The sequence below is a fragment of the Entelurus aequoreus genome, linkage group LG25, assembly GCF_033978785.1.
Source record: "Entelurus aequoreus isolate RoL-2023_Sb linkage group LG25, RoL_Eaeq_v1.1, whole genome shotgun sequence".
Classification (NCBI taxonomy): domain Eukaryota; kingdom Metazoa; phylum Chordata; class Actinopteri; order Syngnathiformes; family Syngnathidae; genus Entelurus; species Entelurus aequoreus.
Window position 1 is genome coordinate 15,525,121 of NC_084755.1, and position 67,155 is coordinate 15,592,275.

At 41.9% G+C, this 67,155-nt stretch overlaps 1 protein-coding gene across 7 annotated transcripts; it reads right to left on the reverse strand.

Annotated features, from left to right (window-relative positions):
• Window positions 1-21,772: 21,772 nt before the first annotated feature.
• On the reverse strand, window positions 21,773-60,177 carry gdpd3a (glycerophosphodiester phosphodiesterase domain containing 3a). 7 transcript variants are annotated; one of them, XM_062036352.1, is made up of 11 exons: window positions 60,094-60,171; window positions 52,536-52,592; window positions 51,934-51,976; window positions 51,238-51,373; window positions 41,827-41,872; window positions 41,628-41,749; window positions 37,628-37,717; window positions 36,528-36,661; window positions 28,634-28,693; window positions 28,295-28,346; window positions 21,773-21,970 (listed from the first exon to the last, which is right to left on the reverse strand). In XM_062036352.1, exons 2-11 carry the CDS (start codon window positions 52,576-52,578, stop codon window positions 21,842-21,844), a joined length of 855 nt encoding a protein of 284 aa, XP_061892336.1. In that variant the 5' UTR covers window positions 52,579-52,592; window positions 60,094-60,171; the 3' UTR covers window positions 21,773-21,841. The 7 variants fall into 7 exon arrangements, with proteins under 7 accessions (XP_061892336.1, XP_061892333.1, XP_061892334.1 ...); XM_062036349.1 differs by lacking the exon at window positions 52,536-52,592 and adding an exon at window positions 57,387-57,650 and having other exon boundaries at window positions 60,094-60,147; XM_062036350.1 differs by lacking the exon at window positions 52,536-52,592 and adding an exon at window positions 57,387-57,650 and having other exon boundaries at window positions 41,628-41,746; window positions 60,094-60,141.
• Between the last annotated feature and the right edge of the window lie 6,978 nt (window positions 60,178-67,155).

Sequence of the window (67,155 nt, forward strand, 5' to 3'; positions counted from 1 at the left end):
CCCGCAGGCGGAGGGAAGTTAACCTCTCGTCTACTGGGTTAAAGGCTCCAGAGGGACCGGTGACCCGCGTCCGCGCGAGGAAAAGTCTAGGTCCTCGATTTGTACTTTTCATAAAGGTCTTTGAGCTGCTCTTTGTCTGATCCCTCACCTAGGACCTGTTTGACTTGGGAGACCCGACCAGGGGGCACAGAAGCCCCCGGACAACATAGCTCCTAGGATCATTGGGACACGCAAAGTCCTCTACCACGATAAGGTGGCAGCTCAGAAAAGAGGTTATATAAACATTACTCCAAAACCAAATTTGCAATATGTCAAAACATGCCTGTAATATTGTATATATGTGAGTTTTACTAGAATCAGGTGTTTTTGTAAGGTTTACAAATACAGAAAATAGGTTTTACTCAATATGAATGTATAACTGTCACACTCAATATAAGAGTTATTTAAACATATTCAGAAAACCAAACAAGCAAAATAGCTAATAATGCCTGAAATAATGTATCTTTGTGAGTTTTACTAAAAATATTTATTTTGTAAGGTTTGCAAAGACACAGATGAGTTTTTTTTTATTCAATATGACAGTATAACTGTCATACTATAAAAATGGGACCCATTGCATCCCTGGTTGACACTCAGCAACAACGGTTGGAATTGGGGGTTAAATCACCAAAAATTATTCCCCGGCGCGTCCACCACTGTTCATTGCTCCCCTCTCCTCCCAGGGGGTCATTAAGGGTGATGGGTCAAATGCAGAGAATAATTTCGCCACACCTAGTGTCTGTGTGAGATTCATGGGTACTTTAACTTGAACTTTATACTAAATATGAAAGTTATATAAACATAACTCCAAAACCACACATGCAATATGTCTAAAAATGTCTGCAATAATGTATCTCTGTGAGTTTTTTAAAATCAGGTGTTTTTGTAAGGTTTGCAAATACAAACATTTGGTTTTACTCAATATCAATGTACAACTGTCACACTCAATATGACAGTTGTTTAAACATAACTCCGAAACCAACCATGCAAAATGGCTAATAATGCCTGAAATAATGTAAAATATATATATTTTGGAAGGTTAACAGAGACACAAATTATTTTTTTTTACTCAATATGACTGTCATACTAAATATGAAAGTTATATAAACATAACTCCAAAACCACACATGCAATATGTCTAAAAATGTCTGTAATAATGTATCTCTGTGAGTTTTACTAGAATCAGGTGTTTTTGTAAGGTTTGCAAATACCTTACAAAATACCTTAGTTTTTACTCAATATGACAGTATAACTGTCATACTAAATATGAAAGTTATATAAACATAACTCCAAAACCACACATGCAATATGTCTAAAAATGTCTGTAATAATGTATCTCTTTGAGTTTTACTAGAATCAGGTGTTTTTGTAAGGTTTACAAATACAGAAAATAAGTTCTACTCAATATGAATGTATAACTGTCACACTCAATATAACATTTATTTAACATATTCAGAAAACCAAACAAGCAAAATAGCTAATAATGCCTGAAATAAGGTATCTTTGTGAGTTTTACTCGAAACATATGCTTTTTTTATAAGGCTTGCAAACACGAAAATGTGTTTTTTACTAAATATGACAGTAATGTTCAGAATCCTGAGATAATGCAAAAAAAGCAATAAAAATGTATTCAAAAATAACTCCAAAACCAAACATGCAAAATGTTTAATAATGCCTGGAATAATGTATCTTTGTGAGTTTTACTAAAAAATATACATTTTATAAGGTTTGCAAAGACACAGATTAGTTTTTTTTACTTAATATGATAACTGTCATACTATAAAAATGGGACCCATTGCCTCCCTGCTTGACACTCAGCATCAAGGGTTGGAATTGGGGGTTCAGAAATGATTCCCGGGCGCGTCCACCACTGCTGCTCAATGCTCCCCTCTCCTCCCAGAGGGTGATCAAGTGTGATGGGTCAAATGCAGAGAATAATTTCGCCACACCTAGTGTGTGTGTGAGATGGCAATAAAAAATGTATTCAAACATAACTCCAAAACCAAATCTGCAAAATGTCTAATAATGCCTGGAATAATGTATCTTTGTGAGTTTTACTTAAAAAATGATATTTTGTAATGTTTGGAAAGACACACATTTTTGTTTTTACAACTGTCATACTAAATATGAAATTATATAAACATAACTCCAAAACCACACATGCAATATTTTTTAAAATATAATATAATATATATAAGATATAATGTATCTCTGTGAGTTTTACTAGAATCATGTGTTTTTGTAAGGTTTTCAAATACAAAAAGTAGTTTTTACTCAATATGACAGTATATGACAGTCATTAAAGTTTGTCTAAGTCTAAGTCTAACTGTCACACTCAATATGACAGTTATTTAAACATAACTATTAAAACCAAACAAGCAAAATAGCTAATGGTGCCTGAAATATTGTATCTTTTTTAGTTTTACTCGAAACATATGCTTTTTTAAGGCTTGCAAACACAAAAATTACTTAAATTTTTACTCAGTATGACAGTAATGTTCTTAGAATCTTGAGATAATGCGAAAAAAGCAATAAAAAACGTATTCAAACATAATTCCAAAACCCATCCATCCATCCATCTTCTTCCGCTTATCCGAGGTCGGGTCGCGGGGGCAGCAGCCTAAGCAGGGAAACCCAGACTTCCCTCTCCCCAGCCACTTCGTCCAGCTCTTCCCGGGGGATCCCGAGGCGTTCCCAGGCCAGCCGGGAGACATAGTCTTCCCAACGTGTCCTGGGTCTTCCCCGTGGCCTCCTACCGGTCGGACATGCCCTAAACACCTCCCTAGGGAGGCGTTCGGGTGGCATCCTGACCAGATGCCCGAACCACCTCAACTGGCTCCTCTCGATGTGGAGGAGCAACGGCTTTACTTTGAGCTCCCCCCGGATGGCAGAGCTTCTCACCCTATCTCTAAGGGAGAGCCCCGCCACCCGGCGGAGGAAGCTCATTTCGGCCGCTTGTACCCGTGATCTTGTCCTTTCGGTCATAACCCAAAGCTCATGACCATAGGTGAGGATGGGAACGTAGATCGACCGGTAAATTGAGAGCTTTGCCTTCCGGCTCAGCTCCTTCTTCACCACAACGGATCGATACAGACTCCAAAACCAAACCTGCAAAATGTCTAATAATGCCTGGAATAATGTATCTTTGTGAGTTTTATTAGAAAAAATGATAGAGAGATAGAAGTACATACCTTCTGTCAAACTGTCAAAGTGATGACATCATATAAATTTAATACGAAAAAATAATACAAAAAAAATAAAGGTCCCGCCCCCTGGCTTCCGGTGTGTATGTCCTGCCTTCCGGCTTCTGGTGTGTATGTCTCATGTTCAGGCTTCTGGTGTATATCTCCCTCCTTCTGGTCTCTATGATTTGATAAAATATGATATACTATATCTAATTTGACAGGTCTTTGAAAGATTAAAAAACATAATAATCTATATATTTACTATATTTAATATATTTGATCTGGAAAGTTATTACAGATAGAGTGACTGTGTGTTGACTTGAAGGGGTGGGTGGGGGCTCGGGGTCAATCTTCCCATACTACTTTTTAAACTTTAAATGTGTAAATTTTTATCATTGTAGGGTTTTCAGGAAAATATATTTAGTTTATTTTTCACATTACAAGATTTTTGATCGATGTCTTGTGAACAATTTCCCTTGTGGATCATTAAAGTTTGTCTTAGTCTAAGTCTAATTAAATACTGTGAATGTTTAATTTATTGTTTTATTATTTAACACAATGTTTTTAAATCGTCTATCACTACATTGTAGGAATATTGTTAGTTTTCTTCTTTTTGTAATGTTCACATGTTTAATATACGAATTGTGGATTTAAGTTGCATTATAAGTGTAGCTTTTATTGTCATTGTACAACAACACAACAAATTGAATGAATAGCTGCAAGTCAACATTAGCTTTTTGATTTTACAATGTTTCGTGTTGTGTGATAGAAGTACATACCTTCTGTCAAACTGTCAAAGTGATGACATCATATAAATTTAATACGAAAAAATAATACAAAAAAACTAAAGGTCCCGCCCCCTGGCTTCCGGTGTGTATGTCCTGCCTTCCGGCTTCTGGTGTGTATGTCTCATGTTCAGGCTTCTGGTGTATACCTCCCTCCTTCTGGTCTCTATGATTTGATAAAAAATGATATACTATATCTAAATTGACAGGTCTTTGAAAGATTAAAAAACATAATAATTTATATATGTACTATATTTAATATATTTGATCTGGAAAGTTATTACAGATAGAGTGACTGTGTGTTGACTTGAAGGGGTGGGTGGGGGCTCGGGGTCAATCTTCCCATACTACTTTTTAAACTTTAAATGTGTAAAATTTTATCATTGTAGGGTTTTCAGGAAAATATATTTAGTTTATTTTTCACATTACAAGATTTTTGATCAATGTCTTGTGAATAATTTCCCTTGTGGATCATTAAAGTTTGTCTTAGTCTAAGTCTAATTAAATACTGTGAATGTTTCATTTATTGTTTTATTATTTAACACAATGTTTTTAATCGTCTATCACTACATTGTAGGAATATTGACAGTTTTCTTCTTTTTGTAATGTTCACATGTTTAATATACGATTTGTGGATTTAAGTTGTATTATAAGTGTAGCTTTTATTGTCATTGTACAACAACACAACAAATTGAATGAATAGCTGCAAGTCAACATTAGCTTTTTGATTTTACAATGTTTCGTGTTGTGTGACTTTTTTGGAACTTTTAGACTACCATCCATTCCATGCTTTTATCATTGCTTTTTCCTAAATGTAACCTTGTTTGCGTGTATATTCTTCACCAGCCGATAATAGTTTATTGTATGTTAGTGTTTTAGAATGACTCTTTTTCAAAACTAACAGACGACGGAAATACAAGGTGATTTTAATAGTAGTCTTCGCAACAATAATAATGCAAACTATATTTATATGTGTATCTTATTTTTTTTTAATCAATGTTATTACAATTGTTCACCATGCAAATGTTTGCATTAGTACACATGATGGATAAGCAGGGTCCTCCTACTGCATTTGTACATCTATTCATTAAAGTTATGTTAAACCAGACCCACAGCTGCTCACCAAATTACTTTTTTCAATCACTTTTTTCTGTTTCTTTTTTATTCACTACTCAGTTTGTCAGTGTTTTAGCAAGTTTGTTTTTCAAAACCTATTCAAAATGTTCAACATTTCAGGATTTTATTATTTTTTGGTAGCAATATTTTACATGTTTAAGAGCAGAATGTTTCCCACAACCCTATTGCACGTATATCTATACATAAGGCTAGGTTAAGGTCAATAATTGTGTTACTCTTTAAGTATTTGTGTGTACATACTTTAATGATTAATATTGGCTGAATTTCACATACATATTTCTAGTCATTGTTTTCAACACTTTCAACTGATTTTTTAGTTGTATTTCTTAAAAAAGCTAACATATAAACAACTAGCTGTTATTTGGATGAAACAATGTCCAAAACTAATAATGCTAAAGTTTTACAATACATTTACTTTTGTTTAGCTGCATCATTTCTAAGTGATTTCTACTACTTCTTGTAGGAACATTGATAATCTCTCCATATACCGCGTCATTCTCATATAGATTGCAATGTAATTGTACTACTGCTATAGTCCGGGGCTATGTTCTCCTATGGTATAAAACAGACACCACAAGAAAGCATTAAACTCTTATAGCAACATCTTCATGTGCACATGAAAGTCTATTTTAAAAGGTAATCAACACTGTAAGTGTTTTCACACTGAGGAATAGTAGATTAATGTTAGTGTAATTCTAATGGTTTATTGATTGATTGATTGATTGAGACTTTTATTAGTAGGTTGCACAGTGAAGTACATATTCCGTACAATTGACCACTAAATGGTAACACCCGAATAAGTTTTTCAACTTGTTTAAGTCGGGGTCCACTTAAATTGATTCATGATACAGATATATACTATCATATATACTATCATCATAATACAGTCATCACACAAGATAATCACATTGAATTATTTACATTATTTACAATCAGGAGTGTGGAGGGGGGGTGGGGTGGGGGGGCGGGGGGGTGGGGATATGGACATCAAGTAGTGGACATAGAGAGAGAGAGAGAGAGAGATCAGAAGGCATAAGAAAAAGAATCTGCATTTGATTGTTTACATTTGATTATTAGCAATCCGGGGAGGGTGTTAGTTTAGGGTTGTAGCTGCCTGGAGGTGAACTTTTATAGCGGTTTTGAAGGAGGATAGAGATGCCCTTTCTTTTATACCTGTTGGGAGCGCATTCCACATTGATGTGGCATAGAAAGAGAATGAGTTAAGACCTTTGTTAGTTCGGAATCTGGGTTTAACGTGGTTAGTGGAGCAACCCCTGGTGTTGTGGTTATGGCGGTCATTATCAAACCAGCCATGTGTTTAGTTGTGTTGAAATACTTTTTATACGTTTGTAAAGTTTTTTGGGTCCACTGGTCTTTATACAGCTCTCCCTCATCAGTCCCAGGTGTGCAGATTGCTGATCACCCACAGCCATGTGGGCTTGACGCGGCCAGCGCGAGCAGGGGCGTGTGTCGGCATGCTGCCAATGGAGGTGCTGGCAGACCCAGCTGCCGGAGAAAAGCGGGTTCGAGCCCGCGCCGTGACAGTACCCCCCTCCTTATGGACAGATTCCAGATGTCCTTGGACTGAAAGCAGAAAAACGAGATCAAGAGACAAGGGAGGGCGGAGGGGGGAACTGGTGGTGGGTCGCCGGCCTAAGTGTCCCCGAATCCATTGGGGACGAGTCTGGTGGCGGCGGCGAGTAGACCGCTGCTGCAGCCGGCGAGTCAGAAGGCCAAGGAATGGCCACCTTCTTGGCTGTCAGGAAGGCGGACGGGAGTGGCACCAGACCCACACAGCAGCCAACGAGATCCACGTCCATGTCCTGGGCGTCGCTGCTGTTGGCACAGAAAGAGTCTATGCCCTGGCCACAGAGGGCGCCGCGTGCAGGCACCAGATGGCCGCCTGAGCGATGCTGGAGACGTGGAGGACGATTTTGTCGGAGCCGGAGATGTGGAGAACGCAGGCTGAGGAGCTGGCTGAGGTGCAGAAGTGGAGTGGGCGCGGCCAGACGGCTGCCCGGCCTAGGACTGGCGGTGGAGGCATGTGGAGGGGGCGTGGTCCAACAGGTTGTCTGATCACCTGTCTCTTTATTTAAAGTAGCGTGAGGAGCCCGGGGAGGAGGAACAGCCCGGAGAGGCAGAGAAAGACGGAGATTGAGAAGGAGAGAGAGAGAAGAAAATCCGAAAGGAAAGAAAAAGAAAATAAAGCAAACTAAAAATCCTGCTAACCAGCCTGAACAAGACTTGCTACACATATGTTTCGGGTAAAACTCACAAAGATGCATTATTTCAGGCATTATTAGCATTGCATGTTTGGTTTTAATAGTTACGTTTAAATAACTGTCATTTTGAGTGTGACAGTTAAACTGTCATATTGAGTGTGAAAGTTATATTGTCATATTGAGTAAAACCTAATTTTTGTATTTGCAAACCTTACAAAAACACCTGATTGTAGTAAAACTCACATACATACATTACAGGCATTTTTAGACATATTGCATGTTTGGTTTTTGAATTATGTTTATATAACTTTCATATTTACTGTGACAGCTATACTGCCATATTGAGTAAAAAACAAATTTTTGTGTTTGCAAACCTTACATATGTTTCTAGTAAAACTCACAAAGATACACTATTTCAGGCTTTATTAGCCATTTTGCATGTTTGGTTTAGGAGTTATGTTTATACAACTTTCATATTTATAGTATGACCGTTATACGGTCATATTGAGTAAAAAACTATTTTGTGTACTTGCAAACCTTACAAAAGCTCATGTTTCTAGTAAAACTCACAAAGATACATTCTTTCAGGCATTATTAGCCATTTTGCATTGTTGGTTTAGGAGTTATGTTTAAATAACTGTCATATTGAGTTTGACAGTTATACTGTCATATTGAGTAAAAACAGATTTTTGTATTTGCAAGCCTTAAAAAATAATATTTTTCCAGTAAAACTCACATAGATCAACATGCAAACTTAGCTATTTTGCATGTTTAGTTTAGGAGTTATATTTAAATAACTGTCATATTGAGTGTGACAGTTATATTGTCATATTGAGTAAAAAAACTAATGTTTGTATTTGCAAACCTTTCAAAAACACCTAATTCTAGTAAAATTCACATAGATACATTATCACGGGCATTGATGAGGACATCCAAGCTGTGAAGAACATCTTCCGTAGGCATCGGGATGTCAGCAGGCCCAAGAAGGAGCTCTTGCAACCCCTGGAAATCAATCTTAGGAGAAACGATTTTGAATTCGATGGCCGTTTCCGCCTCCAGATTAAAGGCACGGCCATGGGGAAGAAGTTTGCACCGGCCCACGTGAACATCTTCATGGCAGAATGGGAGACCTCTGCCCTGGGCGCCTGCCCAAAATTGCCTCTCCATTATTTCTTGACATCTGAGGAGGAGTTTAGCGTGTTCCTGAACACATTGAACACTCACAACCCCAGCCTCACCATCAAGTCGACCACAAGCCCCACGTCAGTCTGGACACTTCCTGGACACCACCACCTTCAAGGGTCCTGAGTTTGCCACTCAGCTCAGGCGATCACCTCCAAGTTTTCTCGTTCCCATTGGGTTGAGTTTTGTGTTGCCCTGATGTGGGATCTGAGCCCAGGATGTGGTTGTGGCTTGTGCAGCCCTTTGAGACATTTGATTGATAATATTTTATTTTATTACGGTCCGAGCAGCAAAGCAAGGGCCCTATTGAAATTGCTGTTTATCGTCTATACATTGGAACGCCTTTTTGAGGCCCAGTTGTCCCCAACCACCGGTACCGGTCTGTGACGCATTTGCTAGCGGGCCGCAGAGAAACATGAAATAGTTTATAAAAGGACTGCATTTTCTCCGACTTAACATTGGCCTGTCCCACTAGACCAGGGGTCGGCAACCTTTACCACTCAAAGAGCCATTTTGACCCGTTTCACAAATTAAAGAAAACAATGGGAGCCACAAAACTCTTTTGAAATATAAAATGAAATAACACTGCATATAAAGTTTTTTTTTGCTTTGTGCTATGTATAAACAAACTATTATGGGTTACATTTATGAAATAATTGAACGACTGCAGAGAAAATGTAATAAAATTTCTGCATGCAACAAGACGTCGGGTTGAAGGTTAAGTAAAATACTTAATGCATACTTGCCAACCCTCCCGTTTTTAGCGGGAGAATCCCGGTATTCAGCGCCTCTCCCGACAACCTCCCCGCAGAGATTTTCTCCCGACAAACTCCCGGTATTCAGCCGGAGCTGGAGGCCACGCCCCCTCCAGCTCAATGCGGACCTGAGACTGAGTGGGGACAGCCTGTTCTCACGTCCGCTTTCCCACAATATAAACAGCTTGCCTGCCCAATGAACGGAGAAGTTAAACAGGACAATACTGCCATCTAATGGATAGCCAACGGAACACTGAAATTCAAGTATTTTTTTGTTTTCTATGTAAATAAAATAAATATATATATATATATATATATATATATATATATATATATATATGTATATGTATATGTATTGTTGCGTTTGACCAGATGTTCCTCCAAGTGGGATGTAAAACGCTGGTCAGTCCCAAGTTACTTAGATGACACATAAACTGATCTCGAATATACACCAATCACAGAATAGGTATTTTCTAATTTTATTGTCAAATATTTGAGAATAGAGACCAGCCTCGAACAACACATCCAAATGCGTAGCCCAAGTTGATCTGAAAACTTCCCGGAAAGCCCTCTCCTCTTCAGTATCTCCCCCCGCCCTCACTTGTCTCACCTCAAACACATGCTCATTGTCTCTTATCTTGAGTCGGCCTGGGAAGCACAGGAAGGAGGAATTCCTCCTCTCTGCCTTCTACTTCAAGGCCGGCCCAAGTGCGAGCACTTTGTCATGGGATGAAAAGAAAAGCAAAGAGTACAATATGGAACATTAGCTATATGTAATATGACTATGAAAATTAATAAGTAACACAAAATATTGATATATGAAGATATATATATATCTTTCAATTCCCCCTTCAGATCTTATCCAAAAGATCTCTCCTACGAGAGCAACACCTCTAAAGCACGCCTTACATTAAAGTAGGTGCTGTTTTGGTTTTCGAGCAAGCTATCGATAAACAATCAAACCATAGTTACATGGGAGAGAGAAGGAGGGAGTCAACGTTAATGTCGTCATTGTCAGGGAAGGAAACTAACAGTCCCTGAAAGTCACCACTATGCTTGACCCCCTTCAGTGACATAGCAAGCCCAGAAACAGGGTGGGGTTGACCTTTGACAGCTCTAACAATGATGCGGGTGCATAGAGACCTAGCACAAGGGGCAATAAAGCATCCGCATGAGGTTATGACGGCCAAGAAAACTCCAATGGAGACCAGGGCCGACTTAATTAGGTCAGACCACCTGCCAAAGGTGTTATGAAGCCAATCTTTAAAGGGGTCAGAGACACCGGAAACTTCAGTAAGTTCTTAGGCTCTGAGGCCTTCTAAGGCGCTCTTGACCGAGCCATCGGGGGCAGCATTGTTAGGAATGAAGGTGCAGCATTGGTCGCCAAACATTGCACACACACACCTTCTTCCTTGGCTAGGATGCGGTCAAGGGCTATGCGGTTCTGGATGGCCATGAGGGAGGTCGGGGCAAGTTGTTCAGCAAGTCCCTCAACGGCGTCACGAGTCAGGTTGGTCAGTCTCAACAGATTATAAAAAACATAGTTAATGCGTTCTACATTTTTAGTAGCAGTCACAGGGAAAATAGCACCAATGATAGGAAGGTTCTCGAAACCTGCACAGGATTCACACCACAATTTGTGTTGTGAGGGGACCCCTCTTGGTTGTCCAATTGCATCAAAGTAAACACCATCAGGGTTTCTCATCAGATCAAAGGAGCCCTTTACACTCCTTCGAGATAAAACATGGCGGCGTCGGCGAGAAGTTAGAGAGGCCGCTGAGACAGGAGTTACAAGGGGAGTTAATTTGGTACCCACTAGGGTGAGTGGGGTCACCAGTCTAACCATAGCACAAAGCCCTACGGATAACTTTGGGATTCTAATGTACAATCTGTGCTCCCCACAATACCAGAATAAGTCAGCTCGTGCCCAAGGGCCTATCCTTGAGCCATCTATCAGTGTGGTGCACCAGGAAGGGTTAATGTCACCCAATTTGTTGGGGGACGAAGAGGGTCCTTTGAATTGAAAACACGTGTAATTCAGCTTTTGGGCCACAAATGGAAGAAGTCGGGTGGAATTGTCAACAGGAGGGTACACACTAGCCAACAAATCGCACCCTGGTGGCGTGGGTTCAGAGAACAAGGAAATAAGACAGTTTGAGCCATTTATGTCAGTCAACTTAAAAGGGGCGGGGTAAGTGTGGGGAAAAGGACGTCCAGCGGAACAAGCAACACAGTCACCCAGGTTTTGGCTCTTAGCCTTGCTAGTCATCCACCTAAGCCATAGGTTGCCTGCACCTGCTCCTAAGGTCAACGCTACCAGGTCTTCAGTGGTGATGTCATTAGTATACACAGATGTGAGAGCTTTTGTAACGTCACCGAGGTGGAGTGGCACTTTAGGTGCTACAGAGGGGGCAAAGGTAGTTAATGCCCTCTCAAGGATATTAATTTTAATAATCCCTTTAGGGTCCGTACCAGCCTGTTCAACCCCCAAAACAACATAAAAGGGACTTGGCACAACTTACCAGAGTATGTTGTCTGCATCCGACACCAATGGTTCAGGGTTGAGTCGTAACAAATATAGAGGTTATTACCACGGTAATAGCTATTGTGTCCCCCGTAATTAATCACACTGCACAGGTCAAAAAATAAGTCTTGCTATCCCCTTTGACCCAGTCTATTTAAAGTCCGCTGTTTGTTCTTAGACACTTGTCAGTCACTGTCGTCAGGAAGGATGAACTGAGACACAAAGACAGTAGAACACGCCCAAGCACCAGTCCGTCAGGGAACACTACCGGGTGTGACATCCTGCTTTTCGTCTATCAAAATCAGAGTAATTCAGGTAACGAAACGGGGATAAACATCAAACTTTTCACTTAATATAACGACACAGATAGTTATGCTGAAAACAAGCAAGAGAAATTGGATAACTTCGAGTATAAAGGCTGGTCTCAAATAAGGATATACAATATAGAAGTTAAAAAGAGTAATATAGGTAGAAAATCTCTCTCTCAGCGTCGTCTTCTGGGCTGTAGGATTATGTGTGTGTAATTAAAGCCTCGCTCTTCTATGACACTAAAAATGAGTCGTTTTCTGCTCCCGTTCTTCTTCAGCTGCCTCAGGCTCAAAAGGCGCTGCTGGGGGTCGAGTGGGGCAGATGTAGTGGCGATGTCAGCAATGACATCCGCTGGTAATCTGTCAGGTTCTTCAGCAGGAGTGTAGAGGGAGAGGTGGTACCAGGTGTCCCCTTTTCCAGCTAATCGAAGGGCGTGAGACGTCCGTTCCACGACCTTGAAGGGACCAGTCCACCTGGGCTCCGTCCACTTGCGTTTGATGACCTAGATCTTGACCCTCTCAGCGGCCGGAAGGGAATCTGGAGTGGCGGGCTGTCATCCTCGTATCTGTACAGAAGAACTGGCACACAAATTCTGCATTTTTTGTGTAAAATACCATTTTGGTTTTACGCTGAGGCCTCCTTCCATGGCGGCTGCTGGTCCTGGGCTGACCTGTATGCAGCTCATAGGGTGAAAAAACTCAAAGGGCGGTAAAACAGTTTTATTCACGGACCTTCGAATGATCATTAACGCTAATTGCAACATGTCAATCCAATTAAATTTGGTCTGTGCACAGATTTTAGCCATTTAGTTTTTAATGTTCTGGTCCATCCTTTCAACCTTACCTTGGGACTTAGGATGGTACCCCAAACCTGTGTTCTAGTCCGAAAGCCTTTTCGACCAAGGCTAAGTGAGTATTTTTTTTTAATGGTTGCCGTTGTCTGACCTAATCTTTTTGGGGAAAGGTCATTCACAAGTCATTTAATTACTGATATTGCATCCTCTTTTGAGGTTGTTGTTGCTTCCGGCCAACCACTGTGATTGTCAACACAAGTCAGTACGTACCTTTTCCCTTGTACCGTATTGATCATATCAGTGAAATCAAAGACTATACATGGTTCACCCTCACCTCCTCCATATTCTAAATTTGATCTACTAAACTACTATCGATGTGTAAAATTGTTATTTTCAAATGAAAATTAGTTATAACTTCTTACCCACGGGAAAAACGTTAAAACTATGGAATGTGTCAGAGTCGGATTATTGTCGATTTTGTTCCAAGGAGTCTGTATCCACCCTCACTCACCCCCTTCTGTTTCTGAAAAAGGACTGTGTTAGTCATACTATCACTTTCAGAAACATCTAAGAAAAAGGTCAGCTAATAGTCAAGTAGCGGAGGACAAGTCATGTTTGAGGTCAATGATAGTCTCTTTAGCCTCTGTGGTCCACTGGGGGGTGGTGTTAGGGTAGGGGACCCCTTAGCAATATCACAAATAACTCAAACTCCACTAAATATGCTTATATTTTATATTGTCACAAATACTAGAAAAATACTACCCGTATGGCGGATGCTTTATCAATAGTATTTTGAAATTTTACCACACCTGGTGGCCCCAATAATTGATTAAGTCAAGCTCATGTTGTAGAAAGTCGAATGATGCGGACACGTTTGTTACTGAATACTTTCTATCAGACTTCTGCCATGGCAACTTTGTGTATGTAATGAGCAACTATAATTATTTGATATGCTTAAATGTGTAATGTGTCGTTTTAGCTCAGCTGTTGTGTAGCTGCTAGCTCCTCGTAGCCTACAGGTGTCTAAAGTGCAGCCCATAGTTATGTGTTTAACACAACTATGTGCTAAACCTAAACAATTGAAAATGTGGTATTTGGGTGTCGGTGTAATGTTTGGCAGCTACGCCGTGTCTTATCATTGCACCTAAGTTCTTTGGTTTTGTAGGCGAGACAGAGAGCAAGTGAACAATGTGGGACACAATTGTGTCCATCTTATACCATGCTAGTTGTTTCAAAGATAGGTCAACATGAGCAACCACACCTTGAGTTCCAACATATATAAATATACAAAGGAGTCAAAGGTCTCCTGGTTCGAGTGTCTAACTGGTGATCATAACATATGGCGAGTCGGGTGGCAGAACACACGGAAGCATCTCAGTCAGTCAGGGTTTTCATCGTTAGAGCAGTTGGATGTCAGCCATTCCTGTTATTTCAGGCTGTGGTATGAGCTCATGGAGGAGCCTTGGTAGTGGTGTCGCAGCTGGGTGGTTGAGCCGTCAGGTAACACCAGGAAGGTTCCTTCTGTGCGATATTGAATGTCAGGGTACAGTCTGTAAAGGAGGTCATTACCAATCTGGCAGGGTGTGTGCAGGTCAATCACGAAGGGGTGCTTTAGTGTGTGTCCCGCAATCTGAACCGGAAGTGGTTTGGTGACAGGTAACCTTCTTGTGACCCCAGCGAAGCCTTTGACCTTTAAAGAGGAAGCACACAGTTTCTTTGGTACCTCTGCATTCAGAATCGAATGGGTGGCGCCAGTGTCAATCACGAACTGATAACACTGTCCGTTGACACTCATGTCCAGCAGGGGGCCAGTCTGTATCTCCTGCTGGGGCTCCTGCGGTGGGCGTCCTTTGCCACGCCGGTATAATGTTCGTTTGCCGGCAAACCGGGACCTTTCCTGTTCAGAAATATTCGGACATTCTCGAGCCCAGTGACCAGGCTGGTCACAGGCAAAACAGTTTCTTCCCCGGACTGACTTTGAAGCACCGTGTTGTCCACCACCCGAGTCCAACCGTCTGGTCCCACGTCTGTTGAGGATTCTTTCCTCCACCTGTTGGAACTCAAAAGCAAGGTCACCCACTGCTGAATATATCCTAGCTGATCTTTGACCTTTTGGTTCTTTTAACCTTTTATTTTCAGCGATCTGTAAATTAAGGAGTTGCTTCCTTGCTGCTCTGTCACTAGCCTTATCATCCTCATCTTGAGGAAAGAGACTGCGCATAGCAGTAGCTATGTTTGTAACGTATGGTGTTATCGGTGAGGTCGAAGATTCAGCCATTAATCCTACTTGTTGTTCTGTATTTTTGCCATCTTGTGTGGAAACACAACGATACAAAATGCTTCTAAAGTCTTCTACTGAGAGAGTGTACCCTGCTGTTAGTTTGTCTAACGTGTTAAGCCAAAGACTCCCACCTTCAGACACCGGTGGAAGTTTGTCAACAATGGCTTGCATGTCTGCCACAGCAAAAGGCTTATATTGGAATCTGCCGCTATTATCAGGAAAAAGTGGATATGCGTGTCCCTCCAGCTTTTTTGAGCGTATGTTGTATGCATGTGGTTCATGTGGGTGTTGGTCAATGTAGTCTTCCATTGAGCCATTAACAGTTACAGGAGACCACAAAGTCTTGCTCTGTTGTGTGTTGTTCAAGAATGTCTGATGTGCACGTGAGAGGCTGTCATCTACTGGGGGAGGGCATTTGTTTATGGCAACAAAATGGTCTGGCGTGTAAAGTGAGGAGTTTTGCGTTGACTCATGCATTATCTGCTGTCTAGTAAGATTAGGCATATTCGGGAGGTTTTCCGCTGGGTGGCTGTTATTTTGGGGCTTAGGCACCAGAGGTGATTTACACTCAGGAGACAGCATTAGTTTTGGAGGAGGGTTCAATCTTAGAGAGGCTGTGTGAGCACCGCCCTCATTTGTCACAGGAGTAGGGGGTGGACCAGAGAGCTTTGTTTCTGTTTCGACCACCAGGGCTCCTCCTGTGACTGTCAAAAGTGGGTATAAAGACGCCTCCGGCTTTACGTCATAGGGCGGTGGCTTAGTCAAAGTCTGGGCGGGTCGTTTGAATTGTCTTACGCATGCGCGGCAGGCAAAAGACCAATCAGTCAATTCTGTCATTAATCATCGGTTCTTTCGTTGCATTTCGTTTTTCCACGTAATCCCCGTTTACTTTTATCATACGCCAAACTCTTAAATTCTCGAGCACCAACCCTGCTCTTTTTTTTCTCTTGACCATTTTCACCAGCGCACACACACACACACACACACACACACACACACACACACACACACACACAAGCACTCTCTCTGCGTTTCACTTTACCATAACACTTCCAGTTACTTTTTTATTTTATTTTTTATTTTACGGGAGTATTGTAAACTCCCTCTTAACCCTTTCAAGGAACGTTCTCTTTTTTTTTCTTTTTTTTTTTTTTCTTTTTAAACTTTACCTGCTAATTCCATTGTCGACAACAGTGCATTCAATTGATTATTAAACAGTAATGATTCATCACATTTTCCCCAGCCGTCATCACATTCTTTTCTGTCACACTCCTTGGCCATTGTGTCTATTTTTCCTTAATTTTAGCGCACACTAAAGTGTCGCCGGGACCTCACAACCGGGGAATCTTTTTTGTATTTATTACAAATGGCCTCCAGCCGTGGAATTTATCATATGGTACAGAAGGGCCTCCTCCCGTACGTTTCTTAATTTTAACGCACACGTTAATGCCGTAGGGAACTCGCAACCAGGGAGTATTTATTGTATTTTACAAATGGCCTCCGACCCATCCTTAATTTGTGTGCACATAAAAATGTCAACAGGGATCTCACAACCGGGGAGTATTTACTGTACCATATGATGGGCATCCAACCCGTTACTCTTTTAGGCGGCGACCAACTACCCAGGGTGAGCCACACCCAACTATTAGTTCACTCGTCAATGAAACTGCCCGTCACGGTAATCGAGACACAATGACGTGAGTTGACCACCTATTTACAATTTTAATGCAATGGCAGGCTCGGCAAAAATGCAATCAATCTATCAAAATCACCATTCTGTGTCTGGGGTACGAAGCAGTGTTTAACTTACAGACTTCTGGGCAGACTCCTAATGCAGATTTTATCTAAAAAGAAAGGTTCTGCTTACCTTGAATTATGTTTTGGCCATGTGAGTCTGTCCAGAAGATTGCAAGAGAAGGTCCAATTGTCAGCGTGTCATCTCGGACGAAGCCCCCAAATTGTTGCGTTTGACCAGATGTTCCTCCAAGTGGGATGTAAAACGCTGGTCAGTCCCAAGTTACTTAGATGACACATAAACTGATCTCGAATATACACCAATCACAGAATAGGTATTTTCTCATTTTATTGTCAAATATTTGAGAATAGAGACCAGCCTCGAACAACACATCCAAATGCGTAGCCCAAGTTGATCTGAAAACTTCCCGGAAAGCCCTCTCCTCTTCAGTATCTCCCCCCGCCCTCACTTGTCTCACCTCAAACACATGCTCATTGTCTCTTATCTTGAGTCGGCCTGGGAAGCACAGGAAGGAGGAATTCCTCCTCTCTGCCTTCTACTTCAAGGCCGGCCCAAGTGCGAGCACTTTGTCATGGGATGAAAAGAAAAGCAAAGAGTACAATATGGAACATTAGCTATATGTAATATGACTATGAAAATTAATAAGTAACACAAAATATTGATATATGAAGATATATATATATCTTTCAGTATATATATATACATATATATACATATATATACACATACACATATATACATATATATACACATATATACATATATATATATACATATATATATATATACACATATATACATATATATATATATACATATATATATATATACACACATATATATATACACACATATATATATACACACATATATATATACACATATATATATATATATACATATACATATATACATACATATATATATATATACATACATATATATATACATATATATATATGTATATATATATACATACATATATATATATATATATACATACATATATATATATATATATATATATATATATATATATATATATATATATATATATATATATATATATATATATATATATATATATATATATATATATATATGAAATACTCGAGTTGGTGAATTCTAGCTGTAAATAACCACACCCCCAACCCCCCCTCGACCAAGTACTTGGTGGTAGCGGGGTTTGGTGGTAGCAGAAGAGTTTGGGCTGCAAAGGATTCTGGGTATTTGTTCTGTTGTTTTTATGTTGTGTTACGGTGCGGATGTTCTCCCGAAATGTGTTTGTCATTCTTGTTTGGTGTGTGTTCACAGTGTGGCGCATATTTGTAACAGTGTTAAAGTTGTTTATATCGACACCCTCAGTGTAACCTGTATGGCTGTTGATCAAATATGCCTTGCAGTCACTTACGTGTGTATACAGAAGCCGCAGACAACATGTGACTGGGCCGGCACGCAGTTAGTATGGTGAAAAAGCGGACGCTAAAGGCAGTGCCATCACGGCACGCCCTCAATATTGTTGTCCAGGTGAAAATTGGAGAATGGTTGCCCCGGGAGATTTTTGGGAGGGGCACTGAAATTCGTGAGTCTCCCGGAAAAATCGGGAGGTTTGGCAAGTATGCAGTTGAGCCGCATCAGAGTGATCAAAGAGCCGCATGCGGCTCCGGAGCCGCCGGTTGCCGACCCCTGCACTAGACACACTAATAAGCTTGTTTATAGATGTACAATAAATACATAGGAAGTTGTTCTAACTTTGTGACATGATACAATGCACATTAATGAACATCCATCCATCCATTTTCTACCGCTGGTCCCTTACGGGGTCACGGCGGGTGCTGCAGCCTATGCCAGCTCTCACATGGGCGAAAGGCGGCGTACACTCTGGACAAGATTTTTCATGCACTTATTTTTGCTGTGTTTATCTGGCTCAAGTGGAAAAAATAATGCTTACATTAAACCGTTTCCGTGGTGCAAAGAAAGTTGGGGACCACTGCTAAACAGCATGCTCAAATATTTAGTAACTTTTTAAAAGGTAGAGGTCGCATTTAATGTACATAAGATGTGTGATTGTAAATAATGTCAATGAGTAATAGAGATGCGCGGATAGGCAATTACTTCATCCGCATCACAAAGGTCGTCATCCACCTGCCATCCAACCGAACTAACATTTTATCAAAGCCACAACTGCCCGCCACCGGCTCGTTGTTATATATATATAATATAGACCAGGGGTCACACCCTAACAGCAATAATTAGGGCGTGCTGTGATGGTACTGTCTTTATTACCCTCTACAACATGTACAGACAGCGTGTCAGCCCAGTCACATGTTGTGTGCGGCTTCTGCTTGCACACGTAAGTGACAGCAAGGCATACTTGGTCCACAGCCATACAGGTTACACTGATGGTGGCCGTATAAAACAACTTTAACACTCTTAATATGTGCCACACTGTGAACCCACACCAAACAAGAATGACAAACACATTTCGGGAGAACATCCGCACCGTAACACAACATAAACACAACAGAACAAATACCCAGAACACCTTGCAGTCCTAACTCTTCCTGGCTGAAATATACACCCCCCCCTCCCCCCCCCGCTAACACCAAACCCCGCCCCCCCTACACTGCGCCCCCACACATCAACCCACCCCCCTCCGTGCGTCGGTTGAGGTGGGCGGGGTTTGGTGGTAGCGGGGTGTATATTTCAGCCAGGAAGAGTTAGGACTGCAAGGTGTTCTGGGTATTTGTTCTGTTGTGTTTATGTTGTCTCACGGTGCGGATGTTCTCCCGAAATGTGTTTGTCATTCTTGTTTGGTGTGGGTTCACAGTGTGGCACATATTAAGAGTGTTAAAGTTGTTTTATACGGTCACCGTCAGTGTAACCTGTATGGCTGTGGACCAAGTATGCCTTGCTGTCACTTATGTGTGCAAGCAGATGCTGCATACAACATGTGGCTGGGCTAGCACGCTGGCTGTACATGTTGTAGAGCAGGGGTGTCAAAGTCAAATGGACGGAGGGCCAAATAAAAAATTTTGCTACAAGCCGAGGGCCGGACTGTTCGAATGTTCATTGAAAAATTTTTAAATGACGCATATAGTCTAGTGAACCTAATTGAACCTACTGAAAACCTAACAAATATATTCCAATATGATCAGATAAATAAAGCAATATTTTCTTATGGCTCTGTCAGTAATCTTTAATTTTCAACAGACACAAAAGACAAATTTCCTTTATATAAAAATCCCCATAACATGAACATTAAATGAAAGAAACCGGTATTCAAGGCACCATCAGTAGCCTATATTTTCTATTTTAGCAAAAGTGGGCTAAATTTACTTCAAAGAAAAAAACAATAATAGCAATTTTCTATCATCCACTCAACTGAAATATTTTTAAAATATAATTAAATTGAAATACAATAAAATAAAGTGCAAAAATCTATAAATCAAAAACAACACTTTGTTTAAGGAGAAGTAACATGCAGTGAAAACAAATATTAAACTTTAACTTTTAAACTTGAATTGAGTAAAAACTCTAAATATGTGATTGCACAGTAATGTTCACATTAAACCCCCCTCCTCCCTCCGTGGGAGGGAGGCGAGTTGGGTGCCCGAAACCCCCCGCTGGTTTCGGCCCGCCCCTTGGCGCGCGTGGCACGGCGGGCTCCGCGACCCGACGGCTGGCCCTCGTGGCTTGACGGCGGGCGCGTCCCGACGGGCCGCGCGTAGGGGTCAAACGCAGAAGTCTCAGGGCCTCGTGGTGAGGGGGTGGCCTGCGGGTTTCGGCCCGCTTGACCCCCCCGCTCCGCTTGGCGCGCGCGGCACATGACGGGTTCCGCCACCGACGCTCGGGCTGCAGCCCGACGGTGGTGCGGGCCCGGCGGTGACGCGCGGTTTGGGGAAACAAAGCAGAAGTCTCAGGGCCTCGGGGCCGGGTTTCGGCCCGCCCCCCGCGTGGCACGGCGGGCTCCGCGACTGACGGCCAGGCTGCAGCCCTTCGGCCGGCAGGCGCGTCCCGGCGGGCCGCTCGCCCCCTTTCGGAACCTTGGACCGGCATCCGCTTGGTGCGTGTAAAAGATCTGCGGTCTGCGGGCCGGTTCTAATAATAAATCAAGATCATCCCAAGGGCCGTAAAAAACCTTCTCGCGGGCCGGATATGGCCCGCGGGCCTTGACTCTGACATATGTGTTGTAGAGGGTGATAAAGGCAGTACCAACACGGCACTCCCTTTATATTGTTGATTGGGTGAAAATCAGCAGACATTCGAGAGAATTGGTTCAACCACCACCTGCCCGAATCTAATTAAAATCTATTTTTTTCGTCATGCATCCGCCCGACCCGCGGACTCCGCGGTTGTGTCCGCAAACCGCGCATCTCTAATGAGTAATAACATCCCCTTCAAGAAAAAAGTAACTTAAATTTTTTTTAAAAAGCCATCCATTCATCCATTTTCTTCCGCTTATCCGAGGTCGGGTCGTGGAAGCAGCAGCCTAAGCAGAGAAGCCCAGACTTCCCTCTCCCCAGCCACTTCGTTCAGCTCCTCCCACCCAAAAATGGGTTACTCATTGAAAAACAACCCAAAAATGGTTCATAATTTTGATTACCCAGAAAATGAGTAACAATAATACCATTACAATCCAAAAAAATTAGTTGCTCTTCATAAAAATAACTCCAAACTTTAACTAAAAATTTAACTTAAATCTAGCAACCCATAAATTGGTTTGCCAAAATAACCCAGCATGTTTTGCTGTGTACATACACATACACATATACAGACATATATATTTTAAAAAGTTCACCTGTTTTATTAAGGTCTACATTTCAGTCTGGTGTGTTGTGCACCAGAAAGCTGCCACATGTGAGCAGACAGGTCACTCTTGACGTTTGATTCTACTGAGGGTGCGTGAGAGACGCGAGGGGTAGTCACTCATCACCCCCGTGGCCCCCAAATCCAACGCCGCCCTTATGTCTTCGTCCTTATTGCACACAAACAAATGCACCTGCAATCACACGTCAATTACACGTTAAGCACCGGATGGAATATTGTATTCATTGTTGGAAAACACTCGTGTATTTCATGCACATGACTCAGGAGCTCACAAACTTTTTCCACTGAAAAATCTAAACCATTTTGATATTTGTAATTTCAAAACCAATAGACAATATACATACACATTTAGGGCCCCCCTCAAGTTTGGTCCCGGGAACCTGGTCATTCATAAAAATGGTCAAAATAAGTCGATACAACGCGATCGTTGGGGTCCTTAAAATACCGATCGCATTATTCCCTAGAAAGCCTTGTTTTTTTTAGCCTTTTCTTTGTGAAAGAATGCAATGAAATGATCCTAAAGACAACATGTCACAATACATGCATTGGGCTGATAGCTGTGGTTAACAGAAGTAGTAATAGACAAAATGTGACTGTGGTGAAAACAATATTTAAGTTTGTTCAATAAGTTGAGTTGTGACATATGCATGACAGTTGACACTGATGAGGTAAAGAAGCGTGTTGTTGAGCGTCGCCAAATCAAGCAAGTTCCCTAAATGCTATACCTTTACCGTGTCCACGTCTTGGGTCTGGAGCCCCTTGAGGCCAACTTGCAGACCCGTGAGAGCCTCTATACACAACTTTAGAGTTTTAGATTAATTTTTTTCAACGCTTAAATCTCTAGATCAACTTCAAATCTATCTTTCGATGTAGTTATTATTATTTTCTTATGTTTTTTTTGCCCTTTTTGTTCAAGAAAACCCTGTTTGCTATGGCAAATACACAAAATATATCATATTTTCCCACATTAATTTCAAAGTGGAATATTTGATGTGAAGTAACTTGAGCCTTAAATAGGTCAATAATTAATAACAATGTTTTTTATTCTTTTTTTTTTCTTAACAAAGGTAGTTTTCAAAAATCCTACAAAAATTCCCAAGAATCCAAAAGAGCCCTACTCATAAAAGTGTTCAGAATAAGTCTTACAATTCTTTTATTTGATTTCTTAATGTGTGGAATATTTGATGTGAAGAGATTGGAGCCTTCAACAGGTCAACAATTCATAACATTGATTTTGATTCATTATTGTTTTTTGAAAAATGACAGTTTATATGAAAACCCCCCAAAAATTCTCAGAGATCCAAAAGGGCGCTAAACATAATTTTTTTTTTTACTTTCAACGCTTAAAGGTCTAGAATCTATTTCGTATCTATCCGCCGATTATAAGTGGGTTTTTTTTTGTTTCATGCCGTTTTTATCATAGCAATATATATATTTAGTAACTTTACATGCAGTCGGCTTTTCGGCTCCCAGCCAGATTTGTTTAGCCCAATGTGGCCCCCAAGTCATAAAGTTTGGACACCCCTGATAGAAACTGTCACATATGCATGTACACTAGATGGCAGTGTTGCCCTGTTTGAGAGTGTCACAACATTGATGTTTACGGCAGACGACCTGCTTTACGGTAGGACAAAAACGTGACTGTTGTTGTGTGATGTTGCCGCACTGAGTGGAGGTTCATGAAAACTGCCTACAATAAACCCACCTAAAGAAACAAAGAAATCGCCCTCGATCATTCACATGGTGTCAGAAGTGGTCCGTGAGTCACAAAGTTCAATTTAAGACGGAAATAGACAACATGGCGAAGTTTAATCCCCCAGCGAGTTTTGCCTTTGACAAGCCGACGGAATGGCTCGACTGGAGACAGCGCTTTGAGCGATACAGACTTGCGACGAAACTCAACAATGAGGATGGTGACGTGCAGGTGAGCTGCCTGATTTATGCAATGGGCAACGAAGCAGAAAATATATATAAATCGTTCACCTTTGCCGAAGACGGACATAGAAACAACTTTGACCGCGTGGTGAAAAAGTTTGACGAGTATTTTTTCCCGAGGAGGAATATTATCCATGAGAGAGCATGTTTTCACCAGCGTGTCCAGCGGCCTGGGGAGAAGGCAGAGTGTTTTATCAGATCCCTGTACGATCTGTCAGAGCACTGTGAGTTCGGTGCCTGCCGGGATGAAAATATCCGCGACCGTATTGTTGTCGGGATAATTGACAAGGAGCTCTCACGCAGGCTACAGCTAATGGCGGACCTAACGCTCGCACTGACAATACAGACCGTCAGGCAGTCAGAGGAGGTTGCGGCACAAGTAAACCTGCAGGGAGACAAGATGGGATCAGTACAGGAGGTGCGTTACAAACAACAACATCATTGGAAACAACAACAAGGCAAGACAAAAGACAGAAAATGGGAGAATGAAAATAAATGTTGAAAATGCGGGAAAGCTGAGCATGGCAGAGAGGGAAAATGCCCTGCAAGAAAAGCTACTTGCCACAACTGCCATAAAATCGGACATTGGGCCAGATTGTGTCGCAACAGCAACAAGTCAGTGAAGGAAGTCACAGAAAATGGGCATGTTGAACAGACATCCTATTTCTTAGGTTCAGTGTGCAGTGGAGATGAGAAAGAACAGTGGACTGTTCAACTACAGGTGGATTCCATCCCAATGGAATTTAAAATTGACACAGGAGCTGATGTCAGTGTATTAAGTGAGGATGCATTTCACAAACTCACCCCACTGAGAGCACTGGAACCTACTGACATTCCTCTGGACAGCCCGGGAGGTGAACTGTTGCGTCTGGGCCGATTTAAAGCAACAGTTAGCTACAAAGGGAAGGATTACCCCTTTAAAGCATACGTTGTGCGCGGCAGTAGTGTCAACAATCTACTCAGCCGGTCCCTTTCAGTAAGAATGAACTTGGTGCGACGAGTCGACGAAGTGACACACACCACAGGACATCAGCAAGCTTACGGTGAGCATGGCACACTAAACCAGTTAGAATACTGCTGAAAGATGGTGCCCAACCGTATGCTGTTCATTCCGCATGACGTGTGCCCTTCCCAATTTTACAAAAAGTCAAAGATTCTACACAGGATGGAGTATAACGACATCATAGAGCCAGTAACACAGCCAACTGAATGGTGTGCACTAATGGTACCTGTTCTGAAGAAGAACACTGGCAAAGCCAGGATATGTGTGGACTTGAAACAGCTTAACGATTCAGTCAAAAGAGAGAGTTATATTTTACCTACCTCGGATGAGATCACGGCCAAGCTCAGTGGCGCAACGGTGTTCTCCTCTCTTGATGCTGCGAGTGGGTTCTGGCAGATCCCGCTGCACTCAGACAGCTGCAAGCTAACAACTTTTATTACACCGTTTGGCAGATACTGTTTTAAGAGATTACCATTTCGGGATCACCAGCGCACCGGAAATCTTCCAGCGAAAAATGCTGGAGACGCTGCAAGGGCTGGAAGGTGTTGAAGTTTTTATGGACGACATCCTGGTCTATGGGACCTCGATGGAACAGCATGACATTAGACTTGAAAAGGTACTTCAACGCGTTGAATCAGCAGGCCTGAAGCTCAATAAAGACAAATGCTCCCTCAGACAAAGCCAACTACGTTTTTTGTGACACCTCAACGATCAGTCAGGGGTCAGACCCGACCCTGACAAAGTTGAGGCCATTCGACAGCTGGCCCCTCCAAGAAATGTCCAGGAGCTTAAAAGAGTTCTGGGCATGGTGAACTACCTGGGGAGGTAAGTTCCTAGCCTATCTACAAAAGGTCAACCATTATATGAGCTTTTGAAAAGCAGGAACATCTGGACCTGGAGCCACACACAGCAGACAGCATTTGAGAACATTAAGGAGATGCTGACCACAGCACCGGTTCTTTCCTTCTACGATGTTGCTAAGCCCACAGCTGTGTCCGCAGACGCCAGTAGTTACGGCCTGGGGGGCGTACTGCTCCAACTCCATGGAGAGGAGCGGAAGCCAGTAGCCTACTGCTCCAGACGTCTCACTGAAGCCGAAACACGTTACGCCCAGATCGAGAAAGAGTGTCTGGCTGGTGTATGGGCCTGTGAAAAATTTGACAAGTATGTTTGCGGCTTGGATCAGTTCAGGCTTGAGACCGATCACAAACCATTAGTACCGCTTGTCAACAATAGAAGTCTGGACAATGTTCCTTTAAGATGTCAGCGGTTACTGATGAGACTCCTGAGGTACAAACCGGTAGCAGAATATGTGCCAGGGAAAACTCTTGTAGTTGCAGATGCCCTGTCTCGTAGCCCACAAACGCACACAAAAGGAGAGACTGACACTCAGGATGATGTGGCGTGCTACGTAGCCACAGTGATGCAGGGCATCCCAGCATCTCCAACCAGAATGGAGAGCATCAGGACAGCAACAATGGCCGACAGCTACAGGCTGTCATCAAACTAATCAGGTCAGGATGGCCAGAACACATTGCTAATGTCCCACCGTGTGCCAGAGACTTTCTAAAAGTGAAAAATGAACTATCAGAAGCTGATGGCTTGGTCACACGAGGAAACAGAATTGTTATTCCAAAGTTATTAAGAGCAGATATTTTGCAGAAAATACACGATGGACATCAAGGGCTCAAAAAGTGCAGAGAAAGGGCCAAAACATCGGTTTGGTGGCCACGACTCTCTGTAGGACTTAAGAACATTGTAGAGTCGTGCAGGACCTGTCAGGAGCAGAAGCAAGCTCAGCAGAAGGAGCCACTCATCTCCACACCCCTGCCAGACAGTCCATGGAAACGAATCGCTCTTGACCTTTGCGAACACAACAAGCACGATTATCTGGTGATATCTGATTACTATTCACGGTACCTGGAAATCCTGCATCTACCATCAACAACCAGCGCTCAGGTTATTCAGAGACTGAAAGCAACCTTCGCTAGGTTTGGTTTCCCGGACGAGGTGGTGAGTGACAACGGACCTCAATTTTCCAGTGCGGAATTCCAGGAGTTGGCACGACAACTGGATTTCAGACACATTACGTCTAGTCCTCACCACCCTCAAGGAAACGGACTTGCAGAAAGACCAGTGCAGACAGCAAAGAGAATCCTCCGACAGGACGATCCACTGGTAGCTCTCATGTGCTATCGTTCAACTCCCTGCACTACCACAGGAGTTTGCCCAGCAGAACTGCTGATGGGGAGGAAGATCCGAACAACTCTCCCTACGCTCGAGAAAAATCTGCAACCTAAATGGCCCAACAGAAAGACTGTCAAGCAAAAGGATGCTAAAGAAAAGACTAAACAAGCCTTCTATTACAATCGCCGTCATGGTGCCAGACATCTTCCTTCTCTACAGCCGGGAGATAATGTCTACATCAAGCTTGACAACGAAAAATCTTGGAAGACGCCAGCAGTTGTCTCAAAAGAAAGTATTACTCCGAGATCTTATATCGTCAATACACAGGGAGGAGCAGTGCTGCGGCGTAACAGACTTCATCTTCGGGCACAACCAATCCCCGAGCCGGAAAAGACTACCCCACCTGTGCACACCAATGAGAGTGGTGGGATGATTTCTCAATCACTGTGTGCCACCGTTACAGAGGATAGCTGCCCAAATCCAAGTGAGCTGACAACCCCAACACAAACACCAGGACATGTTTTGACCAGGTCTGGCCGTGTCAGTAAGCCAGCCGCTAAACTGGACTTGTAGAGAAAAGTGTTTTGGGTGTTTCACATTGGACAATGGGGTGACTTAAAAAAAAACAAAAAAAAAACACGTATGGCCTTTGGGGGGGAAGAAGAAGAAGAGAGATGACACAATCATCTGTTCACTTTGAGAATGCACATTGAGTTATGTTTTACGGAACATTTGTGTAACAGTTATGTAGCTTCTGTACATTTTGAGTAAAGAGTAATTGCTTCTTTTTTTATTGCGACAAAGGAAGTACACTTTGAGTTATTTGCAACTTAGACCTATTTTTACAGATTTGAATTTACTGTTACATAGCCCACTTGCGGTTTGAAAGTATTAGACAATGATGTGGCATCACAATTGTAATATTGTTCATTTCAATTGAGCTATTATTACCTGTTAAGATACACTTTGCAGTTATTTGATATAACTTGAAAAGGAGGGAGATGTCACATATGCATGTACACTAGATGGCAGTGTTGCCCTGTTTGAGAGTGTCACAACGTTGTTGTTTACGGCAGACGACCTGCTTTACGGTAGGACAAAAACGTGACTGTTGTTGTTGTGTGATGTTGCCGCACTGAGTGGAGGTTCATGAAAACTGCCTACAATAAACCCACCTAAAGAAACAAAGAAATCACCCTTGATCATTCACAGAAACGATAGATCACTATAACACCAAGTTGTGTGTTCGGGGACCCCCCGCCAAAATGTGAGGAAACACACGGAATAATAATAAATATGATAATAAAAGGTAGCAGTTCCAGTACGGCTATCACTTGGATTCTACAAGAAATAATACGGATGGCATCATACCTGAATCCCACGAGCTGCAAGATGTTCAAAGAGACTTTTCCTCATCGTGACTCTAGAATGAAATATATTTCAAGTTCATTATTTTGACATAAAAAACACATTCATAGAGTAAAGACACACATCAGGTAACTGAAATCTGTCTGTCTGTACCTGTCCCTAGGTCATCAATAGCGTTGTTCTTTTATACCATGCACAAAAATCTCACGCTTCCACTACTTGGCAGTTTGACATTAGTTTTGACTCAAGTTGAAATTGCAATTTAAGATTCCTTGCTCGAAAAAGAATGAGCTAGAAATGTCCCGCCCCCAAAAAAGAAGCCAACTTGACACATTGTCTCACTTTTCTATCAACGTCACGACCAGTCTGTTCCTCAGGATCTTCTTTTGGGGAATAAAGGACCTGCTCACACAAAAAGAGACACTTGGGATTGCAATGCAGGACATGAATCTTCCAACAAACACACATTAGATCAGGGGTGTCCAAAGTGCATTTAGTAAAATTCTGAAGACACAGCCTGCATGAAATCGTGACATGGATAAACTAAGAAAAAGGACCTGGTGATGTTTGTGCACCTGTCATGATGCTGCGTTGCCAGGTGTTTCATTGTCTTGCACTTCTTGCTTTTATATGTATTGATGCATTTTGTCCTAGTGGTGCTGCCGTAGCCCAGAGATGGAATTTATGGCTCTTGGAAGGGAGCCAGTTCTTGAAGGGCCCTTTTTTTCAAAGAACCATTCATAAGACTTGTTCGTTCTTATGCTTTTTTTATTTAAGGAAATCATTTAAAATTACACAAATGTTAATTATTCTGAAACATTTTTTTTCATTTTTGTTGTGTTTTCTTTGTAAACATTCAAGAAGGTGGTGTCATTTTTCCATGCATAGACAGTGACATCACTAGTTTAAATTTTCTCACATCAAAAAATTTAACAAATAATAAGAATAAAATGCATCAATGGATACAAAATGTATAAATAAAACTATAATGAAAATTATAGGAAATCCTAAAAAAGTGAGTACAGAATTCATATATACCTGTGTATATACAGTATGTATACATAAACATATATATACCGTGTATATATGTATACATGTATATATATGTATACACATACATATATATATGTATACACATACATATATACATATATATATGTATACACATACATATATACATATATATATGTATACACATACATATATACATATATATATGTATACACATACATATATACATATATATATGTATACACATACATATATACATATATATATATGTATACACATACATATATACACACATACATATATATATACATATATATATATGCACATATATATATATATATATATGTATATATATATACACATATATATATATATATATATATATATATATATATATATATATATACATATATATATATATATATATATATATACACATATATATATATATATATATATATACACATATATATATATATATATATATATATATATATATATATACACATATATATATATATATATATATATATATATATATATATATATATATATATATATATATACACATATATATATATATATATATATACACACATATATATATATATATACATATATATATATATATATATATACATATATATATATATACATATATATATATATACACATATATATATATACACATATATATATACACATATATACACACATATATATACATATACACATGTATACATATATATATACACATATACATATATATATATATATACATACACACACATGCATACATATACACACACACACACACACATACACATACACATATATATATATATATATATATATATATATATATATATATATATATATAGCAGCAGCAAGAGCATCCAGTCCCTCCTGTCTGCTGGCGGAGAATGGAACATAAGGGCCGATCTAGATGGTCAGTTGAAGTTCCCTCAAGAGATCACAACAACCTTGTTACGCCCAGACATTGATTTTAGTAGATGTGGACCACAGGTCCACATCTACTAAAACTGTCATCATGGTAGAATTAACGGTACCATGGGAAGAGGGAATGGAGGCTGCCTTTGAAAGAAAGAGGGACAAGTACTCAGAGCTGGCAAGCGAGTGTGCACAAGCAGGATGGAGGCCCTTCACCTATCCAGCAGAAGTTGGCTGTAGAGGCTACACTGGAGCGTCCACCCAGCGGCTCCTAAAGTCCCTCGGGATCAAAGGCTCCAATCTAAAGGAGGCCCTCAAATCCCTGGCAGAGGAGGCAGAACAAGGGAGCTTCTGGTTGTGGCTCAGAAGAAATGACAAGGCGTGGGGAAAGCAAGGCACGTAGACAGGGGGCAGTAGGGAGGCTTCCCTGCTGCCATGTTATGGTATGCGGTCAGGCCCACGCTTGACTCAGGGAGATGGACGTCCCTGCCATGCATAGTCCCTTGGGACTCATTCCATATACACAACAGCAATAACACCGGGGTTAGAATGTGGGTACAGTATGGATCCTCTAGCTGGCTGCAGGGGGCGGCAGGGAGACGTCCCTGTCGCTGCTCCACCACCCAGAGATGTTCCGGGATTAAAGGAGCGAAACATCCGTGAAGGGTGGCTCCCGGCTGATGACCCTGCAGCCAGCACCACATGGCACTGTCGGAAGTGCGTCAGGCAGTAATGCCCTGCAAGTGATAACTTGTGCTTACATCCATCTTAACTGGCTTTCCAGTGACTACTGTGAACAGAGCAGTTGGCATCCAGGAAAAGACTGGTGGGCTGCCAGGGAAGACTGGCTGGCAGCAGGAAAGGCTGCACCAGGGGTGGAGGGGCTAGTTACTCTTTTCCATATGTCTGTGAAGAAGCTCCATGGACTCCCTAACCTGACTACAAGCAATATAAGGAAGAAACAGCCCGGCAGTCCACCGAGAGGCGGGATGAAAGATGGACCAATCAGGATGGATAACACGGAAACGACTGGCACGACAATGACGAACGAGCAGAGGATCCTCAGAGAATGTGGCTGTGGGTGGGCCAAGGAAACAACCTACCGGGGCCTGCGAATACACCAGGGAAAGGCAAAATGCGGCGGTGGCCGCAACCAGATGCAAGCTTGCACTGCAGAAGCAGATCAGACGAGGAGGAATCTTAGCCAGGTTGAGCACCACAGTGCTATTGATCCCACCATTGCAACTGGTCAGAGAGAGGAGGACCAGCCTTCCCAGCAGGACGTGCAGCAACAACAGCACAGCCCGCAGCACAGTGAAACACCAAGTAGAGAACCCACAAGAGGAACATCAGAGAAGCTTATCCGGAAAGCCAAAGTGAAGTGGCCAAAAGCCAACGACAAAGACTCCTGGAGCAGCTTCGATTTTAACTTATGCACCACCCTCCAAAGTGCGCTAAGAGGCAGTGTAACTTCCAAACTAAACATTATCTACGAAGAAGGGAAAGAGCGTTTTGGATTGATGCCACAGAGGAAGATCGTTCCCAAACAGAGCGGGAGACGGGAGAGGGAAATCCTCCAGCTCGTAAAGGAACGCCGCCTCTTACGCAAGCAGTGGAGGAAAGCCAATGACCAGGAGAAAGTCGGCCTGAAGAACTTGTGGGACCAGATCAAAGTAAGACTCACACAACTGAGGAGAGCTGAAAGGATCAGGAAACGCAGAAGCCGCAGGGAGAAAGCAAGGGCAAGCTTCTTCCGGGACCCCTTCAAGTATGCTCGAAGCCTGCTAGAGGAAAAGAAGAACGGGACACTCCAGACCAGTGAGCAGGAGTTGGAGGAACACATCACAGTCCAGCTCAGTGATAGCCAAAAGGACCTCCCCCTCGGATCACGTACCTCGCCCACCTGAGCCTTCCTCGCAGTTTGACACCAACCCCCCGAGATGGGCTGAGGTTAAGCAAGTGGTTGAGCGTGCAAGAACTGCTTCAGCACCCGGACCGAACGGGGTACCTTACAAGGTTTTCAAAAACTGTCCTGGACTACTGAAGCTGTTGTGGAAGCTGATGGGCATTGCCTGGAAAATCCAGTCCATACCATCATCGTGGAGCAGAGCAATAACAACTTTTATCCCAAAAGAGAGTAACTCCTGGAACATCGACCAGTTCAGAGGCATTGCCCTACCGAATGTGGAAGGGAAGGTTTTCTTCACCGTGGTGGCGAAGCGGATGACCAACTACCTTCTGGCAAACAATTACATCGACACCAGTTGTCAGAAGGCGGGCGTTCCAGGCTTCCCTGGCTGCGTGGAGCACTCGGCCATGATCTGGGAGCAAATCCAGTCAGCCAAGCGCAACAAAGCGGACCTGCATGTGGTTTGATTGGATCTGGCCAATGCCTACGGATCGGTTCCACAGCAACTCATCAGCTTTGCACTCAACTTCTTCCACATTCCATCATGAATCCAAAGCCTGGTAGTAAACTACTTTAACAACTTCAAAGTCTGCTACACGACTCAGGAGATCTCAACTGGTTGGCACCAGTTAGAGAAGGGAATAGCAATGGGTTGCTCTATCTCTCCAATACTGTTCATAACAGCCTTCGAGATCATGCTTATCGGTGGAAGACAGATGGCCCGAGGAGTGAGATCTGAGTCAGGCCAGCGACTCCCGGCGCTGCGGGGCTACATGGATGATGTTACCACCCTCCTCCAGACGGCTGCATGTACCCCCAGACTCCTGAAAAGACTCGGGGAACTCCTAGCATGGGCACGGATAAAAATAAAACCTGCCAAGTCCCGCAGCCTCTTCATCCGGAAAGGAGCCAGGAATGACAACATCTCATTCTCAGTGGATGGTGAATTAATCCCACGTGTGGTCGACCAACCTGTGCGCAGCCTCGGAAGGTGTTACACTGCTGACATGTCTGATAAGCACATGGCTGCCTCTGTCACTTCTCAGCTGAAGGATGGCCTGAACAAAATTGACCAAAGCTATCTTCCAGGGAAATTCAAGGTCTGGTGTTACCAGTTCACCTTATACCATCGCCTGATGTGGCCCTTGAAGTTGTGCGACATCACCTCCACAACAGTCCTCAAGATGGACTCAAAAGCCAACAACTACATTCGCAAGTGGCTGGGCCTTCCAGATGTCTTTCCAACACGGCGCTGTTTGGAAGAACCATTCTGAAGCTGCCACTGAAATCCATCAGCTTGGGCTACAAACAGGAGAAGGTGAGGCTCGTGTTCGAGCTCAGAGATTCACCTGATCCGTCTGTCCGTAACACCAAGACCCAAGTCTGTACAGGGCGTAAGTGGAATGCGACGCAGACAGTAGACCAGGCCATCGTCCGACTGAAACACCAGGAGATGGTAGGACAGATACAGTCTGGCTGAGCCGGCTTCGGATGGGGAACAGCATCCAAGATGTGGTCGAAAGCCTCAAGGAAGGAAAGAAAAGATCTGGTGATCTCAGAAGTGGTCAAGATGGAAGAGGAGAGCTACATGATCAAGGCTGTGGGCTAACAGCAGCAAGGGAGATGGACCAATTGGGAGGCCATTGTCAACAGAGTTGTTACGTGGGCAGACATGTGGAAGATGCCCCAGGAGAGGTTAAGTTTCCTCATCAGGGCCACGTACGATACCCTCCCCAGTCCCGGGAACTTGCATGTGTGGTACGGGGCGGAGGTGACCTGCCAGCTCTGTGACTCCCAGAACCCAAGCTTGGATCATATTCTTTCTGGCTGCAAGGTGGCTTTGTCGCAGGGCCGGTATAGATGGCGGCACGACCGCGTCCTGCGGAAGCTAGCTGAAATCCTGGAGGCACACAGAGTGGAAGCAAATGGGGCCAGTCCGGGAACAGTCAGCGGTTGATTAAGTTTGTCAAGCAAGGTGGCCAGCCTCAGAGCAGCAGCAAGAGCATCCAGTCCCTCCTGTCTGCTGGCGGAGAATGAAACATGAGGGCCGATCTAGATGGTCAGTTGAAGTTCCCTCAAGAGATCACAACAACCTTGTTACGCCCAGACATTGTCCTGTGGTCCACATCTACTAAAACTGTCATCATGGTAGAATTAACGGTACCATGGGAAGAGGGAATGGAGGCTGCCTTTGAAAGAAAGAGGGACAAGTACTCAGAGCTGGCAAGCGAGTGTGCACAAGCAGGATGGAGGCCCTTCACCTATCCAGTAGAAGTTGGCTGTAGAGGCTACACTGGAGCGTCCACCCAGCGGCTCCTAAAGTCCCTCGGGATCAAAGGCTCCAATCTAAAGGAGGCCCTCAAATCCCTGGCAGAGGAGGCAGAACAAGGGAGCTTCTGGTTGTGGCTCAGAAGAAATGACAAGGCGTGGGGAAAGCAAGGCACGTAGACAGGGGGCAGTAGGGAGGCTTCCCTGCTGCCATGTTATGGTATGCGGTCAGGCCCACGCTTGACTCAGGGAGATGGACGTCCCTGCCATGCATAGTCCTTTGAGACTCATTCCATATACACAACAGCAATAACACCGGGGTTAGAATGTGGGTACAGTATGGATCCTCTAGCTGGCTGCAGGGGGCGGCAGGGAGACGTCCCTGTCGCTGCTCCACCACCCAGAGATGTTCCGGGATTAAAGGAGCGAAACATCCGTGAAGGGTGGCTCCCGGCTGATGACCCTGCAGCCAGCACCACACGGCACTGTCAGAAGTGCGTCAGGCAGTAATGCCCTGCAAGTGATAACTTGTGCTTACATCTGTTTATGTATACATATATAATGTATATATATATACACTCCTCTCTGAGCTGCCACCTTACCGTGGTAGAGGAGTTTGCGTGTCCCAATGATCCTAGGAGCTATGTTGTCCGGGGGCTTTCATGCCCCCTGGTAGGGTCTCCCAAGACAAACAGGTCCTAGGTGAGGGATCAGACAAAGAGCAGCTCGAAGACTTCTATGGGAATGAAACAACAAGGATTCAGATTTCCCTTGCCCGGACGCGGGTCACCGGGGCCCCCCTCTGGAGCCAGGCCCGGAGTTGGGGCATGATGGCGAGCGCCTGGTTCTGAATTCAGACTTGGAGCACATTGTTACCTTTTTCTTCCATGTTGGGCACTTTGGAAGCCAGCTTGTGTCCTTTTTATCAATCCTTGGGGCCCGGCCGGGCACAGCCCGAAGAGGCAACGTGGGTCCCCCCTCCAATGGGCTCACCACTCATGGGAGGGGCCATAGAGGTCGGGTGCATTGTGAACTGGGCGGCAGCCGAAGACAGGGCACTTGGCGGTCCGATCCTCGGCTACATAAGCTAGCTCTTGGGACGTGGAACGTCACTTCGCTGGGGGGGAAGGAGCCTGAGCTTGTGCGCGAGGTAGAGAAGTCTGGGCTTCCCTGCTTAGGCTGCTGCCCCCGCGACCCGACCTCGGATAAGCGGAAGAAGATATATATACACACACATACATGTATGTATGTATACATGTATGTATGTATGTATGTATGTATTTATATATATACACACACACATACATACACACATATATATGTGTGTGCGTGTATATATATATATATATACACACACACACACACACACACACACACACACACACACATATATATATATATGTGTGTGTGTGTGTGTGTGTGTGTGTATATACACACACACACACACACACACATATATATATATATATATATATACATATATATATACATACATATATATATATATATACATATATATATATATACATATATATATATATATATATATATATATATATATATATATATATATATATATATATATATATATATATACACACATACACACATATATATGTAATGATATTGGATAGTTTTGCATGCAGTTGTTCCTTGACACATTCTATCGCGCATTTCTTTTCATTTTGACGCATAAAAATGGATAAATAAACTACAAGTATCAACACTGCATGAGTATTGGCCGCAAACCAATCGGAGCGAGTTGTTTAGTATCGTGGCCACTGATTGGCTCATTCACAAAAGTGCGCCAGGCCTGCAATGTTTGCCGGGTCCGATAGGGAATAGGTGGGTGTTATTTTATGTCTAGAAAGCTCCAATAGTGTTCAATAAATATTGAGAAGGTTGTAAACATTTTTTTTATGCTGTGGCTATGAAATAATTTGATTCATAATAATAATTCCTACTTGGTGGAAATTGGGTCACGGTCAACCTAGTGTAAAAATGTCCTGGCTTTGGAAAATGTGGCCCCACATCCTTCACTCTTTCGGGAACAGGTTGGACACCCCTGCATTAGACTCATGTAAAGATGTGACACACCTGTTGATTATGCGCGGCAGGTAGAACTGCAGTAGGCTCTCTCCCAGCGGCACGAAGGGCAGCAGGCCGCTGTAGAAGAGGAGCAGGAGGAGCAGCCCTTGGCGCATGGAGAAGCTGTACGGCATGGCGCCATTCTACAAGGACCAAAACACAAGCCATCTACTGTATCTACATTCTTCCTTTGCAAAGATACATTAGGATGTCACACCTTTGTTGGCGCTAAGATCATAATCATGTGTACACAACAGCACTGTTTTTTGAAGTGCTGGCCAACTTCACATAACTCACACAGGGCTAAGTCAGCCAAAAGATAGCATCTTGAAAAATTCCACTAAGAAACTGAAAAATAAAGTTTTGATGTTGAATTTTGGAAAAATACATCAGTGTATTCCAAATAAAAATGGGCTCACTGTTTAGATTAGGTTGAAAATAAATATGATTGAATGATGAACTCAAACATGACGTTGAATAGAGAGAACACTCAAAAACAATAACACACACACATGTACAATAGCAAACACGTACAATAACATAAACACGTACAATAACAAACACATGTAGCATGACATAAATATTTACAATTACATAAACATGTACAATAACATACACATCATGTACAATTACATACACATGTACAATAACATACACATTTACAACAACATAAACACGTACAATAACAAACACGTACAATAACAAACATGTACAATAACATACACCATAACAAACACGTACAATGACAAACATTTACAATAACAAACACGTACAATAACAAACATGTACAATAACCTAAACGCGTACAATAACATAAAGGCGTAAAATAACACAAACGCGTAAAATAACAAAGGCGTACAATCACATGAATATGTACAATAACATAAACACGTACAATAACAAACACGTACAATAACCTAAACGTGTACAATAACCTAAACGCGTAAAATAACATAAAGGCGTAAAATAACATAAACGCGTAAAATAACAAAGGCGTACAATCACATGAATATGTACAATAACATAAACACGTACAATAACATAAACATGTACTATAACATAAACACGTACAACACATACATTATACAACAATATGTGTCTTTACTCACTGTTTTGCGGCATTTGCTGATGATTGTTGAGTTCACAGACGCCCACACAGTGATGTCCTCCCTGCGATAGCGTTGGACCAGCGCAGATATCTACACACACACACACACACACACACACACACACACTTTGAGCATAGGTGGCTAGAGTAAGGGTATCAATAGGATTTTATCGATACCAATACCCCATATCAATATCAGTATTCGCCTGCACTCTTATCAGTCCTAAATGCAATTGGTGTAAATAAAGATGTCAAAAAAAAAATTTTTTTATTACCATTTTTAAGAGGTTGTGTAGCACGTATATAAATATATATATGTTATGCAGTCCACCAAAATTCCCTCACGTTTTATTTGATTGCTCTATTGTATTGTCACTTTTATTTTGTAATTTTTTCAGCAAATAGTTTGTTTTGGGAGCATTTGTCATTTTATTTTGAAGTCCTACCTTCTTCCGGTAGTGACGTTGTCGTCTAGTGATGGGATCGGCAGTTCTTTTGACTGTACTGAATCACTAGAATCAGTTCCTTAAAATGGTTCGTTCAAAAAATGTGTTCACCAAATCACCCCCCCCCCCCAATAAAAAAATAGGAGGGGGGTGGGGGGTGCGTAGTATAGTACAGTGCAGACATTCGCGGGAGAAGCAGCAAATAGGCGCCCACACAACACTACCGCCCCTCCCTGAATCACGTTCGCGAACGACAACACTACCGCCCCTACCTGAATCACGTTCGCGAACGACACTACCGCCACTACCTGAATCACGTTCGCGAACGACAACACTACCGCCCCTCCCTGAATCACGCTCGCGAACGACAACACTACCGCCCCTCCCTGAATCACGTTCGCGAACGACACAACACTAAGGGGGCGCCCCTTAGTACAGTACGTAGTACAGTACAGTGCAGACATTCGCGGGAGAAGCAGCAAATAGGGTGAACGCGAGTCCCCACGCACTGCGTAGGGACTCGCGTTAATCTAACAACAACAACAGTTGCAGTAGAAGGGATAATAATAATAATAATAATAATAATAATAATAATAATAATAATAATATGAATCAGAATTGATCCCCAAGGAGAAATTTATTTTTGTTACAATAACTGTGTAAATAATAGCCTATGTATGTGTACATACATTAGTTATTATTTTTATTTTAAATCTTCTCAAAACAGCCTGCCCTACACTTTACCCCCCGCCCCTCCCCCTCGCGTCGCTGCTGCTCAGCCTGCACGGACTTTCTTTCTATCTCCTCTACTCTCATAACTTTATGTGTTGAGATAATGGGGACGTGTGTTTGTTTTCATGTGGCTTGTTTTCATGGGATCGACAGTTCTTTTGACTGTACTGAATCACTAGAATCAGTGACTGACACAGCGCCACACTGTGGCCGCAGTTCAGTATGTGAACCGAATCACTACTGCAGTTCTTTTGACTGTACTGAATCACTAGAATCAGTGACTGACACAGCGCCACACTGTGGCCGCAGTTCAGTACGTGAACCGAATCACTTCTGCAGTTCTTTTGACTGTACTGAATCACTAGAATCAGTGACTGAGACAGCGCCACACTGTGGCCGCAGTTCAGTACGTGAACCGAATCACTTCTGCAGCAGCAGTACAGTTTAATTGCAAATCAGCATTATTATAATGATAGCTACTAAACAACATCAACAACAACAGTTGCAGTAGAATGGATAATAATAATAATAATAATATGAATCAGAATTGATCCCCAAGGAGAAATTTATTTTTGTTACAATAACTGTGTAAATAATAGCCTATGTATGTGTACATACATTAGTTATTATTTTTATTTTAAATCTTCTCAAAACAGCCTGCCCTACACTTTACCCCCGCCCCTCCCCCTCGCGTCGCTGCTGCTCAGCCTGCACGGATTTTCTTTCTGTCTCCTCTACTCTCATAACTTTATGTGTTGAGATAATGGGGACGTGTGTTTGTTTTCATGTGGCTTGAGTCAACATTAGCCGTTAGCTTGGAGAATGAATGGAGAACGGATGCCAATGGCATGAAACATATCCCCACGACGGGAGGAGAATCACTCGCGGCATTGGGGCAAGCAGAGCAGAGAGCGAGAGCGTTGTCGTTCACTGAGTGATTCATGTTGTTAATCCGCGGTGAACGAATCGTTCGCTCAGTCCCTCCCCCCGCCCTCTCATTGGCTGCGTAGTTCGCCGACGTCGAGGGTTCAGTGAGTCACAGAATGCGCCAGTTCCACTCATACCGGCATGGTCGCGGCGGAGCTCAACTGAACTGAGAAAGGAACGAATCAGTTCATGAAGTGATTCGGTTCAGTACGTTCACTCAAAAGATTCGTTCTTTCGAACGAATCGTTCGCGAACGACACAACACTATTGTTGTCCTCACTTGCTGTTGAGACATGCCGTGAGGAGATGAGCGTTTTTCTCTGCTCTCATGTTTTAAAGAGACTGTAACTGTGAAACGAGGTTATAAGTTACGCTTGTGCTGCTAATGTTGCTGACATGTTCATGTACACTTGTTTTGCTCAGAGTTTGAGCAAACGTTTTGCTAGTGTACTGTTAGGTAGCACTTCTCACTCACACAGTGGCTGCGGCACTTCATTGAAGTTTTCCCTCCATTTTAGACTGGTGTGCTGCAGAGTCGTGTGTTAATGCTGCTGCATTATTTCCTGTGTATTCCATACAGGTATGTTTCTGTTGCTCCCAAAACTTTATTCTATTTTTCTGTACTGTTTTAATTTATTGTTTATTTTCCTATTGTATAAAATATTTGACGGTGGTGTATTAATTTTCAGTGTATTAGTAATTGTGATGTATAAGTTTTGTGACATTTGTGAATGTTTTATATAGCATTTTTGGTCATTTAAACTCACTTGCTGTTGAGACACGCCGTGAGGAGACTGGTGTGCTGCAGAGTCGTGTGTTAATGCTGCTGCGTTATTTCCTGTGTATTTCATTCAGCAATAAATACGCCACCTGTAACGGCTAAAGGCAACCACCGAGTCCCCTTGTCTTCCAAGCAACACACAATGCAGACTCGATCCGGCTACAGTGGTACAACAGCAACATCGTGTAACATCTCACAGCAGGAAAGTCTGTTATCAAAATACCAATAGCCATATCATTGGTCCATAATCTGAAGGGTCCGACCCAATTAGGAAGCGGTGTTCTGTCCAAAGGAGCTGCCTGGTGTGGGTAAAGACTTTGTTAGTGTCAACATATATTTCGGTCATACGTGAGCAGTGGTTGTCCAAGTCTTTGCACCAAGTAGCACCTCACTTCTAGTACCCCCATAATGATGTCAAATACAGTCGCCTCGTAATAATTCAAAACAAGGCAGAGGTTCTAGTTAACAAGTGTATTCCCTGTTTTTGCCACTGTAACATTTACACACAGTCTGAACAGTAACACCGTTTGGATGTAGGAAAATAAAACACTGCCCTTCAATAATGACAATATTTAAGTGATTCGTACCACAGTTTGACGATGTCGACTTTTACAGCTTGCATTGAAATATATACATAAATATTAATAACAGGCATTCTACAGTGGGAGTGTTATTTGATATGTTAATTGGTGTTTGGAAACTTAAGGTAGCATTTTTTGACGCTAGCATAAATAGGTATAAACCGCTACCAAATGATGCAACTGGTAGCTTTTTTCCAGGAAAAACATCAGAAACAAAAATAGCAATACTTGGTTTACATTCTTGGCACAAAGTAGACAAAAATAGTACTCAAGTAAAAGTACTGTTACTCTAAAGTAGGGCGAAACTGACAACTATTTTGTTAGTCGATTAGTCATCAATTATTGTAACGATTAGTCGACTAGTCGGATAATAAAGTGTGTGTGTGTGTGTGTGTGTGTGTGTGTGTGTGTGTGTGTGTGTGTGTGTGTGTGTGTGTGTGTGTGTGTGTGTGTGTGTGTGTGTGTGTGTGTGTGTGTGTGTGTGTGTGTGTGTGTGTGTGTGTGTGTGTGAGTGTGTGTGTGTGTGTGTGTTGCCTTTTCTATCAGCTGGTTGTTGTTCTCTTTAATCTCAATGCTGATTGGAATTTCTGGGAACTTTTGGAACAGATCCTCCAGCAAAAGGAACTTCCTGTCTGCACCATGACTGTAGTGACCTGCTGGACAAAAGGCATGGCCAAGATGGTGACATCACACACACCACCATGTGTGAATGATCAACGACGGAGTGTCTCACCCGCATTGAAAGTCACCTCAAGTCTGTCCTTGTACAAAGGTAAATCCTACAAAAAATAAAGACAATGCTGAGTAATACATACATCAAACTTTATAGAAAAGTCAAATCTTTACATACAGTGGATTGTGGTCAAATATATGTGTTATTTTCAAAGTTATTTACAGGTTATAACTGGGTAATAATGTATAAATGCGTGATAGAGGCATAAAAAAGGACAGCGTGATAACACAGCACACATTACCACGTAGCGACAAGATGGCAGCGCCCTGAGTGGCTACAGAAGCACAAGCGTCGACTGTCAACATTCTTCCAAGTTCAGCCTCAAAACATGCAGCGAGGTGAACAAAAGTTATATACTGTATGATCGTAAATAGAATTATGTAAATGTGGCCTGGAAATAATTATGCAGCTTGCGACAGCTAGCTGAGACGACCTGCTAGCTGTTAGAGAGCGTCATAAAGTCCAACAGCGTTAGCCTGACCACCAAGCTAACGGCTAAACTTTGACTCGATTCCATTCGATGTATCTATCCTCGTTCTTTATCATTTATTAGTGGTGAATAATACAAACACACACACATATACATACATACATACATACATACATACATACATATATGTAATAGGGTCAATTATGTCTTGTAAAGAATGTATTTTATAATGCTTTATTATTGTTATAATTACACAAAATGTGTAAGTTACATGTAAATACCTGGATATTGTTCAATGTTTTGTCTATGTGGAACCATTGTCTCGTTGTCCCTCCTACTGCAATAATTACTGTGACACCTGTCTTTTTATATGCGTTGGACACGCCTTCCAACTTCCCTTTTGTACACGAAACGGGAGAGGTAGGCGTGCATGCGACGACAGAAATTGTATTGTCATGTTAAGAATTTAAGTTCACTATTTTTTTCTGTATTATATTTGTGTAGGGGCTCGACAATGGGAAAACAGTTATTGACGACAAGTGTGTATTCGGTTTATTATCAGGTATGTTTATTTCACTGTTGTACGCCCTTTTGTCCACGATAACGGGAGAGGGGCTCGACAATGGAAAAAAGTTATTGACGACAAGTGTGTATTCCGTTTATTATCAGTAAAGTGCAGCTGAGCAATCCATGGTGTTGGTCGTGATCCATTAAAGCCACACAACGCAGAGGAAAAGAACACCGGTTACACTTGGTGCCATACGACCCGTTGCATCGCCGACCAGCGCTCGTCTGGTACCCGGGAAGGCTGCTGGAGTTCCCGCCCGCTGCACTCGGCTGCTCCTCCCTCCCTCTCCCTTCCTGTCGCCGAGGACAACGGCGCGCGCTCCCGCGTGCGCGCGAGGTGTGCTGACAAATCACGCTGTTTTAAAGTGTGTGCGCGTGATTTAAGCTTGTTTATGTTTGTGCTGGTGACTTTATAATATCCAGCTGGTACATTGTATGAACATTTTTGTGACAGTTAGTCCTGTCATAGCAGAAAGAAAAGTGGTGAATGGGCAAGCCTGTTTGTATTAGTGTTTATTGAAGCCTTTTGATGGGGTTTTATTTTCTGTTCATCTATTAATCGGTGTGGGCTTATGAGAGGCTAGATACGCCCTAATAGCACTTGGGGGGAATTTTTTTTTTCATGCTACAGTGCTGTGCTATGTATTGATTTGTCAGGGGCTATTTACGGTGGGCTTTACAGTGAGTTTTTTTTTATGTGTCAACTTGTGTCACTATTGCCCTTGTTTTGCTATACTGCCTTCGTGGGGATTTCTCTTTGTTATAGTGAAATATTTGCATAGTATTCGAGATTCCTACAATGGCTGGTCGTGGGCATAGTGTCACATTTGGAATGGGGAGGGGTAGGTTGGTGTCAAGCAGTCCTAGCTTCATGATAGACCAACCAGTTTTTAACCCGCTACTGACCCCCATCTCTAGCTCTACGCCAGTTACTCAAGCAGTGCGTGAACCCACACAAGTCATATCTGTTGATGCTTTTGGAGAGATGATCACAACTTTAGCTAAACAGATAGGAGACAACATCTCTGCCAACATCAGCATGATGCACCAGCCAAGTGCATTTCAGCCTCAGTCCACCGCTGTGAGCCCTTCCTCCGGGCATGATGGTTCGCCACAAGTGAAAGTTGTTGTGCAGCCTGACGTCAAAGCACCACCTTACTTTAGGGGCGATAATGCTGATGTGTTCTCAATTCATGAATGGGTAGACATGATGAAATGTTACCTAAATAGAGTAAAATGTGACAGTCCTCCTGAAATGTTTGAGCTAATTATGTCCAGACTAACAGGCAAAGCGAGGGATGTTGTAAAGGTGTCGCTGCGCAGCCGCCCTGAACTGAATACAGCTGACCTGCCCACTGCAGTGTTTGACATTTTGAAAGGTAACTTCAGTGAGCTATCATATTCTAACTTGCCTATGAAAGACTTTTACTGCAATATTCCCCATTCTGGTGAGAGTGCTATGGACTACTGGATCCGTCTTAACAAGTCCATTGATGCTGCTGATGAGTGTCTCCATAGGCGGGGCAAATGTTGAGGACCCCAGTGCTGAAGTTGTCATGATGTTTATTAACCACTGTCCTGACCCTCATCTTGCCTTGTTGTTTCAACTAAAGACGCCTGAGCAGTGGACTGCAGCTGAGGTTCAGGAGCGTCTGGATGCTCACATAAGAAAGGTTAAAACGACAGCAGCCCAGTCTCAATGTGTGATGGGCTTGTCAGCTTACAATCAAAGCCCAGTGACTGATTATTCTTCGCCGCAGGCCGTCTCGGTAGCATGCCAACAGTCGTTGCTGTCTGTTCCTCAACCTTCCCCTGGCCTTTCCTGCAGTCAGCCTCCTTCTGATGCACTTGTGTCTGTCGCACATCAGTCCACCTCCCCAATCCACCCATCTTCTGCTGTCAGTATGGCACCGGCCGCTTTTGACCCACCAGCTAACAACCCTGGTGCTCAAGTTGTGGCCATGTTTGATAAGGTTCTGTCCTTGTGCAATGCATCTTTGGCTAACAATCAAAGACCAGGGGGCCAAAGGTCAGGCACCCGTCAAACTGGTCAACCCAGAAACCATCAAAGTTCTGTGGCAGTCACGTGTCGAGTATGTACTTCCAGTGAACATTCAACTCATGCACACTGTAAGCTCTACAGATTGTGCCTAAACTGTTTGAGACCTGGTCACATGAAGTGTGAGTGCCCACAGGCCTCACATTCCCCGGCTATACCGCCATCTTTTCCACCCAATGCTGATTTAAACTAACCCGCCTGTGTAGTGAGAAGGGTAGCATGGGCGAAGCTAGTAGCACCCTCAGTGAAAATGAAGATGTGCAATTGACCTATGTGAACTGTTGTAGTAGCCTTTCTGACGACAAAACAGTGATTGTTGTGGGTTCCCATAGAGTGGAAGGAGCTAGTGAGTTGTTTTATGCTCCAGTGTCTGTGGGGGGCCAGTCTGTTTTAAGAGGGATGCTCGATTCCGGTAGCATGTCATGCACGCTAAATGTGGAGGCGGAGTCAAAGCTTAGAGCTGTTGGGCTACTCCCTAGTTCTCGGCCTGTGCCGGAGAAGGTGGTCCTTGTTGGCTGTGGTGGCCTTATGACACAACCCAGGTGCATTTATGACCTTGAAATTGAAGTTTATGGGTCTAAGTTCATTGTGCCAACTTAACTTGTTCCGGGGCAGAAAGATGAGATGATCATTGGGACCAATGTCATAAGACCCATTATACAGGCAATGAAGTCTGATAATAAGTACTGGCAGCTGGTCTGCTCCAATACTTCTGACCCCAATTGTGAACAGTTTCTTGGACTACTCAGCTGCATTACACGCTGGTCTGGTCCCGAAATGCCTGAACAAGTTGGTACAGTCAAGCTAAGACAATCTGTCACTCTTGCACCTCAGGGAGAGTCTCTAGTTTGGGGGAAGCTGCCCAGCAGTGCTTCTGTGTCACCTGGGAGCACTGTCATTGTGGAGCCCACCTCTTCCCGTTCAACCCCTAGAGACATCATTGTTGGGCGGGTCGTGACACCCATGTGGGGTGATCGTTGGGTCCCAATGAAGATCTTGAACCCAACAAAGAGACCTGTGACACTGCGCCGTAACGCCAAGGTAGCAGATGTTTTTCCTTGTATTGCAATGGAAGACCTTCCTTTGTCACAGCAGACCTGTGAGGGAAGTGACCCAGCCTCCAAGTCAGGTACCACCTCTAATCCCCTTCAGCAGCTTAAAGACTGCGGATTGGCGGATGTTGATCTTGAAGGCTGTGAAGTATCAGAGGAATGGAAACAGCGACTGGCTGAACTGGTCCTCACCTACAAAGATGTGTTTTCTAAAGACAAGCTGGACTGTGGTGAAGCAAAGGATTTTGTCCACCGAATCCACCTCACTGATGATCGCCCTTTTAGACTCCCCTATCGCCGTGTCCCTCCAGCTCACTATCATAAGCTGAGAGAGGTGCTGTCTGAGATGGAGTTTAAAGGAATCATCAGCAAGTCAGTCAGTGAGTATGCCTCACCACTTGTTCTCGTCTGGAAGAAGTCAGGGGAGTTGAGGATCTGCACGGACTTCCGCTGGCTTAACGCCAAGACCGTGAAGGATGCACACCCGCTACCCCACCAGGCTGACTGTCTTGCCGCCCTTGGTGGAAATGCCTTTTCCAGTACCATGGATCTCACATCGGGGTTTTACAACGTCCCCCTCCATGAGTCTGACAGGCGGTATACGGCCTTCACAACACCCTTAGGCCTATACGAGTACAACAGACTTCCCCAGGGCTTGTGCAACAGTCCCGCATCCTTTATGCGGATGATGATCAGCATCTTTGGGGACTTGAACTTCTCCAGCCTCCTCTGCTATTTGGATGACCTGCTTGTGTTTGCTCCATCCGAAGAGGAAGCCCTGAAGCGGCTGGAGAGTGTCTTCCTGCGTCTCAGAACCAACAACCTGAAACTGGCGCAGAGGAAGTGCTACTTCTTGCGTAGAACCGTGAATTTTCTGGGTCATGTAGTGAACAGCGGTGGTGTTGCAGTCGACCAGGAGAAAGTCAAAGTCATCTCCGCTTTTGAAAAAAAAGATCTTATGGAGGATGACGGCTGCACCCCATCACAGCGGAAAGTCAAGTCCTTCCTTGGCATGGTGCTGTACTACCAGCATTTCATCCCTGGCTGTTCTTCTCCTGCAAAGCCACTTTACACATTGACTGCAGGACAGAAGAGGAGTGCCAAGGGCTCCTTTGGGCGGAGAAGAGCAGGCACCTTCAGAAAACTGACTCCTCAGGACTGGACTTCTGCTTGTGAGAAGGCGTTTGAGGATCTGAAGAGTGCACTTCTTAATAGTGTGGTGCTGGCACACCCAGACTTTGAAAGGCCCTTCATCCTCTGCACCGATGCATCCCTTGATGATCTGGGTGCAGTCCTGTCCCAGGTCCCTGATGGCGAAGAAAGAGCGAGACCCATTGCTTTTGCAAGCAAAACTCTCAGCCGCAGCCAAGTCAACTACCCTGCTCACAGACTGGAGTTCTTAGCCCTTAAATGGGCAGTTTGTGATAAATTCAGCCAGTGGCTCAAGGGTCACAGGTTTACTGTCTGGTCGGATAACAACCACCTCACTCACATCCTGACTAAGCCCAAACTAGATGCCTGTGAGCAGCGGTGGGTCTCCAAGTTGGCTCCATATGCACTCAGTAGAGACCCATTTGTGGCTCCTTTGAGGGAGCGGCTGCTGGGTGAGCCCTATGCTAAGCTGCTGAATCGGGTCTGTGATGTCAGTGATGGATGTGTGCAGGATGCGTTCCGCTTCACTTGCCAGCCACAATCACTGAGGTGTCATCCTCACATTGACACCATTGAAAGTTCAATGTCTGAAGAAGATGTCTCTTCTATCCTTTCTTCTTTGGATGAATGGGACAGTGCTCCTCGCCAGCGTGCTACCTCACTAGCTGATCACCTCACAACATTACAACCTCCTGGCCAAGACACTTTGCCTTCCCTATCACTTGCTGACCTTCAGTCTCACCAACAAAGAGACCCAGTCATCTTAACACGCGAAGTCCCAGAGAAGGGTCAATTGACATTTTTACCTAGAAAACACACAAGAGGGTCATTTGACCCCTAGTCCCCCCTGTGGACACTCCTTTTGTTATGAAAATGTGGCTGTTAGTGGCACACGGCAGGGGGCCACTTGAGCCTGTGTGGGGGAGGGGACCTTACAGCTCAAGCTTTAGTTCTGAGGTAGGTTGTGTGTGTTTTTGCAAGGATCAACAGAATGAAGGGATCAACACTCTGACATTTATTGTTAAAAAAAATACAAAACAAAACATATTTACAAAGAATGAAAAAGCAACTGTTTTCCCAGTTTTGGTGTGGAGGGTTGTTGCAGAAGCAATTGTTATTTTTGTGTGCCAAAAATAGTTTAAAAAAAAAAATTTACAAAGAAAAAAGCATATTTACAAAGAATGAAAAACCATGTCCATGTAAACGTGACTGACATACATTTGAGCAGTCACTCACAATCCTGGCACTGCCATTGCTCCTTTCGGCATTTCCCACATGTATAATTTTTCTGTCTACCTAGACAAACTGCCCCTAACAGCCTCATTACCATAACAAAATGAGTGATTAGTGTATTCGGGAAAAGCGTCGGGCCAAATGACCCCTCTCTGGGTCTTCTAGGTAGACAGAAAAATGCTGGGACTTCTAGTGTTAAGAGCTACTTATTATGTTGACAGAAAACGCAGGCCCTCCAGACGCGAACGTTGTAATGAAAATCAGACAACTCTGAGAGTCTTGAAACAGTGGGATAGGCTGATGCTTCTGGATGGCATCCTCTATAGAGTCACAAAGGACACTTTGATCAAGAAGAAGAGGTACCAGTTTGTTGTGCCGGAGTCCTTGAAGGCGGACGCACTGTCTGGCGTTCATGACCAAGCTGGTCATCAAGGTCAGCCCCGCACTCTTGCTTTAGCTCGCCACCGCTTTTTCTGGTATGACATGGAGAAGGATGTCCGCAGTTACGTGAAACAGTGCCGCAGGTGTGTCCTTAGCAAGACCCCCGAGCCTTCAGCAAGGACCTCGCTACAAAGCATCAAGACCTCTGCTCCCCTAGAGCTTGTGTGTGTTGACTTTTGGACAGCCACAACAAATCTGTGGATGTTCTTGTAGTCACTGATCACTTTACGAAATTGGCACATGCTTTTCCTTGTCAGGACCAGACTGCAAAGAGGGTTGCTAGGAAATTATGGGACAGCTTCTTCTGCATTTACGGCTTCCCCCAGCGCCTTCATTCAGACCAGGGTGCAAATTTTGAAAGTGAACTGATTGCTGAACCCTTGATGTTGTCAGGAGTTGTCAAGTCTCACACTTCTCCCTACCACCCTATGGGAAACGGTGGGACGGAGCGGTTTAACCGCACCTTGGGCAACATGTTGAGATCATTGCCCCCTCGCTCCAAGCAGAAATGGCCCCAAATGATCCAGACAATGACTTTTGTGTATAATTGCACTGTGCATGAGACGACTGGGTTTGCGCCTTTTTATTTGATGTTTGGGAGAACCCCGAGATTGCCGGTAGATCTCCTCTTTAAGAATGTGTTTCGGGATGAGACTGTGTGTGACTATAACATATGTAAAGTCCCTTTTAGAGGACCTGCATTGTGCCATGACGCTTGCCCAGAAGAACTGCTCTGCTGAGCAGAAGCATCAGAGCAACCAGTACAACAGAAAGGTCAAAGGTCAGCCTCTTTCACTTGGCGACCAGGTGCTGTTGGCAAACAAAGGTGTCAAAGGGAAGCGTAAACTTTCTGACAAGTGGTTGCCTGTTATACACACTGTGGTGGCCTCAAAACCCGACCTGCACATCTACCGGATCAAGCATCCAGAGGGGAATGAACGGGTTGTTCACCGTAACCTGTTGCTCCAGGTTAACTTCCTGCCATTAGACGGAGCTTTGGATGGTGATGCTGGACCAGTGGTCATGCCTGCCACAGCAGTATTTGATGGGTGTGAGTCAGAGGTGTCGGATGCGGCAGCTGCAACTGTTGGGACATCCCATGCTGGTTCCCTCTTGAGTGCTGATGCTTGTGATGATGGCCGTACTGCCTCATGGGTCCATGAGCAGTCTTCCTTTGATGAGCCTCAGTGTTCAGAGTCCGCTGAAGTATTCTCCCCTACAGACAGTGGCCATATTGCTGCTCTGGATCCCCCGATAGCTCTACCTGCTCCCTCACTGCAATTAGTCCCAGTTGGTCCACCTCAAGCATCTGGTGCTGAGAACCAATTTGCCTCACGGTTTGGCAGAGTCATTAAACCTGTTTACCGTTTAATAGAGTCCATGGTTCAACTTGAGTCCATATTAGGGGTCGAGCCAGGCTCCCATACTGTTATTAATGTGTGAGATATGACCAGAAAGCTGTTTTATGCTGCTCTTTGTGTGGACACAATGTTCTGAAAAACTAATTTTTCCCTACTCACCCAAAATGTTTGGCCTGTGTATGTGTGGTGTATAAGGCACCTCATCTTGTCTATAGAGTACTATGAGTTCTTGCTAGGCGCCAAGCAAGTCTCTTGTTCTCTTATCCTTTAAATAGGAAGCGTGCATTGCTGTTTAATGCAAATTTGTGATTTTCATGGCCATTGTGTTTACACATGTGTACTGTTCTTGCAAACCAGACTTTTGTGTAATTCTTGGGGGGTGAGTGTAACAGGGTCAATTATGTCTTGTAAATAATGTATTTTATAATGCTTTATTGTTGTTATAATTACACAAAATGTGTAAGTTACATGTAAATACCTGGATATTGTTCAATGTTTTGTCTATGTGGAACCATTGTCTCGTTGTCCCTCCTACTGCAATAATTACTGTGACACCTGTCTTTTTATATGCGTTGGACACGCCTTCCAACTTCCCTATTGTCCACGATAACGGGAGAGGTAGGCGTGCATGCGACGACAGAAATTGTATTGTCATGTTAAGAATTTAAGTTCACTATTTTTTTCTGTATTATATTTGTGTAGGGGCTCGACAATGGGAAAAAAGTTATTGACGACAAGTGTGTATTCTGTTTATTATCAGGTATGTTTATTTCACTGTTGTACGCCCTTTTGTCCACAATAACGGGAGAGGGGCTCGACAATGGAAAAAAGTTATTGACGACAAGTGTGTATTCTGTTTATTATCAGTAAGTGCAGCTGAGCAATCCATGGTGTTGGTCGTGATCCATTAAAGCCACACAACGCAGAGGAAAAGAACACCGGTTACATATATACACACACACACACACGTATCTTAACGATTAGTCATATATACGTGTGTGTGTGTGTGTGTAATTTTGTGCCCCTAAATGTATTAGTGGCTGCCCACCCGAAGTAAATGAGTAAATGGGGAAACACTGAAGGTCATTCAACTTGGACCACACTCTCTCCTCCCACCTGCAGCCTGAGTGAGGAGATGGTGACGTCATGTCCCGTCTGCCTGAGTAGATTCTCATCATGTGACACAACCACATGTCCGTCGCGCGTCACATGACAGTCCAGTTCTAGCATCTGTGTTCCCTGCTTCACTGCACTGCACGCCAGGGGAAAAAAATTTAAGTGGAAAACAATGTAAATAGAAAATAAAGTGGAAAACAAAATAAGTACAAAACAAAGTAAGTAGAAGACAAAGTAAGTAGAAAACAGTCAGTAGAAAAGTAAAAAGTAGAAGACAAATTAAGTCAGTAGAAAAGTAAATAAGTAGGAAACAATGAAAGTAGAAAACAAAGCAGAAAACACAAGTAGAAAACAAAGTAAGTAGAAAAGTAAATAAGTAGAAAACAAAGTCAGTAGAAAACAAAGTCAGAAGACAAAATAAGTAGAAACGCAAATTAGTAGAAAACAAAGTCAGTAGAAAACTAAAGTAGAAAACAAAGTCAGGAGAAGACAAAATAAGTAGAAAAAAAGTCAGTACAAAACCAAGTCAGGAGAAGACAAAATAAGTAGAAACGTAAATAAGTAGAAATCAAAGTCAATAGAAAACTAAATAAGTAGAAGACAAAGTAGAAAACAAAATAAGTATAAGAAAAAATAAGTACAAAACAAAGTCAGAAAAGTACATATGTTTGAATTTAGTGTGCAAGAAATACTCACTGAGTGAATGCCTCCATTGTGCTTTCTATCTTCTCTCCACATCCTGGTAACAACAAGTTGACTTCTTTGAAATGAAGAGGCAGTTTGAACAAAGTTTCCAAGGTCAAACAAGAGTCATTATGGTTGGAAAGTGTTGTACTAAACCAGTCCTGCTTTAGTAAGTACCATACCATACCAACTTTATTTATAAAGCCCTTTAAAAAACAACCACTGTTGAAGAACAAAGGGCTGTACACCACAAAGAAATACAGGCAAAGGACGGACTAAAAAATACATTTAAAACAGAAGTAAAATACACATTGAAAAAGCAAATACAAATTACCCTAAAATCAATTTGTTAGATAAAAATCAGTTAAACAGTTAAACAATTTAAAGTCTCATGCTGGGTTAAAAGCCAGTGAATAAAAAAGGGTTTTAGGAAGGGTCTTAAAAATAGCCAAAGAAGGGGACTGTCTCACATGGAGAGGGAGATCGTTCCAGAGTTTGGGACCCGCAACAGAAGGCTCTAAGTAAGAATTGTTGTAGTTGTACTGTAAATGCTTTATGAACAATCCATACAAATAGAAATGCTATGACGGCTAGAAGACCAAAAAGCACTTTACCTTTCGGTTCAAACTTTAAAGAGCAGGAAACCCTTGTAGACATTCACCCAGCTGCACCTGCAGTGAGCCAACACGTCCAAAAGATGGCGTCATAGAGCCTATGTTTTATGTAAAACTATTTGCATTATGTTTGTCAGCAAAGACAAATCGCTTTATAAGCCGCAGGGTTCGAAGCGTAGGAACAAATCATTTGTGCTATTGATTATTCCATCCATCCATCAATCTTCTACCGCTTGTCCCTTACGAGGTCACGGGGGTGCTGGAGCCTATCTCAGCTGCATTCGGGCGGAAGGCGGGGTACGCCCTGGACAAGTCGCCACCACACCGCAGGGCCAACACAGATACAGACAACATTCACACTCACATTCACAAACTAGGGCAAATTTAGTGTTGCCAATCAACCTATCCCCAGGTGCCTGTCTTTGGAGGTGGGAGAAAGCTGGAGCAGCTTCCACGCAGTCACGGGGAGTACATGCAAACTCCACACAAAGATCCCGAGCCCAAGATCGAACCCAGGACCAGAGCCGGCCCAAGGCATAAGCGTACTAAGCGCTTGCTTAGGGCCCCGTGGCCACCAGGGGGCCCCCAAAAGCAATTAACAAAAAATTTGTATTTTTTATTTTTTGCATGTACGAGTCTGAGTCAGACTCGTACATGACAGTGATTAGTATTAATAACAAAGTCGGCCATCAGATTTCTTACAGTGAGGTCATAAATGACTTTGCCTCCAGAAAAGCCAGGAAGCACAGGTTTTAAGGAGTGGGTGGAGTGGTGTAGGTGGTGAAGAACAGAGGAACAAAACTGTGATGCGATGGTCAAATGTGTGAATTAAGGACCTTAATTTAAGGCAGCGGTCACCAACGCGGTGCCCGCGGGCACCAGATGAGTCGCCCGCGGGCCTGTTCTAAAAAAAAAAAAAATTTTAATTTTTTTTTTAATTTTATTTTATTTTATTTTTTTAATTAAATCTACATAGAAAAAACACAAGATACACTTTCAATCAGTGCATCAACCCAAACAACCTCCCCCATGCACACTCATCCACACCCACTCACACAAAAGGGGTTATTTCTTTCTGCTACCAATATTCTGGTTCCCACAACATAGACAACACATCTGCAAGGGACACAGTCCCTGAAGCACACATGGTTGTATAGGCTGCTGGTCCACTAACATTTTCATTAATTACTATTTTTTTATGTAATTATTTTTATATTGTTTTACTTTCTTTTTTATCCAAGAAAATGTTTTTTTATTTATTTATCTTATTTTATTTTATTTTTTTAAAAAGGGCCTTATCTTCAACAGACCAGGTTGTCAATGAAATTAGATTTGTTTAAAGGGTTTTTTAAACCAGGCCCAGTCCAGATAATGTCCAAGTCGGACTCCGCAACACACACATGTACACAGAAAAAAATTAGGGAACACAACAGATTGCATTTTCAAAATAAGCATTTATGTACAGTCCAGATTATGTCCAGGTCACTCAAATGAGAGAACACAACAACAGATATCATATAATCTATAAACATAATTATACTTTCAAAATAAGCCTTTGAGGACTTCTCATCTTTTTTTTAATGTTTTTTGGCATCATTATCGTTTTCAACCATGTAACTTTCTAAAGTTAGAAAATACTGAATAAATGTTTTAAAGAAAGTAATACTAAGTGAATATCTGTTTTTGGCCTTAAAAATAAACATTTTACCGAGTACTATAATTAAATTGACTAAATCATGATTGTCAATGAACTCTCCTAAAATAACAGAAACCACATTAAGCTTCATAAACAAACCAATCCTTGAACACATTTTTTCAACTTCCACCCAAAACAAAGACACAATATGACAATACCAAAACAAATGCAGGGTGGATTCAGGCTCCTGACAACAAAATCGTCAATCATCTGACTCTCTCATATTCCATAATTTTAACATTTTCCCTGTGGGTAAGAAGTTATAAATAATTTTAATTTGAAAATAACGATTTTGCACATCGATAGTGGTTTTATATATTAGTTTGAATATGGCATCCCATGGCAACGGGCAGTCAAAAAAGTCCTCCCATTTTCCATTTGTGTTGTATGAGGCAGCCTTCAAACATTTCTTTATTAAATAAAAATTATATATTTTTCTTTTTAGTTCCTTTTTGCCAACTAGAATTTCTTATTAGAGGTTTACAAACTAATAATTTAGTAGTTCCATAATTAATTATTTGTTTCCATCTTTTCCCAATTACTCCAGTTAGTTGATAAAATGAAAAGCTTGAGCAAGCATCACCATACATAGCTCTAAATTCATCATACTTCATAATTTTACCATTCTCATTGATAATATCATTGACAAAAATGATTCCTCTTTCAAACATATTTTTCCAAAAGAAAGGCTTTCCATCTATTACAATATTAGAGTTCATCCATATTAACTCCTGCAAAATATCGTCTCTTTTTTCTGGCACAATAAATTGAAAACACCACTATGAGTGGATTGTTCCCTTTATGTTTCCCAGCAGACTCTCTGGGAGGGGATCACTTGTAAAAAAGGATACAATTTCTTTTGATACAGTACATGTTTTTTGTCCAACAGGACATTTGTGTACCACTCAATGTTTAAATACATCTTTGGAACAATTGATGCTTTTAAAGACAGACACATAGCTTCAAGGTTGAGAAGTTTCAGGCCCCCATATTCATACTCTTTGTACAAAACCTTTCTTTTAATCTTTTCTGGTTTGCCGTTCCAGACAAAATCGAAGACCCTCCGCTCATAAATCTTAAAAAAGTTTTGTGATGAGCTGGTAATGACAAAAACAAATAAATAAATTGAGGAATAATTAACGAGTTGGCAATAGACATTTTACCATACAAGGTTAGGGATTTCCCTTTCCATAATTGCATAATTTTGTCCAGCTTTCTTAGTCGATTATCATAATTTACTGAGCCTAGATCTTCCAGATTTTCTGGGACAACAACACCAAGTATGTTAACTGGTCCATCTGTCCACAAAACAGGCACTTTGCATTCCATTCGAAAGGACGTTCCCTTTAGATTTCCGATCCTTAACATTTTACATTTATCATAATTAAGCTTAAGGCCAGATTGCTGTGAAAATATGTCCAAAAGATTAAGAAGGTTCCGCAAACAATGAGGAAAAATCTTATCTTTGTGAATCAGCCTTTTCTGACATGAACTTCATCAAGAACAAACACAGAACACGCCTCACTGATGCACATCTGCAAGACTCACTCAGAGTTGCAGTGTCAAGTTACACACCAGAGTACAACACATTAGTTAACAGCATGCAATGCCAGGCTTCCCACTAACTGACAAAGAAACAGATAACAGATTTGGTGTCCAGTTCAAAGTGTGACATGATTTAAAAATTTGAGAGTTTACTTTTGTATTTTACATGAGTTATTATTTGTACAAACATGGTGCAAAGTAATTCCTGATTTGTTAAAAAATGTTAGTGGCTAGCTAGTTAAAATGGGATATTGTGATTTCACAAGACTGTCTTAGAAGTGATCATTTGAAAATGTTCAATTTGAAAAATGTGCACTTAGAGAAAATATAAAAATAAAGTGTTGCATATTGATATGTATCTGTTTCTATATATATTTATTGTGAGAAATCATTAAGATGATCAGTGTTCCCACAAAGATAAATATCATTAATTATTAATAATAAGAGTTAAAGGTAAATTGAGCAAATTGGCTACTTCTGGCAATTTATTTAAGTGTGTATCAAACTGGTAGCCCTTCGCATTAATCAGTACCCAAGAAGTAGCCCTTGGTTTCAAAAAGGTTGGTGACCCCTGATTTAAGGTAATTTATTTTTGATTTTTTTCCCCAAAAAATGTTTGCACATCGTTATGTACATTTACATAGTTTTAATATGTAGTAACTTTATACTTGTTTATAAACCGTTATGTTACCTTGTTTCTGGTAACTCTGTTCATTAATATTATTTAAGTATTTGCTTGATATTTAATTTAATATGTTGTTTTTTGTACAATTGAATTTGTTTAAGTGATTTTATTGTTGCACTTTGTTTTTCTTGCACTACAAATTATTTTTGCACATTGCTGTTTCAGGTTTTTGTTACCACAAATAATAAAGTGAATCAGAATCAGCTTTATTGTCCAGTTATATTTAACACATGTGGAATTTAACTTCAGTAGACTGCGCTCTCTTTGTACAAAGTAAACATTAAATATGAACAATTAACTAAAAATATAAACTAGTAATTAAAGACTAATATGTACAAGACTGATGAGACCAGATGACACTTTTACTGTAAATACAAAGCTTTATCACTTGGACTGTTCAACCCCAGGCCACTCTTGTAGCTGAATGTTTTCTACATTTTAAGATTAGGAACCATATGTGGCACTCTGGACATCATTCGTTCATTCATTGGTATTATTTATGTTCGTAACTGGGCCACCCCCATATCTTTATAAATGACATGTCATTTGTAAAGACATGCCAGGCTGACAATAGGATAATGTAAACACTGCCAGAGCCGCAATGAGTTTATAGTAGGTGTGTGAATGATCAACAATCAATATTATTGGCAGAAATAGAGGGCCCCAAAATCAAATTTTGCTTAGGGCCCCATGGAGGCTTGGGCCGGCACTGCCCAGGACCTTCGTATTGTGAGGCACATGTACTAACCCCTGTTCCACCGTGCTGCCTGCTATTGATTATTCCAGCAGGTGAAATGTAATCAGATGAGCACTATGACAGTATCAGTGCAGAGTACAGGTAGTGAGTGTGCCCCACACTCACTGAGGCATTGCCACAAGTTGAATTCCAACAATAACTCGCCCCTTCCCCGAACAAGCCTCCTACCTCCTCTGTGGGAGATGTGCGTGCAGTAGAAGGCCATGCGTTTCCTCCTGTGGAGAAGGTGGGGCTTCTTCAGCAGGAACCAGGAGGCCAGAAGGTACCCTCCCAATGCCAGGACCACGAAGAACCAAAAGCAGCTCATTTCCCCTTGGAGAAACAAGTCAACTTCCTGCGTGCACAATCTTCAGCGTGCAGAAGACAACTCGCTCCTCTGGCTTTTGGTGCAGCTAGAAAATGTTGCGGGACAGGTAGGACAGGCGCTGGCAGCTGTAAAGGTGAGTTAATGAAACACCAGCTCGTGACCAAGAGCTCACCTTTACCTTACCTGCAACAACACTCTCTGGAATGTCACACTTTTGTGTGGTCCTCGACCATTGCAGTCATTCATATCATAATAACACTCATGTAGATATGAGTGTTATTATGATATGAATGATATAATAATATACTCATATCATAATTTTCATATCTACGTTAAATAATCATATATTATAATTACAATAATATTCACAACATTACCATAGTAATATTCATATCTACATTAAGTAATCATATATTATAAAAACAATGGTCATAATATCATAATAATATTCATATCATATTATAATAATATTCATATATTATAATATTCAAATCTACTTTAAATATTCATATAATTTTAAAATATTTATATGATATAATATTCATATCAAGTATAATAATATGCATATCTGCATTAAATATTCATATCATATTATGGTAATATACATATCTACATTAAATATAAGTATATTATATTCACATCATTGTATGATGTTCATATCGACTTTAAATATATATTATAATAACAATATGCATATCTACAATAAATATTAATATATTATAATAAGATTCATTTAATATTCATATTAAATTATAATACACCCTGGACAACACAGATAGACAGACATTCACACACATTCACACACTAGGGCCAATTTTAGTGTTGCCAATCAACCTATCCCCAGGTGCATGTCTTTTGGAAGTGGGTGGGAGCCAGAGTACCCGGAGGGAACCCACGCAGTCACGGGGATGACATGCAAACTCCACACAGAAAGATCCCGAGCCCGGGATTGAACCCAGGACTACTCAGGACCTTCGTATTGTGAGGCAGACGCACTAACCCCTCTTCCACCGTGCTGCCCAATAATATTCATATCTACATTAAATATTCATATATTATATTAATAATATTCACATCATATTATGCTAATATTCATATCTACATTAAATATTCATATAATAATAATATTCATATATACTGAGATAGGCTCCAGCACCCACCGCGACCCCAAAAGGGACAAGCTGTTATGATCCGATGCTGGATCACATTCTGTTTACGTTTTCAAGTCACTTGTGTTTTCAGCACCTCTTGAGTTTGTTTGTTTCTGTTGCCATGACTGCATATTGCACACACCTGCCTCTGGTTAGTGTTCGGGTCGCTCACCTGTTGTCCGGGCACTAATCAGAGGGCTATTTAGTCTTTGCCCTGGCCTCACTCGGTCTGGCTTCCTAATTTGCTATTTGCAACAAATGACGACTTTTGTTACTTGCTCTGTACCTGCTAGCTCCCACGCTAGGCTCTTGTTACTTGCTAGCTCCCACTAGTGATGGGTCCGGCAACACCGATGCATCGGCGCATGCGTCGAGCTTATAGAGCGATACCCTGTGTCGGTGCGCGTATCGCTTTTAGAAAGTCACGTGACCGAACACGAGCTGTTTTGGTCACGTGACCGCTCATGAGCTGTTCTGGTCACGTGACCGCTCATGAACTGTATCGCACTGACGCCTGCGCGTCAAACTGTTTATTAGGAAGCGGCGCAATGCGTGTTGTTGACGAACACCGTTAGGGCCGCTTGTTGTCACTGTCACTCAAAGTTGCATTTCAAAATTACACAGAATAAATGTGTTTATTTTGTTTAGAATTCAGATGGGTTTGATTTGGTGCGCGGCATATATTGGCTGTGCGGCGCACGGTGTGCGCGGAGGACGCTTGAGTACTGCGCAATTGCGCAGGCGCGCACCTTAGAGGGAATGTTGCTCACAGGGCACAGAGGAGGCGTCAGTGCGATACAGTTCGCGTATCGGTCACGTGACCAAAGCAGCTCACGATCGGTCACGTGACTTTCTAAAAGCGGTACGCGCACCGACACAGGGTTTCGCTCTATGAGCTCGACGCATGCGCCTATGCATCTGTGTTGCAGGACCCATCACTACTGTTACTAGAGAGGGTACAGGAATTACGGCGTGGCGAAGTTGGTAGCGTGGCCGTGCCAGCAATCGGTTACTGGGGTTCAATCCCCACCTTCTACCATCCTAGTCATGATACATGTTCACATTATTTGACTGTATCTAAAAAAGATAAAAATATATTTTTATTTAAATGAAGATATGAAATAATCCTAAATGAAATACAATGACTTGGTTTATATTATTGTATATACTAGGTCATAAAATCAGTGTCAGTTGAGTCGGTCCATAGGTTGCCTGTAGGGATTTTTAATGTCCAGCAGATGTCAGTATTTAGTGACACAGTATCGACACAGTATCAATACAGTTTTGCAATGTGTCGAAACGCTTCATGAGGCCTCATCAACCCATCACTAGCTCCCACGCTAGCAAGTAACAAGAGCTATGAGCACGTTTTTCTTTGTTCCTTCTGATTTATTCCTTAAATAAATCATTTTCTTACCTGCACGCTGTGTCTGAAGCCCGTCTGCATTCCTGGGAGAACGAGCCCCGCATCACCATGCGCCCAGGTCATCACAGTAGGAAGCCAGACCGAGTGAGGCCAGGGCAAAGACTAAATAGCCCTCTGATTAGTGCCCGAACAACAGGTGAGCGTCCCGAACACTAACCAGAGGCAGGTGTGTGCAATATGCAGTCATGGCAACAGAAACAAACAAACTCAAGAGGTGCTGAAAACACAAGTGACTTGAAAACGTAAACAGAATGTGATCCGGGCATCGGATCATAACACAAGCGGTAAAAAATGAATGGATGGACATTAAGTATTAATATAATATATAATAACATTTATATCTACATTAAACATTCATATGGTATAATAATATTCATATCTATGTTAGATATTCACATAATATAATATTCATATCAACATTAAATATTCACATATTATAATATAATATTGATATAATTGTATGATAATATTCACATCTACATTATTCACATAATATTATTATAATTGAAAAAACTTTGTTTTTACAGTTTCCATTTTTTTCTGTTTCTGATTTCTCTTTTTCAGATTCAGACTTCTGTTTTTTCAGAATTGAAAAGACTAAATATGAAAATCTTGAAGATAAAGAATTGTATTCAAAAATAGATCAATCATAAATAAACATAACCAATTATTAAATTCTAAACAAAGTTCAATGATATTTCTTACTTTTGATAATTAGGTTGAACTTGATTGGTTGTTATGCTAAGTGGGCGTGTCCAAGTACAACAATATTGATGTTGCAGTCTTGAGTCAAACAGAAAATAACAGTGGGTATTAAAACATGAATCTATTTATGAGTGGTGCTGAATCACCATTTGTTATGACTAAATCAGTAATTTTTTTAAAAACAGGGACAATACATGGAAACATGCAATATTAGGCTAATTTCCACCTTTAATCTAAATTGTCAAACTTTTCTTTTAAGAATCCATTTTTAAAAAGACCATTTTAGTCCGTCTCAATGCTTGTATTGCACATGATATCACACGCAAGTAAACACACTGTAAGACTGCTTGTATCGCACATGATATCACACACAAGTAAACACTCTGTAAGACTGCTTGTATGACACATAATATCACACACAAGTAAACACTCTGTAAGACTGTACAGTGGAGTACAGTACTGTACAGTACAGTAAAGTAGAGTGCAGTACAGTCGAGTAGAGTACGGTAAAGTACAGTAGCGTAGAGTAAAGTACAGTAGAGTGGAGTACCGTACAGTACAGTACAATAGAGTATAGTAGAGTACAGTGGAGTGCAGTACAGTAGAGTACAATAAAGTACAGTAAAGTAGAGAACAGTTAAGTAGAGTGCATAGAGAACAGTAATGTACAGTAGAGTGCAGTGGAGTAGAGTACATTCGAGAACAGTAGAGTGTGGTAGAGTACAGTAGAGTATATTGCGGTAAAGTACAGTAGAGTGCAGTAAAATACAGTACAGTAAGGTACAGCAAAGTACAGTGAAGTAGAGTATAGTAAAGTACAGTAAAATAGAGTACAGTAGAGTGCAGTAGTGTAGATTGTAGTAGAGTGCAATAGAGTAGAGTAGAATAGAGGGAACTCTCCTGAAGGAATCAATAAAGTACTATCTAGAGTATAGTAGAGTGCAATAGAGTAGAGTAGAATAGAGTATAGTAGAGTGCAGTATAGTAAAGTAGAGTGCAGTATAGTAAAGTAGACTACAGTAGTAGAGTAGGGACAACATGGCACAAGGCAGCTGGAATGTGAGAGTAAAAAAGGTCACACTGAAGGTAATATGGCTGCTTGTCAGCACAACACAGAAGCAGTTTCATCTTCATCATTTTCATCTTCAATCAATCAATCAATCAATGTTTATTTATATAGCCCTAAATCACAAGTGTCTCAAAGGGCTGTCTTCAACATTATCATCTTCATCTTCTCCATCTTCATCTTCATCTTCAACATCTTCATCTACAGGCAAGATTGGGGCATATTGTGTGACGTGTCTTCCTGGCACGGAATGTTTGGGTGCAGGGCTTGCTGAGGCGTGTCGACGTTGTGAAGTTGTGAAGCAGGAAAATCCAACAGAGAAATAGCAGCACAAAAAAACAAAGACATTAGGCAACACTGTCAGAAAGTGATTTTGACATTCGATGAAACATCTTTAATGACGAGGGCCACACACTGAAACATAAAACGATTTGTGGGACACTTTAATACATTTTTAATCAAAGACATTTTGTATTTTGATGACATGTTGTAAGAAAAACATTATCTTAGCTTTTGTGTTGTATCAATATACTTTATTCATAATTGATTCATTTTCACAACATGTCAACAGCCTTTCCAAAATGGCCGCCGGGTCGCACTTAGGGCCCTCCATAGCTGAAGGTCACGCTAGCTGTTGGTACACAAACTAGTCATGTGACTCTCAAAATGGTGACTCCACCTACAGTGGCCGTCAGGTACAGGACGTTTGAGACCCCTGACCCAGCAGTGTTTCCCAAACAGGGTTTCCCGCAGCGCTTTGTTGTTAAGTAAGCCTTAACAACAAAGAGCCACCGCCTAAACTAAAGTCTTAACAAGCTGCTCTGCTTAGTTCTGCCTCTGCCTCTGTCAGTATGTCTCTGCAGCACCCAGCATTGTCCCACCCACAGAACCATCTGATTGGTTACACGCAGAGCGGTAAAAGCCAATCAGCAGTGCGTATTCAGAGCGCATGTAACAGCCAATCAGCAGTGTGTATTCAGAGTGCATGGAGTCAGTGCTCAGGCAGGCAGAGAGGAGAGATCATAGACATCTTATAAGTAGACGCAGCATTGGCTGCTGTGAGGCGAGAAATTCGGCCACCATCTTGAAGTGGTGATGAGGAGCCGGCGAGCAGCCTAAACTGACAGGTAGAAAACAAAGATGCCAGGTGTTTGTGTTCAGCGTTTTCCTGCTCAAATGAGCGGACTGTTGAAAATAGGAATAGGGGGATTACTTTTCACAAGTAAGATTTAACATTAACGTACTATTGGTTGTATTTTGTGAAAAAAATATTACCAAGGAGCAAAGATCTTCAATAGTACTGAAATTGTAGCCGCTAGCAAACAAGAGCATGACCATAATAGAATTGCTTGTCAATGAAATTATTACATTTAAAAATGTCATACTTGAATAACATAAAGTTGAAATAAATGATGAAGATAAAGATTGTAAAAGCCAACAGGGGTAAAAGTTAGGACCACAGTCCAGATTGTGTGTGTGTGTGTGGGGGGGGGGGGGGGGGGGGGGGGTGGGGGGTTTAAAATCTGTTAGCTAACTAGACAATCAGATGGACAGTATTATACAGTATTATTCACTTCGTAAAATATGTATAGGTAAACATTATCATTTAAGGGAAGAATGTAATACAAAATATCAATACAAAGTGTCAAGACAGACTAAACTCTCTGCTGCTGCAGAGATACAGTCTATAGGTCCTTAAGATATATAGATATCTAATGTATTCATACATTGTTTATGTAGGATATACGCATGTATATATAACCTAATCGAATTGTTTCTTCAATTTAAAAATAGCTGACCGTTTTTCCCCCCCTTCTCTGGGATTATATTCCCAGTTTTGATCTCGGACGTCTGGTCATTTATAGCATATAAGAATATTCTATTACTGTTAAGCAAACTATGAATAATAAAACACGCCAAAACATGTGTCCTTTATCATAGCTACACATATGACAAAAAAACGAATGAAAATTAGTGGTATTCAGTGAGGTAAGATTAATTAAATGCGCTGACAATTCATTGCTCCTGCCAAATGAATTGCATTGAGTGGAGCAGATCACCACTCCAAGATGGCGGCCCCGCGTCTCGTCAGCGCCAGTAGGCAGTAGCGCTCGATGCTGCGTCTACTTATAAGATGTATATGGGAGAGATGGTGAGGTGAGCAGAAAGGTGTTTAGCAGGTGAGCTTAATGCAGCAGACTCTCCCCAAATTATAATAAACACCTCCCAGTCAACTACTAGTAACATCACTATGAGCCCGTTGACGTTCTAGAAACATAAGCGGCAGCTCAGCTCGCTCGCAGTCCTTGAGGTGAAAGTTAATTAGCTTTTAGCGTAACGTTAGCTCACTGTGGAGTGTGTGCGTGTGTTACGGACAGCAAAGCCCTGTCTGTCTGAGAGAAAGACGAGCATTATAGACCTACAGTTACAACTAAGTTATTTCACTTAACCTTTTTCTGTGTTGATTGAGCTGTGTTGAAGCAGAAAAAAACAACATCATGAAATGAAGCGTTTCCTGAAGCTGTCTCTGATAGTTGATATAATAATGTACCTGCATCATAAAGCCTACATGAACTCCATGGTGTTCAGGGATGAATAGTCTCTCCTATTGCTATTGTACCATTTTTTCAGCTATAGTTACATTAATCATTTGTAATGTAGCTGCCTAGTTTTGAATGGCAGGGTCCCTGCTATCACATGTTGATAAAAATATAACATTTACATAATCAAAATCAACTACAGGCCTCCCAAATGCTGTAATAAATTCAGCATGAGTTGAACATATGTCAGCATGTGGCCCCACTTTTAACTCTTTTTTTCAAACACTTATTGCAAACGCTTACTTACAGTAAGTCATTAATTTGACTATGTAAGTCATTATTTTGACTTAGTAAATTACAAAGTCATAATAACGACGTACTTAGTATCTCAGGTAACTAGGACTATTTTGTTTTTACTTTACTGAAAAAATATCGAGATATATATCGTATATCGCCAGTCAGCAAGTGGAGCAGAAAACACAACCAAAAGTTGTAGGCTTCTTCACGCGACGAAGCCGGCCTACTTCACCGCAGTAGCCTATTGCCCCCAAGGCTGTGGTGGCAGCGACGAGGTGGAGACGTGAAGGCGACAGGCCGAGTTACACCGATCCTTACACCCACCCACCCCCTTCCCCGGTCCCCTCCCCCTGGAGAGTCACCACCTTAACTAACACATTTTCTGGGGGAAACACTGCTAACCATAGGGCCGTGGCCCACTGTTGGGCCATGAGCGACACCTAGAGGACCATCTAAGATATCCATTTTTCAACTGTGGTCCCTACTCAGTTGTAGTACACTTTTCCACCACTTGTGGCAGTAATGACAACGTCAAACAGAAGAAGTCTGCAGCTAAAGTCATAGAGAAGTTTCTTCAGTGCAAAAAATATGACTAAAGTGGCGAAGCTGTAATTTAATTTGTACTTTTATTTATTATTCATAAAGTTTATTTTAGCACAACATAATTGTATGCAAATTCATTTTTCATCATTTATTTGAGTACTTTCTTACACAGTATATTTGAATAGTATGTATTTTTCTAATCAGCCTGACCTAAGCCTAAGGGTTACTGTGCATGTTAAATAAAATATATTTGTGATTAACACATGATTTCATGTAATTTGACAAGGTTGTAAACTGTAAGTGGGTCAGATATCATTATTGAATAACAAATCAAGTAATAATATTTGAGTGGGGCCCGGGCCCCTCTGTAGTGGAAAAGTGGTCAAAAGATGCTAAGAACCCTGATCCAGAAATCGGATTACTCACGGAATATTAGAGGTGTGAATCTTTGGGCACCTAAAGATCTGATTTCGATTCCTGGGGTGACAATTTGAATAAAAAACAATTCTTCATTCAAACCGATTCCTGCAATGTTTTGTTTGGCATTATTAATAAACGTTTTAAAAAACAAGTTACAGGTTTAAAAAAAAGTTCTATCTTGTAGCAAAGAGATAGGCTAAAATTATTTTTTTTTAATTTAAATGTTTTTTTGTTTTTTTTAAAAAAAGGAAATTTTTTTAAAATACACTTTTGAAATTATGAATCAATGTAGAATTGGTATGAATAAGAATAGAGATGTGGATGTGAATCAATTTTTAAATATAGTAAAGTTCCTATATTTAGTAAAAACTAAAAAAACAAACTGATCCCTCCTGCTACGTCGTCTTACGCTCTGGCAGACCAGGTGTGCTGTGATGTGTTTATGAGCGAGGGTGGCCTCCTGCTACGTCTTCTTGTGCTCTGGCAGAGCAGGTGTGCTGGGATGTGTTTATGAGCGAGGGTGACCAAACTTAGTTTTGGACATGAAAAAGTCATAAATAACAATAAACTGCAACCATATCAGGAAGTTTTATTCAATGATGTCAGATAATTGTGTTAATCATGTCGTTAATATCCATACAATATACAGACTATATCCCTCAATAACTCCTACCTCCACACATAACTCCTCAGGAAATAACTCCTTAGCAAGAACTTGGAAAAAAACGCAAAATCTCAGAAAGACTGAAAACACGGCCGATAATAATCATCACACCCAGAAGAGAAAGAAGCAAGAAAAATCCAATGAAAACGTTCTAATTGTTAAAAAAAAATTATACAACTTGAACTCCCTTGAAGTAAAAAAAACAACAACTCACCAACATGACAACAATCAGCGTAGTAATAATAATAATGATAATAATAATAATAATGAGGAGGATATCTAGAAACATTGACACGTGTGTTCAAGTGCAACATTTCACACACACTCCTCACACAACGTGTGTGTGATTGCTAAAACACCGTCTCCATGGCAACCCAGTCTGACGTTGGAGAAAAAGCAAGCAGGCTTGGCGATCCAAAGGAAACAGATGCCTCACTGCAATAACGAGTTGTGAGGAACACAAATACACACAAGCCGAAACATCTGGACTGGATGGTCTGGAGGTTACGTGACGACGCCACAAACACCAAACCAGAAACATCTGGACTGGATGGTCTGGACTGGATGGCCTGGAGGTTACACAACGACTCCACAAACACTGAGCCAGAAACATCTGGACTGGATGGTCTGGAGGTTACACGACGACTCCACAAACACCAAACCAGAAGTTCTTCAAGCTAAGCGCCGCATTGAGGGAGCAGATGAAGGACAAAGTGCAGGCGTGCTGATTGGGCCATGTGATTGGTCATGTGAGCGCCGAGGGAGGGGAGGTGAAGTCATGGCTGAAAGGAAGTGCACAGTTGAGAAGGAAGGAAGGA

Excerpts from the sequence above, each read along its gene's own strand:
- gdpd3a (XM_062036349.1), bottom strand. The coding sequence starts at position 57,525 with ATGAGCTGCTTTTGGTTCTTCGTGGTCCTGGCATTGGGAGGGTACCTT. Across the intron at positions 37,718-41,627 it reads ACAACCAGCTGATAGAAAAG|ATATCTGCGCTGGTCCAACG; the intron begins GCAACACACACA and ends GTGTGTGTGTAG. Across the intron at positions 28,347-28,633 it reads GTCGTGACGTTGATAGAAAA|AGTCACGATGAGGAAAAGTC; the intron begins GTGAGACAATGT and ends ATTTCATTCTAG.